This window comes from Lampetra planeri, chromosome 25 (assembly GCF_965212315.1).
Source record: "Lampetra planeri chromosome 25, kcLamPlan1.2.h2, whole genome shotgun sequence".
Taxonomy (NCBI): domain Eukaryota; kingdom Metazoa; phylum Chordata; class Hyperoartia; order Petromyzontiformes; family Petromyzontidae; genus Lampetra; species Lampetra planeri.
Genome location: NC_136131.1, coordinates 5359401 through 5431489, shown reverse-complemented (window position 1 = coordinate 5431489; position 72089 = coordinate 5359401). Strand labels below are relative to the sequence as shown.

Below are 72089 nucleotides of genomic sequence, written 5' to 3'. Positions count from 1 at the left end.
GTATTGATTACTCATTTCTTTCGAATTCATGTTCGTGTTTAGTGTGTTGTCCTTCACCTCCACGCACCAATCCTTTAACCGTAATACAATTGTGGTTAAAGGATTGGAAAGTGCCAAAAGTCTATTTGCTGACCAACAGGAAGGGCGTCATTAGTCTTTGAAGGATGATGAAAGCCGCGTCGGCAATAATGGAAGCAAACAATACGACTTGAAATTCGAAAATAAAGACCGCAGCGCTGGCGGGGGTAGGGGGTGTTAATTCTAGACTTGAAGCTTTCGTGACTGCAAGGATTCATATTCTTAGGTTTTTTCGGTAAAGTCACGTAGGTAAAAAATTAAACCTGAAGACGGAAGCTTGTGTTGCCTCCGAAACGTCGTGATTTTTATTTAAATTTTTTTATTTAACTTTGATTAATTTTATTTTTTTACCTACCTGGTGACTTTACCGAAAAAAACCTAAGAATAAGGGGGAGGGTGGTTGCGAATCCAGACGTCGCCGACCCACTGACGTTTAGCCGTGGTCGGGAATCGAACTGGCCGGCTGGAAGTACAACAGTGCGCTAACCACTGCCCCACCGCCACCCCCGCGTAATTTGTAAAAAACAAAAAAGTTCCACAAGACAACGAGCGGCTTGCACAGCACACAGCCCATTGAGTCCCATTGCCTCATTAGATTGTATCGAGTTACCGTCGCCTAACGAGAGGCGCTCATTCGGTGATGCAACTCGCCACGAGCTCGCGCCCGCTGTGAGCTCACGCGGCTGGGACGCCGCCGACGCAGGCGAGGCGATGTGCGGCTCAAACGAGCATCGCTCCACGCGGTGTCCAAATCGCCACCGTGCCACAAACAGCCCCCCCCCCCCTCCCGAGAGCCATTGGTGGAAATTTCGCATCGGGGTGTCCGATTCGCTCGGACCGGTGCATCGCACGAAATCATTGACGGAAGCCTTGTTGACGACGCGTGGCGTGGGGAGGGGGGGGGGTGATCATTTGACCATACTTCACCACTCTCGTGAAGGTGGGGAGCGCAGACAGACATGGGGAGCATTGTGTATTACAAGATTCGATGAGACTCCAATGCTCGCTGCTCATCCACAACGTAACCCTCGCAGTTACCTGTACGGCACTACATCACCTGGGCTGTTTGTATTGTATCTGTTCAAGGTAGAACTACATCACCTGGGCTGTTTGTATTGTATCTGTTCAAGGTAGAACTACAACACCTGGGCTGTTTGTATTGTATCTGTTCAAGGTAGAACTACATCACCTGGGCTGTTTGTATTGTATCTGTTCAAGGTAGAACTACAACACCTGGGCTGTTTGTATTGTATCTGTACAGGTAGAACTACATCACCTGGGCTGTTTGTATTGTATCTGTTCAAGGTAGAACTACATCACCTGGGCTGTTTGTATTGTATCTGTTCAAGGTAGAACTACATCACCTGGGCTGTTTGTATTGTATCTGTTCAAGGTAGAACTACAACACCTGGGCTGTTTGTATTGTATCTGTACAGGTAGAACTACATCACCTGGGCTGTTTGTATTGTATCTGTTCAAGGTAGAACTACATCACCTGGGCTGTTTGTATTGTATCTGTTCAAGGTAGAACTACATCACCTGGGCTGTTTGTATTGTATCTGTTCAAGGTAGAACTACATCACCTGGGCTGTTTGTATTGTATCTGTACATGGTAGAACTACAGCACCTGGGCTGTTTGTATTGTATCTGTTCAAGGTAGAACTACATCACCTGGGCTGTTTGTATTGTATCTGTTCAAGGTAGAACTACAACACCTGGGCTGTTTGTATTGTATCTGTTCAAGGTAGAACTACATCACCTGGGCTGTTTGTATTGTATCTGTTCAAGGTAGAACTACAACACCTGGGCTGTTTGTATTGTATCTGTACAGGTAGAACTACATCACCTGGGCTGTTTGTATTGTATCTGTTCAAGGTAGAACTACATCACCTGGGCTGTTTGTATTGTATCTGTTCAAGGTAGAACTACATCACCTGGGCTGTTTGTATTGTATCTGTTCAAGGTAGAACTACAACACCTGGGCTGTTTGTATTGTATCTGTACAGGTAGAACTACATCACCTGGGCTGTTTGTATTGTATCTGTTCAAGGTAGAACTACATCACCTGGGCTGTTTGTATTGTATTTGTTCAAGGTAGAACTACATCACCTGGGCTGTTTGTATTGTATCTGTTCAAGGTAGAACTACATCACCTGGGCTGTTTGTATTGTATCTGTACATGGTAGAACTACAGCACCTGGGCTGTTTGTATTGTATCTGTTCAAGGTAGAACTACATCACCTGGGCTGTTTGTATTGTATCTGTTCAAGGTAGAACTACATCACCTGGGCTGTTTGTATTGTATCTGTTCAAGGTGGAACTACAACACCTGGGCTGTTTGTATTGTATCTGTTCAAGGTGGAACTACATCACCTGGGCTGTTTGTATTGTATCTGTTCAAGGTATAACTACATCACCTGGGCTGTTTGTATTGTATCTGTTCAAGGTATAACTACATCACCTGGGCTGTTTGTATTGTATCTGTACAGGTAGAACTACAGCACCTGGGCTGTTTGTATTGTATCTGTACAGGTAGAACTACAACACCTGGGCTGTTTGTATTGTATCTGTACAGGTAGAACTACAGCACCTGGGCTGTTTGTATTGTATCTGTACAGGTAGAACTACAACACCTGGGCTGTTTGTATTGTATCTGTACAGGTAGAACTACAACACCTGGGCTGTTTGTATTGTATCTGTACAGGTAGAACTACATCACCTGGGCTGTGTGTATTGTATTTGTTCAAGGTAGAGCTACAACACCTGGGCTGTTTGTATTGTATCTGTACAGGTAGAACTACATCACCTGGGCTGTTTGTATTGTATATGTACAGGTAGAACTACATCACCTGGGCTGTTTGTATTGTATCTGTACAGGTAGAACTACATCACCTGGGCTGTGTGTATTGTATCTGTACAGGTAGAACTACATCACCTGGGCTGTTTGTATTGTATCTGTACAGGTAGAACTACATCACCTGGGCTGTTTGTATTGTATCTGTTCAAGGAAGAGCTACAACACCTGGGCTGTTTGTATTGTATCTGTACAGGTAGAACTACATCACCTGGGCTGTTTGTATTGTATCTGTACAGGTAGAACTACATCACCTGGGCTGTTTGTATTGTATCTGTACAAGGTGGAACTACATCACCTGGGCTGTTTGTATTGTATCTGTACAGGTAGAACTACATCACCTGGGCTGTGTGTATTGTATCTGTACAGGTAGAACTACATCACCTGGGCTGTTTGTATTGTATCTGTACAGGTAGAACTACATCACCTGGGCTGTTTGTATTGTATCTGTACAGGTAGAACTACATCACCTGGGCTGTGTGTATTGTATCTGTACAGGTAGAACTACATCACCTGGGCTGTTTGTATTGTATCTGTTCAAGGTGGAACTACAACACCTGGGCTGTGTGTATTGTATCTGTACAGGTAGAACTACATCACCTGGGCTGTTTGTATTGTATCTGTTCAAGGTATAACTACATCACCTGGGCTGTTTGTATTGTATCTGTTCAAGGTAGAACTACATCACCTGGGCTGTTTGTATTGTATCTGTTCAAGGTAGAACTACATCACCTGGGCTGTTTGTATTGTATCTGTTCAAGGTGGAACTACAACACCTGGGCTGTTTGTATTGTATCTGTTCAAGGTGGAACTACATCACCTGGGCTGTTTGTATTGTATCTGTTCAAGGTATAACTACATCACCTGGGCTGTTTGTATTGTATCTGTTCAAGGTATAACTACATCACCTGGGCTGTTTGTATTGTATCTGTACAGGTAGAACTACAGCACCTGGGCTGTTTGTATTGTATCTGTACAGGTAGAACTACAACACCTGGGCTGTTTGTATTGTATCTGTACAGGTAGAACTACAGCACCTGGGCTGTTTGTATTGTATCTGTACAGGTAGAACTACAACACCTGGGCTGTTTGTATTGTATCTGTACAGGTAGAACTACAACACCTGGGCTGTTTGTATTGTATCTGTACAGGTAGAACTACATCACCTGGGCTGTGTGTATTGTATCTGTTCAAGGTAGAGCTACAACACCTGGGCTGTTTGTATTGTATCTGTACAGGTAGAACTACATCACCTGGGCTGTTTGTATTGTATCTGTACAGGTAGAACTACATCACCTGGGCTGTTTGTATTGTATCTGTACAAGGTGGAACTACATCACCTGGGCTGTTTGTATTGTATCTGTACAGGTAGAACTACATCACCTGGGCTGTTTGTATTGTATCTGTACAGGTAGAACTACATCACCTGGGCTGTGTGTATTGTATTTGTTCAAGGTAGAGCTACAACACCTGGGCTGTTTGTATTGTATCTGTACAGGTAGAACTACATCACCTGGGCTGTTTGTATTGTATATGTACAGGTAGAACTACATCACCTGGGCTGTTTGTATTGTATCTGTACAAGGTGGAACTACATCACCTGGGCTGTTTGTATTGTATCTGTACAGGTAGAACTACATCACCTGGGCTGTGTGTATTGTATCTGTACAGGTAGAACTACATCACCTGGGCTGTTTGTATTGTATCTGTACAGGTAGAACTACATCACCTGGGCTGTTTGTATTGTATCTGTACAGGTAGAACTACATCACCTGGGCTGTGTGTATTGTATCTGTACAGGTAGAACTACATCACCTGGGCTGTTTGTATTGTATCTGTTCAAGGTGGAACTACAACACCTGGGCTGTGTGTATTGTATCTGTACAGGTAGAACTACATCACCTGGGCTGTTTGTATTGTATCTGTTCAAGGTATAACTACATCACCTGGGCTGTTTGTATTGTATCTGTTCAAGGTAGAACTACATCACCTGGGCTGTTTGTATTGTATCTGTTCAAGGTAGAACTACATCACCTGGGCTGTTTGTATTGTATCTGTTCAAGGTGGAACTACAACACCTGGGCTGTTTGTATTGTATCTGTTCAAGGTGGAACTACATCACCTGGGCTGTTTGTATTGTATCTGTTCAAGGTATAACTACATCACCTGGGCTGTTTGTATTGTATCTGTTCAAGGTATAACTACATCACCTGGGCTGTTTGTATTGTATCTGTACAGGTAGAACTACAGCACCTGGGCTGTTTGTATTGTATCTGTACAGGTAGAACTACAACACCTGGGCTGTTTGTATTGTATCTGTACAGGTAGAACTACAGCACCTGGGCTGTTTGTATTGTATCTGTACAGGTAGAACTACAACACCTGGGCTGTTTGTATTGTATCTGTACAGGTAGAACTACAACACCTGGGCTGTTTGTATTGTATCTGTACAGGTAGAACTACATCACCTGGGCTGTGTGTATTGTATCTGTTCAAGGTAGAGCTACAACACCTGGGCTGTTTGTATTGTATCTGTACAGGTAGAACTACATCACCTGGGCTGTTTGTATTGTATCTGTACAGGTAGAACTACATCACCTGGGCTGTTTGTATTGTATCTGTACAAGGTGGAACTACATCACCTGGGCTGTTTGTATTGTATCTGTACAGGTAGAACTACATCACCTGGGCTGTTTGTATTGTATCTGTACAAGGTGGAACTACATCACCTGGGCTGTTTGTATTGTATCTGTACAGGTAGAACTACATCACCTGGGCTGTGTGTATTGTATCTGTACAGGTAGAACTACATCACCTGGGCTGTTTGTATTGTATCTGTACAGGTAGAACTACATCACCTGGGCTGTTTGTATTGTATCTGTACAGGTAGAACTACATCACCTGGGCTGTGTGTATTGTATCTGTACAGGTAGAACTACATCACCTGGGCTGTTTGTATTGTATCTGTTCAAGGTGGAACTACAACACCTGGGCTGTGTGTATTGTATCTGTACAGGTAGAACTACATCACCTGGGCTGTTTGTATTGTATCTGTTCAAGGTGGAACTACAACACCTGGGCTGTTTGTATTGTATCTGTTCAAGGTATAACTACATCACCTGGGCTGTTTGTATTGTATCTGTTCAAGGTAGAACTACATCACCTGGGCTGTTTGTATTGTATCTGTTCAAGGTAGAACTACATCACCTGGGCTGTTTGTATTGTATCTGTTCAAGGTGGAACTACAACACCTGGGCTGTTTGTATTGTATCTGTTCAAGGTGGAACTACATCACCTGGGCTGTTTGTATTGTATCTGTTCAAGGTATAACTACATCACCTGGGCTGTTTGTATTGTATCTGTTCAAGGTATAACTACATCACCTGGGCTGTTTGTATTGTATCTGTACAGGTAGAACTACAGCACCTGGGCTGTTTGTATTGTATCTGTAAAGGTAGAACTACAACACCTGGGCTGTTTGTATTGTATCTGTACAGGTAGAACTACAGCACCTGGGCTGTTTGTATTGTATCTGTACAGGTAGAACTACAACACCTGGGCTGTTTGTATTGTATCTGTACAGGTAGAACTACAACACCTGGGCTGTTTGTATTGTATCTGTACAGGTAGAACTACATCACCTGGGCTGTGTGTATTGTATCTGTACATTGTAGAACTACAGCACCTGGGCTGTTTGTATTGTATCTGTACATTGTAGAACTACAGCACCTGTGCTGTTTGTATTGTATCTGTTCAAGGTAGAACTACAACACCTGGGCTGTTTGTATTGTATCTGTACAGGTAGAACTACATCACCTGGGCTGTTTGTATTGTATCTGTACATGGTGGTCGCCCAACCCAAACACCATCCAGGCCCAAGCCTGCTTTGCTTTCGGGATGCGGCGGGTGACTTGCGATTGGGATACGTTGTCATGTACTCCTTACTGCCCGGCAGTTAGAGCTTCCTTCTATGACGCGATTAGCATAGTTGGCTACGTACGGTGCGAAAGAAGTCCAACATATACGTGATACACATAACGCAAATACAAATACAATGATCCCCCGCGTAGCCTTAACAGACTGTGGAGGCAAGTGCTGTGAACGAGTAGCTCCTATGAAGGCCGGGAAGAGGGTGGGTGGCCAGCCCCACGCCCGGCCGCCTTTGTCTCCCTCGTGGCGATGATTTAAACCACCGCACCAGGAACTCATTCGAGGCTGAGTCGACCTAAAACAACCGCTCACGCACCTGGGACAAATACTAGAGCCTCACGTGGCGCGCTGCAGCCCTCTTCAGGTGCAAGCAAGGGTGGCACAGTCGGGGTTTTTACAATCGGGTTTAATTGTCTTTTTTATATTAAACTCGATCATTTGAGATTGGGAAAAATCCGGTTTAATTGGTTCTAATTGCAGAACCGCACTTCGCCAACTTCTCAACGATGGGCTTCATCCATTGCAAGCCAGGGAACTCACTGGCGCCCACGATTGTGGAGGAGAAGCTCCTTGTGTTCATCAAGACCAACCTGCCCGCCGCATTCTACGACTACCCCGTGCCCGACGGTGCCCCGAGTACGATAGCAGCACCGACGAGGAAGCAGCCTAAGCCTTGGATCAGAGTTTCGTATTCATGAAACCAGGTTTTAATTCCCCGAAATCGGGTTTACTTGTATTAAAGTAAAAACCCGATGCCTGCCGCTGGAAAAATCGGGTTTTTTTCCGCCCATGGGTGCAAGTCGCGTGTTGAACTCCTGACCCTGGTGCCACGGCCAGGGGCGGGAATGGCATCGCAAAGCGCGCCGTCCGGCAGCGTCACGAGCGTTGGGCAGGCAGGGGGAGCGGCCGCGTAGTGGTTAGCGCTACGCTGCGCTATGAACCCGGCGACCCTGGTTCGATTCCCACTCACGGCCAACACCAGCGACGATGATCGGAACCGGTCCTGGGCCTCCCCTAGGTCGACTCAGCCTCAACATGAGTACCTGGTCGCCACGAGAAAGACAAAGGCGGGCGGGCGTGGTGCTGGCAACCCACCCCCTCGTGTGCCGTGCCGGCCTTCATAGGTGTTCGCTAACAGCACTTGCCCCTACAGTCTGTTACATGCTATACGGGGGATCTTTGTCTTTGCCTTGCCCCCCCCCACCCCTCTCTCTAGCGGCCCAAGCTACGAGTTGGGCCCCCTTGACAACCACGAATCGAATATTGGGGCCCCCACGTGACCGATTGCCGCACCCCATGAGCTGATAATGTAGTCAACTAGGCCACTGCGAAGCAATGGACTTCAGAATAACGCCACCGCGATCATTCGCCCGGCAGCAGCGTGTCGGGCATTCAGCACGGGGCCACTACTCACGCTGTTCGCAGGCTCACTCGCCAGCCTCGGCATGAAGCGTGTCTACAGCCCCCACGCGTGACTGGTCATCTCCGCCACCGCTTGGGACAAAAAGGAGGAGGCGTTACACGTTCAATGTGAGAGCCAGAGATTACGTGCGAAAGAGTTGTATGGCTCATGGGATTCCTCCACTATAAATAAAGATTCTGATTCTGTTGTGGCGGTACATACAAGCCAACACGTGGCTATAAATAAGAGTGTTTAATGTACATCTTGATTTGAAGCTTTCGTGACTGCAGGAATCCATACTCTTTGGTTCTTTCGGTAAAGTCACGTAGGTAGAAAAATAAAATAAAATAAATCACGACGTTTCGGGCGCAACACAAGCGTCCGTCATCAGGTGGGAAAGCATGGCCTGCTGCTGATGCTTGTGTTGCGCCCGAAACGTTGTGATTTATTTTATTTTTCTACCTACGTGACTTTACCGAAAGAACCAAAGAGTATGTTATATATAAAGTAAATAAATAAACACACTCTCCATCGTCTGATGGACTCAACAAATGATTCACCACTCGATGCAGGAGTTCCGGGAAGCGGAGTGTCAACAAACCCCTGCGACCTGAGTTCGATTCGCGGTCACGGGTAACATCAGTGGCGAGCGATGCCTGAACCAGTACTGCCACCCCTCCCCGCCCCCCCCCCCCCCAGTCCACTTCACTAAGCGGCGCTGACCATCGTGGTGAAGTATGGCCAAACATGCCCCACTTGACCGACGCCTTAATGCTGTAGTGGGTTTACAAAGGGTTGCGCGTTGTTTTCGTGAAACTTGTTACGATCTTTTTCTTGGTTCTTGCGGTAAAGTCACGTAGAAGGGAAATAATAAAATAATAAAAATAAAACATAATATTTTCTTATTTCCCTTCTACGTGACTGTACCGAAAGAACCAAGAAGATTAATCCCTGCAGTCACGAAAGATTTAAATCGAAACTTGTTACGATCTGTTAAAAGGACCTTCAGAATAGGTCGAATGAAACTAATAATAATATACATGCTATGTTCGTGTCTCGCTTTTAATAATTTCCGACCAATTCACAAGCCGTACACGAGACATCCAGATACGTATGCAATGCTGAATAATTAAAAACAAAAAATAACACAGAGACAACAAAAGACTGTATAAAATTCATAAACAATCAGTTTTTTTTTTTAAATACGCATGCTTCGATGTCCTCCGTCTATGCATTGTTGTAAATGCACTGTAATGCTCTCGTGCCTATGCAGGGCCTGCATCGACCAGCATGGTGAAGTATGGCCTCGTAAGCCCCCCAACCCCCGCCACGACTTGCACGGCACAAAGGAGGTGCTCGTGTGGCAGTGGCTTGGTCAACGAGCTGTCAACTAGCCTCGGCAGGCTGCTCCACATGTCTTGTGACGCCCCCCCCCACGTTTAATTGTTTACAACGTAATATATTTAATTAAATAAATTAATACGCAATTAAGGGAAAATGGGAGGGGTCAATTAATTAGTGGGGGGGGGGGGGTCACAAGACATCTGAACCACCCTGTGTCCAGGTCGCTTCTGAAAAAGAAGTTAATTACTTAGAAAGATAAAAAATACATCGTTTAGTTTTATTTATATAATTTTTAATGATCTGTTTATCTTTCCGATACCTTGCACCCCTTTCGTATTTTTGCATTGTTTGTTGCTATGACGTTCTGCTCCGTCATTCCTGAAAATCTTTTGAAAAAGAGCTTCATAGCTCATCGGATTTCTCCGGTGTAAATCAATGATCCGAATCTGATTCTGAAGTGGGCAGGTGAAGTGTTTCTTCAGCGAGAGAGAAAGACAACAATGGTGTTCACGTGGGACGGAGAGTCACCCCCCCCCCCCCCGGTCATTGTCCGGACGTCTGCATTTCACTCCCTCCACTCCCCCCTTCTAAATTGGAATCTCGCACCCAGACCTTCACCCGACCCACCCCTGGCTTCGATCAGCCGCGAAGTTTCTGGGCCACAGTCCCGACGTACGTACGTACGTATGTGGAACTTCTTTCGCACCGTACGTAGGCAAACCGTGCTAATCGGAGCTGCTTGGGGGGGAAGGACAACAAACTAAACCACACGCAGAAAAAAAACGCATCCACAGCACAAACCGTGGCAGCAGCAGCAGCAGATGAGAATTGTACTTCACGACGATGATGATGATGTACAAACGGAATATTAAAAACTCTCCGATCAGTGTGCGGAGACTACGGTCGCCATCCAGAACAGAACCACGTGACACGTTTGACTTAGACTCAATGTCCGATTCACAAATACGAAGGAGGGAGGGAGGGGGGGGGGCATTATAATAATGTGGTCGCCACGGTGGCGAGATGTTAACTACCTCGCCTGGTATGCAGGAGGTCGTGGGTTCGATACCGACCCTGACGCCTGCTGCTGTTTATTTGGAGTTTGCGTGTTCTCCCTCCCCGTGGTTGCGTGGATTTTTCTCCAGGTCCTCCGGATTTCCCCTCCACATTTAGAACGAACACACGTCTCGAGTATTTGACTGCTGCGATACATTTACACGTGATGATGATGAGCCACTTCGTTGAGCGATCATTTGTGGCCAGGTCACTTTTGAAAAAGAGCGATATGGCTCAGTGGGCCTTACTTGGTAAAAAAAAAAAAACTGTTTCGTAGTTTTAATCCTTGACGCACTTATCGAGCTCAACAAACCTGAAAGTAAAAAAAAATCACAGCTGTTGCTCTACATAAACATCAGCCACAGGAATCCGAAGAAGATGGCCTACAATCTACAGGTGCAATGCAACGACGTTTAATGAAGGTTACCATTCAAAGTGTCAGCATGCAAATTAATCGAACCGGGGTTGTGATCGACTATCCCGTTCATGAACACAAATCGCCAAACCGTTTCGAACTTACAGCTCCCTTCACACGCGGTCTCACGCGTATGCCAACTCCGCCGTCCATAGTTCGGTAATCTCACACCAGAGTTGAACATGGGCCATCGTCACTTGTATGTGCTGCGTGCGCGAAACACGACGTGCACGACAGAATACATGGCTCTGTATCTGTATCACCTGCTTTAGTTGCAGCATTTCCGCTTTTGAATTGTAGTATTAAACAGTGTGATGCAGATGTCATATGGCAAGCAGGTACTGTATATATATAATTGCATACATATCCGTTATGTGTTTGTAAGTTACGTGCATTATACACTGGTACGGAAGATAGTTTATTAACTGGCACACGTACTTATGTCGAACTTTTTTTTGCACCGTACGTAGCCAACCTCGCTAATCGTAAGTGCGGGGGAAGGACAACGAACTAAACACAAAAAGTAGTTGTAAAGAAATGAGTTTTCAATCTAGAATTAAAAGTGCATAGCTTCAGTGGCTTCCGAATATCGGGAGGAGCGTTCCAGACGGCCGCAGAAGCGCATCTATATGCGTGTTTATATATATATATACGTACATAACATACACAGTGTTTAGGATAAACGCGTGTGTAATATTTTTTTGTATCAGTTTCTGAGCACAGGCACCAAAGCCCACAAGGGCAACACCAACGGAACTAGCAACAAACAGCACAAAGTTGTAATGTATTAACGAGTTAATACGTTTCTTGTATTGAGCACTTGCAACGTTATATGTATACACGTCCGTGTATATATATATGTGTGTGTGCGTAGTGGTGGTAGAGAGTGGGTGAAACGCGTACGCCGCGTGCGAAATACGACACTCCGTAGCCGTGCTATTGCAGATGTATGTTCATCATCACGATTCACCACGGGCGTGATGGTGACCAGGCACGCAGCTTTGGACTATATATACACACACACATAGTCATATATACACACACACATATATATAGTCCGCGCTAAGTGCCACTCGGGGAGCAATCCATTTAACACAACACAGGAGCCGATACAATTGCTTAAAGTGTCGCTTGATCATAATATACAAACTCGGCGGTTGTCAAATACGCAATGTTTTCGTTTGGTGTAATTAATGTAGGCACTCAGTTCAACGTGTAGCCTTATATATATACAGTACACGCTATAAAGCAACAGCATTATCATTTATTTAACGTTAAACAGCAACTGCATAGCGTAGAACTCAAAATAAGAAAGACGCGATTAGTGTTTTAGTATGCATGGGTTATTGGTTACACGTAACTTGCAGTTTGAGAGATATATTGCTGTTCTATGTAATAATTGTAACAACGAGTGCCCATATGAAATAATACCGTTAAAACAAGAATTGGCCAATGCTAAATTTGAAGCTTTCGTGACTGCAAGGATTCATATTCTTAGGTTAGACTTTACCGAAAAAAACCTAAGAACTAGAATTCGTCAACCTTCTGCTGGATGAAGGCCACAACTCCCTCGCGCCTCTGAGTCGTTCTCTCTCTGTCTCTCTCTCGTCCAGAACGCGTGAGCGTCCTCCCCGTGCGACTCGTTGCAAGTCGATATCGTCACTATGACTTGCGCCACGTGCTCATCGGAGGCGCGTGGGGAAGGGCAAACACACTAAACTAAAAGAAAAGGAGTTCTCAAAAAATGAGTTTACAATCTAGATGATTCAAACGTGAATGGCTCCGGTGACTTACTAATATCGGGAGGAAGAGCGTTCCAGACGGCCGCAAAAAAGTGCATCTGAAAGCGCTGGTGTTGGGGGTCAAGAGCCAGGACAGACTGGTTCAGACATATCTGGCCACTCGGTGTTAGCCGTGGTCTGGAATGGAACTCAGCGGGTGGCTGGATTCACGGCGCAGTGCTCCGTAAACAGTCATTTAGAATTATCGACGGTGCACCGTATAGTACACACACACACGCAGGTAGCAATTCAAACGTAACCCACACCTTGTGCGATCGAGGGAACGTCTTGTTTGACTTTACACGGGCTATTGGGAACGGACAGCATTGAGGATGCGGTGGTGCATCGGACTCTACACCGTCCCTTACCGCACATGGATCTTCGTGTGTACGTGCGCGTGCACGTGCGCGCGTGTACGTGCGCGTGCCTTCCGGGTAGCGCCAGTGGTCGGCGCGCCGCGCTACGAACCCGGCCACCTGAGTTCGATGCCCGCTCACGGTCATCACGAGTGACGAATCGGTCCTTGGACTTCTCGCAGGGCACCACCCGAGTGCCAGGTAAACATCGCCACTGCGAGACAAAGGCGGTCGGGCGTGGTGCTGGTCACCTACCTCCTGGCGTGCCGTTCCACCCTTCACAGGCGCTCGTTAACAGCACTTTCCCCAACAGTCAGTTAAGGCTATACGGGGGATATTTGACCTATACTTGTGCATATATATTCTAAGGAGGTTATACCATCGCCGTGCTGTTAACCCATTTTGCCGAGTAAAATTAAACGCCACTGCACTTGCCCCAAAAGTCTGTTCAGGCTGCACGGGGGACATTTGTCTCTCTTTGTTTTTTCTTCAGCAAACGAGACCAGTTAGTTGTTCTGCTGCCGATATCGTCATCCACCCGTGATTCATCCACTGATGGATGGAGGGTCCACCCCACCAATTCGCCGCCATCTCTCACGGCGATGCGATGAACACGCGGAGCAGGCTCGCGCCCGTCGCACACGGGAGCCGAGTTTTGTTTTTTGTTTCATCGCTCCATCTCCTGCGTGGGACGTCCTCTAGGGGACACTGTAAACCCTCCGACCGCGGCTGCCACTCGGTGGCTGTGTCCGCACGCCCGCCCGCCATCCCACCTCGCGACGCGTCCTGCACAAGCCCCGCCACCCTGGCTTTTCTCAACAAGTCGCACATAAGACGAATGGATCATTGATCGTGGTCGTTGCGCACAAGACAACGATCTCCCATAACGGCCTTTGGCAGACTGTTAGGGCGAGTGCTGTTAGCGAGCACCTATGAAGGAGGCCGACAGGGCCCACGAGTGCGGTGGGGGTGGCAATCTTCACGTCCGGCCGCCTTTGTCTCCCCAATGCTAATGTGCTTTTTTTCTGGAATTTATTCCTGGATTTTAAGTTTGCACATAGTCACATAGTCACTTTAAGAGGTTTTCTTGTTCATGTTTTTGTTTGTTGCGGTTGCACCCGATTCAAGAGCCGAATGGCTCACAGGGCTATACCTAATAAATTAACTTGAAATGTGAAAACTTGTGTATTTCGCACCGCACCAGGTACTCATTGAATGAGTACCTGGTGCCCAGCGCAGGACAGGTTCAGAAATCTGACCGTGAGCGGAGATCAAACTCTGCCAACGGGTTCGTAGCTCCGTGCGCTAACCTCTGCGCCACCACTTCCATACGTGCATACTCACATGATACACATGCTTACATACACACACACACACGTAGGCATGTGGGTTCGTACGCGTGTACGTTTGTATAGAAAAACATTGCAAGCCTATGGAACTCATGAAAATCATGTCTAATTTACACCCCTTTTGGGCAATAAAATGTTAAACGAAGCCGCCCCCCCCTCCCTCCCCCATGCCTCCTCTGTCGTGGGGTCGTTTCACCATACTTCACCACCCTGTTTCGCGAGAGTTTGTTGAAGAGGAGCGGCTGGCCGGGGGAGGGGAAGAGTCGTGGTGGGGTGTGGTGGGTTGGGGGGGCATGAGCGGTCTGGATGTCACTCGCCATTGACGTTACCCGTGGCCGGGAATCGAACTCAGGCGTAGCCGAGCTGCGTGTAGCAGAGCGCAGTTGCGCTCGCTAAGCACCGCACCACCGCTCCCCACCCCCCCCAACCCCGGCTCAGCCAATTAAGAGCGACACGGACCCGGAGGTTGAACCTCCCTCGCCAGGAGCTCGGAGATCACGAGCCAAGCGGAGGCGGCGACTCGTGGGGCAGAACCACGAGCGATGGAGACTCGTTCACTCCCACTGGCCACCTTGGCCATACAAAAGACAAAAGACACCCCACCCCGTATAGCCTGTTTAGTCTGTTGGGGCAAGTGCTGCTGGCGAGAAGCTACCTAGCAAGGCCTGCATGGCGCACTTGCAGCTCAGCACACGGCAGATGCCTGCGCAGCGCGACTCACGACCTCCTCTTGATACCAAGATCCAGGATGATCATCGTGTCTATGCGCCGCTTCTCGGTGGCAGCCCCAACAGTTTGGAACGATATCCCTCTGCATATTCGCAGCATCACCTCAATCGCCTCCTTCAAGAGAGACTTCAAAACTCACCTCTACAACCACGTGCTTTCGAGCGACTCTGAGCTTGGCTCCGCGCCTCTGAGTTGCGGCCACTACGTCTGCAAATTTGCGCGCGTTATAAATTGAACTATTATTATTATTATTACAAGCGGGTGGGTGGTCAGCACCAGGTCCCGGCCGCCTTTGTCTCTCGTGTAGCCATGTTCATACGTGGCACCAGGGTATCCGTTTGAGGCCAAGTCGAGCTCTAGGTTTTGGGTCCCGGGGACTGGTTCAGGTTCTTCGCCACTGTTACTGGCCGTGAGCGAGACGTGAACTCGGGTCGTCGGGTTCGTAGCGCACCATCTACGCGACCACTCCCCACTCTGTCAGCCCGTGTACAATTGTACACACATGTTATTTAAATTCAAATGTCATCAGTAATTTGTCCATAGTTTGCGCGCACAAGAGTAATAGGAGAATCAAACGAAGCATTTTCTCTGGAATGATATCTGACTCGCAAATCTCACGTATTAAGTGTGTGTTTACGTACACTCTATTACACACAAATTAAGGAAGATATTCTGGACCACTCTTCTCTTTTTTTTACATCAAATGCACAAAATCACAGATGTGTATCTTAAAGGACAGCGTGGATGTAAGTTTAGTTTAAGTTTGCAGCTGCAAAGTGCACGAGTCGCAGATAAAAATGCAAAAGAAACTCTCAATGTTTCTAAACATTAATTATCGTGGGGTAGTATAGATCCTCCCCAAGATACTTTCATAGAATGATGACTATGCACGTTTTTTTCTTTCACATATCTTCAATTAACGAATGCGCATGCGATCTAACATCGGCCCTGACGAACAACACACACAGAGTGCAGAATTTAATTTGTGACCATTGCACAGTGGTTGCGCTGAACAGCAAAGACGACGATGTCCCCGGACAGACTTAGCAAGTTGTTGGGGCGGGCAAGTGCTGTTAGCGAGCACCTATTAACGCGCCTGGACCGACACACGTGAAGAGAGAAGGTGGCCATCACCACGCCCCGCCGTCTTTGTCTCCCCAGCGCTCATGTTTACACAAACTGATGTTCAATCTTGATTTGAAGCTCTCGTGACTGCAGGAATCCATGCTCTTTGGTTCTTTCGGTGAAGTCACGTAGGTAGAAAGAATAATAGATCACGACGTTTCGATCGCAACACAAGCAACCGTCATCGGGTGGGACAACCACAGCAAGAACAAACTGCTGAAGTAGGCTCAGCAGTTGTTTCTTGATGTGGTTGTCCCAAACTGATGTTCGTTGTGCATATATTAAGCAAATACAAATATCCCCCCGTGTAGCCTTAACAGACTGTTGGGGCAAGTGCTGTTAGCGAGCACCTATGAAGGCCGGCACGGCACACGAGGGGGTGGGTGGCCATCACCAAGCCCAACCGCCTTTGTCTCCCCAGTGCTGATGTTCACACAAACTGATGTTTGTTGTATATATATACACACACACACACGCGTACACACGGCGCGTATACGTCAGCCACCGAGGAGATGGAGCGATGAAATCGGCTCGTGTCGTGCAGCAAGCGGAGTATCCCATCGTGGGATTGTGAGAGGCATTGCGATGACTTGGGGCGCGGGAGGGACGTGGGGCGGTGAGGAGAGATTCATCCAGCAGTAGATCGAGCATGGATGACAATGACACACACACACACGTTCACACACACACGTTAATAATTTAATGAAACGAGTGCATTTCTAAGTGCGAAATTGCGTAACCCTTCCCCCCTCCCCTAACCCCCCAAAAAAAAAATTCCGCTGTCAATCAAATCCCACGTCCGCCAACCGCGAAGGTTGGGCGTTGTGACTACAGCGGCGGCCGCACATGAATATTGAATGAATGGGGGGAGCGCGGTCTGTGGTGGTGGGCCAGGGAGGGTATGGGAGGAGGGAGAAGGAGGAGGGTCCGGGGTGGGGGTGTAGGGGGGAGTAAGGGGGAAGTGGGGGAGTAGGCGGCGGGGTAGGGGTGGGTGAGCTAACGACATTCTCTCAAGCGCTATATCAGGTACCCCCGGCAGCCAGGCTTATAGGATATCGTATTAGGGGTTCCTGCACGGCTTGGGAGCGCGCTGCTTAGTGCCGTGAGGAGCCCAGTTTGTCAAACTGACAGCGCGCGCCGACGCACACCGATTCATCAAGTTAGCATTCGCGGGCCACTCTGGGATCAGTTTTACCTCCCATCCATGTAGAATTCTCTCACGCAGCGTCAACAAGCAGCAGCAGCAGCAGCGATAGTAGCAGCAGCAGCAGGCGAACATATATCTGCACACGTGTCCATGAGTACAAGACTGGGGGAGAGACAAGCGCAGAGGAGGCCACGCCAAGTCCCTGTGTTGCGCGGAGTGAACCGACAGGAGAGTTGAAGACGCGTGACTTCGGAGGATTAACGCCGCACCACGCGCAACGACGGAGCTGTCAATGGGTAAGGCTGCTGCTTCGCTCGCTGTCCGTCGGCTCGTGTAACCCACGCACGCACCCATCCGCGAGCGAGAGAGAACTACGTACAAACTCGCAACAATCCACACGCGCCGCGAAATACGCGCGCGTAATCGCTCAGCCTCGTGCCGCACGGATCGATGTCTCGCCACTCGAGATTTTTTTTTTCCGGCGCTCCGCTGATAGGCTTGCTTGTGCAGGGAATTATCGGCGTGAGGCACCACCACCAGAGTACAAGGAGCGCCTGTACGGCCCCCCTCCCAGATCTCAAATTTTCATCACTAGATTTCGGTTTTTTCTCTCTCCGTAACGCTGTTTTGGCTGGCTTGGTTGTACTGTAATAGGGATTTCTCGAAGCACGGCACTAACACGAGAGTACACGCTTACGCCTCTACGTCCTGGTTTCAATTTCTAATCATCTGACAATTGTCAGAACTCTGCTGGTAGGCTGGCTTGGTTGCGCGGGGCATTATCGTTGAAAGGCAATGCCACTGTAATTCACAATAATAATACAAATAATACAAATTATTTTGTCAAGGCGCCCTTCCCCCCTCCATCCCAGCTTAAATAGTCGCTCCAAGCCTGGAGTGTGTCATTCAGACTCTGTCTACTCTACAAACCTGCTCTCCACCTGAGGACGGCTGCTTGCGTTGTGGCCGAAACGTCGTGAGAATTATTTAATGTTTTATTTTTATAATTGTATTATTTCCCTTCTACGTGACTTTACCGAAAGAACCAAGAAGAATAATACTACTATTTATATATTTGATTGCTACGACGTTTGTGATGAATAATACATTTAGATGAGCGAGATGGATGTGAGAAGGCCCAAAATAATAATAATAATCATAACGACAACAACACGCGTTCCGAACTCTTCTGTCTGAAAGTATCGCGTGCTGTGCGCGCACTGCTGATTAAAGGTGGTAGGGTCCTAAGCATTGGACGGAAACGGCCCGCGTGTCCACCACACATTGTTATTCAATACCAGAACTTATTCTCTCGGTGTATTAAACCAATTTGTTGGCAAGTGGGCCACCAGCGCAAATAATTGAACACACATTCGGAAACAATAATTTGCCATAGATTGGAAATAATAATGTATAATAGGCGAAAATACTCTGCTATGAAATTAGAGTAATATTCGAACACGTCGCCTTTTATATATATATACACACGCACGTGTCAGTTTTTTCTTAATTCATGGCAGTGTTATCTATATATTTTCTGGGAAAGCCAAAATCCGGCAGTGGATTTGACATCGAGTATTGCGTTGTAGGCTACTAATACACGGATTTCTGATATGTAACTATATAAAACGCTATGATTAATTAATAAACACAGAAAACAGTCGAATAATTTTCTGGTATTCAACGTCCCCCTGCAGTAATTCCTAATATAGGCTGCGCGTGCTTTGAGCAGTTATTTATTTAGTAATAACTCACATTATTTATAGGAGAGCATCGAACAGTAGTGCATGTCTAGGAGTTATTTAACCCCTTTCCTTTTAAGAGATGGTTTAGATCTTCAGATCGCCCGAGGTTTGTTTATTCTGACCGGATTTATTTGAAGTGAGTGGCGTTTATTTTACTCGGCAAAATGGGTTAACAGCACGCCAGGGTGTGTACAATTGTTTAACCTCCTTATTATATATATATAAGATCCCCCGTATAGCCTTAACAGACTGTAGTGGCAAGTGCTATTAGCGAGCACCTATGAATGCCGGAACGGTACACGAGGGGGTGGGTGGGCCAGCACCACGCCCGACCGCCTTTGTCTCCCCAGTGGCGATGTTTACACACCGCACCAGGTACTCATTAAGGCAGAGTCGACCTAGGGGAGGGCCCAAGACCGGTTCAAATAATCGTCACTGGTGTTAGCCGTGAGCGGGAATCGAACCCGGGTCGCCAGGTTCATAGCGCAGCGCGTTAACCGCTACGCCACCACTCCCCACTGTATATATACACACACACACAAGGACAAAGACCACACATAGCCCTAACTGACTGTTGGGGAAAGCACTGTTTGTTAGCACGCCGGCAACGCACACGTGCGTATTTGGTAGCCCGCGATCCCGCTCGGTCGCCTTTTGTCTCCCAAGTGGTCATGTTTACACGTCGCACCAAGAACTCATATGAGGCTGAGTCGAGTTAGGGGAGGATCAGGACCAGGTTCGGATAATTAATCGTCCCTGGTGTTGATCGAACTTGGGAAGCCGGGTTTGTAGCGCAGGGCACTAACCACTGCACTACGGCTCCCCACTACACACACATATATATACATACACTCCACGGTGTGTGATTTAAATGCGAACGATCTTAATACAAGAGTCTGCAACAGTATTTTCAAAGAATTGTATCAAATATATAATTTGGTAGAAATCCCTACAATATTGCTTGGGTGGTCAAGTGCCTTAGCGTGGGATTACAATTTTTTTTGTAATAATAACACTTAATTTCTTTAAACGTTTTAACAAGTGTGGATTTTACTTACCTAATGGATGTGAATAAAACGGAGACTATATCAATCTTAAACTCCTACGCGTATACGTTAACCAATCTGCATTAGTGCGAATACGCATGATAGCAGAATGTACGTTAATTTCAAATGTCGGGTTGTCTGTTGACCGATAATGAGAACGTTGCTTAAGATTTAGAGTTAGACTATCACAGTCGTCGATAACACAGCCTTAAATAGAATGTACGATAGGCGACGATTCGAGCAATGGGCCTTCTTCATATGGAGAGTTTGTATTTAGTTCATATATAGGGGCTTCTCATGACAAAAATTGTGATCGCGCAAAATGTACCCAGTAATTTTCAAGAAAATAAAACCAATGCATTTGATCTTGCTGTACCGTGAAGTTAATCTCTCTGCCATGAACAAGGGCCATTGACTGAAACGTCACTTGTTATAATGCAATGTTATTGACGAATCTGTTGAGATTTGTTAAAAATGCGATTCTTGACATTATTCAGAAGTTATCTTAGAATAAAAACATGCGATTCTTATTCCGGGCACCGCTAATAAAAATCATTAAATGCTTATAAATAGTATACAACAAATCAAGGTCCTCCATAATATGTTTATTTCGTAATTCATACCGGAAAATGTACTATTAAAAGACAAATACCCCCCATAGAGCGTTTAACAGACTATCGGGGAAAGTGCTATTCGTGAGCAACTGTGAAGGCTGAAACGGCACACGAGGAGGTGGGTAGCCACCACCACGCCCGGCCACCTTTGTCTCCCCAGTAGCGATGCTTTAATATCGCACCAGGTATTTATTTGAGGATGCATAGACCGAGCGCACTGCCCTACGAACCCAGCGCCCCGAGTTTGATTCCCGCTCACGACCAATAACAACAAGTGGTGAATATTTGAACCGGTCTAGGGCCGCCCCTAGGTCGATTCGGCCTCAAATGAATACCTGGTGCTGTGTGTAAACATCGCCACTAAGTGAGACAAAGGCGGCCGGGCGTGGTGCTGCTGGCCACCCACCCCCCCCCCCCCGTGTTCCGTTCCGGCCTTCATCGGGTGCTCGCTAACAGCACTTGCCCCAACAGTCTGCGAGGGCTATACGGGTGATCTTTGCCTTCGTCCTTGTTTAATGTTATGGTGTGGTGTAAATATATAGCCTACCGTCGAATGTGCGCCCGCATTAGCATCGAGGCACGCGAGCAGGCCAGCGAGTGGTGTTGTCGTTCACGATCAGATATTTCGCGTGAACACCCCAACACCCAACACCTTCAACAGCGGTCGGCGGTGATGGCAGCAGCAGCGTGGACCTGGAGAGGTCCGGAGTGAACCTGATGGATGATTGCTAATGATGATGATGATTTCATTCTTTGTGTTATTTTAATACTTTCATTTTTGCGATGGCGATCGATGATGATTATTTAATTTTCACGATGGTTATATTTTATTGTGCTCATATTTTAATGGGATAGGTTTAACGTCGCGATAAATGGAGACTTTTCTTTTGAAGATTTATTTTGTTCGATACAAATATTTTAACGTTGGTAAATTTGTTAAATTTTTTGTCATAGTAAATATTATTATTGGTTATTATAATAATGATGATATAATTTTCGAGTACGTATTTTACTGACAATTTTAATGTTCGATTATGATTATTATTTTTTTACTAATTATCATGACAATTTTATTTTTGACGAACGCACTAATTGTTATTTATGAATATGTATTATTGAACAATTCAACAATTTTGCTAAAAACAAATTACAGTTTTTTTTAAATACCATAAACCAACCCAATAACTCTCGCCGCGCATCACCATTATCACCACCATCATCATCACCACCATCGTCACCATCCTCTCCATCATAACCATCATCATCAACATCATCATCACCATCGTCACCATCACCCTCCTCTCCATCATCACCATCACCACTACCGTCATCATCATCACCACTATCACCATCGTCACCATCATCATCAACGTTACCACCGTCACCATCATCACCACCGTCACCACCACCATCACCACCCACGCACGCACACGCACACAGACCAGTCGTTCGGCGAGGTGAACCAGCTGGGCGGCGTCTTCGTGAACGGGCGACCGCTGCCTAACGCCATCCGCCTGCGCATCGTCGAGATGGCGCAGCTGGGCATCAGGCCGTGCGACATCTCGCGCCAGCTGCGCGTGTCCCACGGCTGCGTCTCCAAGATCCTCGCTCGCTACAACGAGACGGGCTCCATCCTGCCCGGAGCCATCGGCGGCAGCAAGCCGCGCGTCACCACCCCCAACGTGGTCAACCACATCCGCACGTACAAGCAGCGAGACCCGGGCATCTTCGCGTGGGAGATCCGCGACAAGCTGCTCGCCGACGGCGTCTGCGACAAGTACAACGTGCCCTCCGTGAGCTCCATCAGCCGCATCCTGCGCAACAAGATCGGCAACCTGTCGCAGCCGCCCAACGCGGGCAGCTCCTCGCACTACGACGGCTCCAAGCAGCAGCAGGGGCAGTCGACCCCGTCGGGCGCCCTTCCGTACAATCACATTTACGCGTATCCGAGCGCCATGGCTCCCAAGGTGCCCAGCCCCGCCGCGATGCCCGGGGTAGGAGTCGGGGTCGGGATGGGCATGGGCTCCATGTGCATGCCCAGGGCATGGCCCTCGTCGCACTCCGTGAGCGACATCCTGGGATACCGGGCCGCCCTGCAAGGTGAGTCGCGCCGCGCGCCTGTTGCACGCTGGGTAGCGTGGGTCACGTTCTCACTTCGTGGGATGCACGTGGCTGGTAGCCATGCAGCGGTGGTTATAGCTTATTAGGGGGTGGCGGTGGGGGGGCTAAGCAGAAATATTGTTTTGCAGACAAGATAGACAAAAGAGAGGAATTGCATTGTTTAATGAAAAATTGCTTGTTATATTTATGAGGATTTTAATTTCAGCTGATATTTCATGCGCTGGCATTTCCCCCCCCCCCTCACAAATGAATGGCGGGGCACTTTGAACTGCTTGGGCCCCAAAGTGTTTTGCTTCTTTTGCTCATCGCCCCCACTGGTGGGCAATTCCCCGCTATTTATCGACGTTCGCGTCACACTCTACGGCGTGCGAATTCTGTGCTTGATTCACTGACAAGTGGGAGGGTGGGGGGTGTATTTGTAAGCGATTATCGCGAAGTTTGGAACGATGCGGAACTCTAGGTTGGCTCTGCGCTATGAGTGAAACCGATTAAATCCTCCGCGCCGCGAGTTTGATCTGGTCCAAACTCAAAACACGTATTATTGTTCTGCTTAGAAAAGCGTAGACGCGACTATATTTGTGCCACATTTAAGCTTCCTAGAACCTTCTGGAAGATGATTAGAGTGTCTGTCAGTGGCCATCGTCTTTGTCTTCATTGCTCGCGATCGGTCCCAATCAATCTGAGTTATCACCACATGGGCCCCCCTATCAAATAGTAAAGCCGTCATCTAGCAGTGGAGTCACACCCGGGCTGGAATGTCAATGCGTCCCTTCCTCTCTCAGACGAGCGCAGAACCGCGAACAACGATGTCGTGTTCTGAACACGGAGGTGCAGTCCCCTTCCTACCCAACACGTCCACTGTTAACTTCCCACCAAAGTGGTAGTAGGCCTGCTCATTTAGCGACCTTGAACGAGTGATGGTGATGATGATCATCATCATCACGAACATCATGGGCTTGAGTGTACTTATGACCGGAGGAATTCGTAAAGCGACGGCTGTGAATCGAGCGCTTTGACAACGTAGGCGGCCATTTATTAACGAAAGCACGTGTTGGTTCAATCACACGCGAGCCCCCTTGAGATGAACTCGAGCTCGCAAGCCACAATTGAATTAATACTCATCATACACACGAAGTTCGTTAGATAATACAGCACATAGTGTATCACGCATAGCAGGCACAAACAGGAACATTACGACGAGGAATTAGTGAAAGGCAAGTTCTATTTGTTGGACGCGTAATGAGAAAACGCGAGACTGAACATCGATGTGGATTTGGCTGATACAACGATGGGCACAACAAGGGAATCCGTGGCGACGGCGAATTCAGTTCCGCGAGCGATCTGAATAGTTTGACGAAACTGTGCGTCAGTATCTCACGCAAAGTTATTTGAGTGAATACCACGGACAAGAGCGAGGTGGACGGAATGCCGTGGGTCGCAGGCGTTTTAGAAAGAACGCGTCTCACACGTACATGAGAGATGATGTATTCTTGCAATGCACACGGTAACTTAACTGAAGCGTGAAAACATATATATATATATTTTTTAAAAATCTACACCTCCAATATAATCCCTATTTCCCAAACATTTTTTTCGTGTGCAAATATTGTGGCCGCAACAATGTTGTTGTGTTGCTTTGGAAGAGCGGCGGGTTGGCTTACACCCCAACCCCCCAGTCACTGGGTATTTTACAAGTCTTTAACGTTGACCGTACACTCGCTGGAAAACGTTGGTTAATGCTTTTATGCACAGCGATTAAGGCGCGATTATAAAACAAAAACTGGAATTAATAAACAAACGACCACTGGCTTCGTCTGTCCACTTAATACAAAGTTCTGCACTTTTTATGTTTTGCTCATAGTCTAGGATCCTTCCAGACCAATGTTATTTTCCAGGAGCATTTGTTAAGTATAATAAAACACATATTTACATATATCCTACAACGCCTTTTACTTTTCTTGATCTCATCGGCCGGGGACTTTGAAACCCCCCCCACCCCCCACAAATTTGTACCGCTGCTAAGCCGAACACGTCTCTCACATATATATATGTGTGTATGTATGTATGTCTAAAGAATATATACAACGCAAAACAACATTTTGGTTTACGTAGCGGCTTAACTTGCGACGGGCATCTGACGCAAGCCGCTGCACGACGGGAAACAAGCGGGCCGCAGGTATTTATTGACTTTAACGAGGGAACGAGAGGCAGAGGGTGCGAAGTCAGTGGAGAATAATGATCTTGACACGCATGTGGTTATTCAGTACGGACTACTTGTGTGTGTGGAACAATATGTACGTCGACTCAGTCTCCAATGTGTACCTGGTGCGGTGTGTAAACATCGCCACTAGGGAGACAAAGGCGGCCGGGCGTGGTGCTGGTCACCCCCACCCCTACTTGTGTGCCGTGCCGGCCTTCATAGGTGCTACTACTCGATAACAGCGCTTGCCCTCAACAGTCTGTTGAGGTTATACGGGGGGAGGGGATCTTTGTCTTTGTGTATATATGAACTCGTTCAGTGTTACTTAGAAGTGGAACTTTAATAACGATAACAACAACAATGTTAATATTAGCGATGTTGTTTTTTGTAAATATCTATCCCAGGGTTTTCCAAACGCCGGTCCGCGTGGCTCACCACCACCACGCGACGTTGACCATTGTACTCCTCCACGTTACTATTAGCTCGGCCCACGCTGCACGCGCCTGATGATTGTTAAACCCGGCCCACGTGACGCGCTAAGCCTTTAGCGCTATCCGCGTGCACGTGGAACGCGTGTGCACAGATTTTGATCTTATTTTGAATCGGCTCTATTAACGCAGACAGCGTTAATTGCGTAGCGAACTGCGTGTAAGCGTGTCTAACAATCGGGCGCGTGCTTCGTTGGACCGAGTTAACTTGTATTTGAATAGGGATTCAATTGGTGAACGCGGAATTACGTAACGTGGTGGTGAGCCGCAAAGGACTGGAGTTTGGGAAACCCTGGCTTGCCCCATAGGTGTAATTTCTGTACACAATTGTTATATAAAGGTGCCGAATGTTAGCAGTGCATCTTTGAAAGGGAGGGGGTCTCTAAAAGCCGGCATATTAAGCAATTTTACCATCAGTTCAAGCCCCTCTGCGTCATCTCGTTGTGATAATGCATGACCCATGCAGTCGGCTGAATTCCAGCAGCAACATTTGAAACAACTTTCTTTAACTGGCCAAATTATAGTAAAAAAAAGGCTATGTGCGTGCGTTACCTGTGCGTAGGAATAATTATTACGATGTGCGAATTTTGAGAGGGTATGTTTGGTAAATAGTATAGTGAGTGTAATCATTGTAAAACATGCTAAATGAGTTTAGGGACAATCCTTGTTTTTAACAATAGCAATACTATAGTCCGCGAAGTACACATTTAGGTAATGCATATATTGTAAACCGCTTATATTATTAGGATCAGTGATCTATTTACGTCTTAATAAGTGATCGCCTAAGTACCCAATTATTAAATGTTGCGTGGATCGCTCTCCAAAAGTAACCGGCGGTGCGCTGAGAGCAGAAATAAAACGGCACATTTGTTCAACGCGTGACAACTTTATTTAATTGGCTGTGTCGGGTGGAGGAGGAGTGTACGACACACACACACACACATTTGTACTCGTACGATTCGACATCCGTAATATTTTCGTCGCGAAAACCTTGGCGTGTTAAATAGTGTAGTACAATATACTCACGAATACTCACCGCGCCTTGTAACGACACACTTTAGTTTCGTTCTAGCGTACGCCTATTGTTCAAATATATAAATGAAGCGTGGGTTAGTTTACTGTGGTGGCCCAAGTCGTAAAGCAATGATCCATCGGCGGCAATGAAAATATATCACGCTTATAAATTACAGTTTTATTGCTGTTAACATTAAGTAAAATTATAAAACTCTTACAATCAAAGATAATATATTTTTTACGAGGTTAGAAAATGTGACGGTGGTGATACGGCGTTTTTTAGGGGGTCGTCCGTATCATTAAAACATCTAATTGCCTCTTTATACGGGTATAATTGTGGACTCGTTAAACATGATTTTATATGAACGGTAAATATACCAAGTACATACGTAGATAAAAATTGTATAATTTACGTGGATCGTTTTGCATGGCCACTATATATTGGTATGTATATATGTATATCCGAGCTTTTCTGGTTGGTAGATTTAAAAAACACACACACATGTGAATCGGCCTAATCCAAACCACCAACCAAAAATAACTACAAGTGTGACCATGTTTGTCCATTTAGAACCACCGACTGAATGGTTTGAGAAAATGGGGCCAACCCAACAGCAGTGAAAGAAAAGACTCAACTATGGACCAGCTTCATCGTAACTAGAAATCATCAGTACAGAGCACCATCCCGACAAGAAACAGGCAGCGGTAAAAACAAAGACACAACTGTCGACCAGTTTTTTTCCCCCGCATTACAACTCAGACGCGCAGTGCAGTCATCGTTTACATATTTGAATGATTGACCTCTTCCCTTGCGGGAGTATGCTTGGGGAATTACCAAAGCTCAAATTCTAGATATACAGTCCACGTATATCAATAAATAAAACATAATAAAATTTCGATTTCAAGCTTTCGTGACTGCATGGATTCATCTTCTTGGTTCTTTCGGTAAAGTCACGTAGAAGGGAAATAATAAAATAATAAAAATAAAACATAATAAAATTTCGATTTCAAGCTTTCGTGACTGCAGGGATTCATCTTCTTGGTTCTTTCGGTAAAGTCACGTAGAATGGAAATAAAAAAATAATAAAAATAAAACATAATAAAATTTCGATTTCAAGATTTCGTGACTGCAGGGATTCATCTTCTTGGTTCTTTCGGTAAAAGTCACGTAGAAGGGAAATAATAAAATAATAAAAATAAAACATAATACAATTTCGATTTCAAGCTTTCGTGACTGCAGGGATTCATCTTCTTGGTTCTTTCGGTAAAGTCACGTAGAAGGGAAATAATAAAATAATAGCATGGTTGATTTTATTATTTTATTATTTCCCTTCTACGTGACTTTAGCGAAAGAACCAAGAAGAGAGCAGCTTAGTTTGTGCCGGTTTCGTGAATATACCAACAATTAGAACGTCACAGACAGTGTCCATGGAGAAGACATAACGAGACGTGAGTTGAAGCGAGGGTGATGAAGCTTCAAAGACAAATATGCCCCTTGTACATAAATTACAGACTGCTGGGACACGTGTTGTAGCGAGCCGACACGGCACACGAGGAGGTGGGTGGCCAGCAACCACGCTCGGCCGCCTTTGTCTCCCCAGTGCTGACGTTTTACACATCTGAGTCGACCTCAGGGATGCCGGGCCAGGGTCGGTACAAATATTCGCCTCTTTTTTTGTTTTGTCCGTGAGCAGCAAACGAACCCGGGTCGCCGGTTCCGTAGCGCAGTATGTACGTGGGTACATTGAACCTCGTTCGCACCACCGTACGTTGCCAAACGTGCTAATCGAAGGTGCGGGGGAAGGAAAACGAACGTCTCCTTTCGTACGGCTGCCGATGTAGTCACGTGGTGAAGCCCAGATGACAGGCGGCAGTGGTAGCAGAGCATCGTTGCTGTGATGTCTCCGTCGGATCTGTGGATCGGGGCATTGCGTCGTTGTACGTTGCATGCAACCAAACTGAAGACGGCCAGCAAACTAAGCACGGCTTCCCACAAGCAAAACACACACCCTCCCCATAGCCGCGGGAGTACGAAGTTTGTATCGTTGGAGAGTGATCCCTCGAAGCCTGTACACGAGCCGACATGGCGGGCACAAGTTGACAGCGAACTTTTACAGGCGTGTCGAACTCTACCTATTCCTAACGACGGTTATCCTTTTGCCAAAATAGGATAAAAAAAAGTTGTTGACTTAAAGCTTTCGTGACTGCAGGGATTCATATTCGTGGTTCTTTCGGTAAAGTCACGTAGAAGGGAAATCCACCTGATGACGATTGCTTGTGTTGCAGTCGAAACGTCGTGAGAATTTTTATTGTTTTATATGTATATTATTTTATTATTTCCCTTCTATGTGACTTTACCAAAAGAACCAAGAATATGAGTCTGACTTTGTGGGACCGTACGAGGAATGAACGCCACACGCACAAGGTGATTGCTAGGAGGCGACAAGTGCGAAGTGCTTAACACCTGTGATAAAGAGCTTCATAGCTCATCGGATTCTTCCAGTATTAATACACGTTCTGATTCCCATTACGCCTTGCCCGTCACAGCACATTTGTCCATACTGCATGTGTAAGGTGCTAAATCACCTCTGCGGGGACCGATTAATAATAATATTATCAATAATAATATCAATTAATAACGATATTATTATTATCATTGGGCTACTCTTTTTTTATTTCCAGCCTGCACGCACATTTTCAGTGTGGGCAGTTACTGATCTTTTGTCAATTTCTGATTATCATGTCCTATGAAGAAGGAGCCATTGTCCAAAACGTCAGCTGTTTTATATATATATGTTTTACTTTTAAGAGGTCACGGTGTTGTTTGGCGAATATGTTGAGTTGTTGTTTGTGCACAACTGGAAATCCAGGGGCAGCGCCGAATAACTTGTAAAGTTTTGAAGACGGCGTAGGAGTTCATCTTCTTGGTTCTTTCGGTAAAGTCACGTAGAATGGAAATAATAAAATAATAAAAATAAAACATAATAAAATAATTCTCACGACTTTTCGGCCACAACGCAAGTAGCCGTCCTCAGGTGGAGAACAGGTCTGTCGAGGAGACAGAGTCTGTCTCCTCTACGTGACTTTACCGAAAAAACCAAGAAGATGAATCCCTGCAGTCACGAAAGCTTTAAATCGAAAGGCGTAGGAGTTGTTTAAGCCTCAGGAGTTCCGAATGATCATCGCTTCTGACATTCTAACCACCATATGGGGTTAAATAGGCATGGAAACCAATCGTTGTCCATTACTTCCACAAGCTAATATTTATTTCACTGTCGTTGTGTCTCGTTAAATGTGTGAAATATAACTTTTGCTCATTTATATATTCTTTTCTAATATATACATATCTCTATATTAATTACGAATCCATATATATACACACACACACTTAATAGACGATGTTCGTTTCAGAACAGTAAAGTCGCGCATACTACGCACCACATTTAAAGCGATGTGCATCTGTGCACTACCAGCACTGTGGACCCCGGCCGTAAAAGTTCGATCCCCTGCTCCGGCTAACATCAGTAGCGAGGAGTGATATATGAACGTATGACTGGACGTCCCTCCACTGACAAAGCGTGGTTCACTGTGATAGGGCGCGGACAACAACAAGGCCTTATCGCCCAGCAGTGGATTTGACATCGCGACTTGCATCGTGTGCCCCGCGTTGTGCGTGCGCCTGTGCACACAGAGTCGCGACAATTCGCCGACTTTCACGAGACACCCCCTCCACCTTTGTTTGTGACGAGCGCATCGGACGCCAACACGCGCACGTGCGCGCGCGTTACCTTCTACCGCACGCTCCGTTGTGCAAATACAGCGCCCCAACAAGTCAACATGATAGCGCACGGCTACAATTCACGTTGTGCGCTGTCGCCGCTTCGCTTCGCTACAATGGACTACGAAGTTTGTTTTTAAGGCTCGGCCCTTTGTCGCGATCTCCTCGCTGCTCGACGGAGTTCCACGCGCGGTTGTCGGTCCGCTCTGGGTGTTGTTTGAGCGCCTCTCCACGTGGAGCGGTGGCGCAAGTGGTTAGCGCGGCGACCCGAGGTCGATTCCATCCCACGAACAACAGCAGTCGCGAATATCTGCGACGGTGCTGGGCCTCCCCCTAGGTCGACTCGGCCTCAAACGAGTACCCGATGCGGTGTGAAAACATCAGTATTGGGGGAAAGTCGGCCGGGTGTGGCGTTAGCCACCAAAGCCCCTCGTGTGCCGTGCCGGCCTTCATAGGCGCTGTTTGCGAATACATCACTTGCCCCAACAGTCTGTTAAGGCGATACGGGGGGTCATTGTCGTTGTTCTTTGACCATACTTCACCATGCTGGTCAGTGCTGGTTTGGGGGAAACGCAACGCAGATACGACTCGCCACTGACGCCAGGAATCGAGCTCGGATTGCCGGCTTCACCGAACTCGGACTGCGCTCTAAAATAACTCCGCGGTCAACCGAGTCAATCGTGCGACACTCACCTCCATCAGCAGCATCCTGCACGAGTGGTGGGAAATTCCACATTCGCGTGTAGGGCGGGAGGGACGGTCAGTCAACAGGACAAAGACTCAACCGTGGCTTTTCAATCGTATTATCGGCACCCCGTGGGGAAATGAAGGAATGAGCCCGAGTCCCTGACCGGGAATTGAACCCGAAATCTCATGCCGAGTTGCGAGTCAAGAGCGCTGACCACAGCGCCACACGGCCAGGGTCACTCTGGAGCGGTGATGCAGTGGTTAGCGCACTCCGCCAGGAAGCTAGCGACCTAAATCCGCTTCTCGGCCATGGATAGCAATCGGCGATATCTGAACCGGTTGTGGGATCATGCCCCTGCCGCCCCCCGCCCTCTCACCCCGTCTCCCTCCTTCGCCAATCCTCACTGACCACCGTGGTGAAGTATGGTCAAACAATCCCCATGGCCGACGCAGCATGGGAATGCCTTAATTAATCGGCGCATTGTGACATAAGCCAGCACGCTTCTGCAACGTCTCAATTGTGAGCAACTTTGCACCGCTGTTGCCTCATTAAGCATCACTGCGAAGGCCTTCATCCAGCAGCGGAGTGGCAGAGAGGGCGTTGAGACACGCTGCGGCTCCGGTCGCCTCCATCGCGATGCATTGACAGCCACGTGCTCCAGCGGGCACGTGCATCACCCAGCGCAATCTTCTGCAGTCCGTTGAGTAAACGTGATTCATCAAACGCTTGCGCCTTTCCCTTCAAGTCCGCTCGAGTTGGATCTACCGCATTGTGTACAGACGCGCCTTGCGTATGGACACGGGGCTGTGTGGACGGAGAGATTCAACGCACTGAGCGCTGGACGCGAACAAGTAACCAGAAAGCAGAGAGCGCGACACGCACACGCAACAACAAAAAACCGAGCGCAACGCATCCATAGCGTGCCTTGTGGGGAGCACAAAGCCAGCTACAAAAGAAAACCGAGGTCGGTAATTGGCATTTCATAAACATCTTAAAAGTAGTGGGGGGGGGGGGATTTCATGCAGATCTCTGTCGGGGGGAAAAAAAACCAGAATAAAATTGCGCACAGCTTTGGATTCATCAGTCCGATTCTGGAGCAGAGGAAAGAGCAGACGTTCCACTTTGAGACGTCAAACTCTGCCCTACCCCCCAGCGTGCAGTGGGGAGAGAAAGATCCCGCACCAGGGCTGTAAATAAATTTCATGAATAATAATGAATAATTGTTATTATATCTGTTATATATTAATATGATTGATGCGGTGTGTGTTCTATGTTGCTGCTAAGCCCTGCGTCTTTGCCGTTGACAGTGATTGTTTAATTGCAATGGCAAATGTTAGAAGAGAGGGGAAACGTACAGGGGCATGTGGTGTGTAAACATTTCTTATGGTTAAACATAGAATAACACACACACACACACACGGGTCTGTCCAAGAGAAACATAGTTCAGTGATTTAATCTGAAACATTCTAATTTATTAAAACTACCGCTCTTCCGTTCTCAGTAACTTATATGCGCGTGAACCACAGACCCATTGCTTATCCGTCTGTGAATAACCTAATACTGCAACTACCATAGTCACACCGTGGATTAATAGGATTAACCCTATTAATTTACAACCATTTTCCATTGCGTTGCTGTGAACACCCCCTCGCCGCGTCTTCGGAATTCGGTTCGACCATACTTCCCCACGCTGGTTCAATGCGTTCTAGTGAAGGTGGGTGTGTGTGTGTGGGGGGGGGGGGATAGGACAGAATGGGATATAACTCATTCCCGACTGGTGTTAGCCGTGGATATGAATCTAAAACGTCGAGGCAAGCGAGTTCATAGCGCAGTGCGCTAACTGCTGCGCCACCGCTCCACTGATCCGCCCCCCCCCCCAGATTGCTCTCCTCGGCTGCCGTGTGTGCTTTGGAGGAAACGTTTATTTTCATTGAGAGCTTCTGCATTGACAACATTGCCAATGGCTGTCAAAGCACGCACTTATAGTCGGTTATCACAAGCCTCGTATTTTACCTGCGCTAAGATAATGAACTGGCTAGCCTATGTGTTTTTTTTAAAAGATATATTAATTATGCACGGCAAATTTTAGGAATTGCTCAAATCAATTGTAATCATAGGTACAAGAAGCCGGGGAAACACGGCTCATCGGTTTAGGCGAGTCATTTGAACAATAGCATGACGACTCGGAGTCGGTATGTTAAGCAAGGTAAATCTCACGGTGGGAGAGAGAGAAAGATAAGTGGGAAGGCAGGCCATGCTCAGCGAGATCGTGCGAAAGAGGACCGCGGCTCACAGAGAGAATGCGCCCCGAGTGAAAAATTAACACAATTGCCGGCGCATGCCAACTGCTCATACACGCACTCTTACAGCGCAGCGCATGCACGTGCCATTCGTAATTTGGCAAATACGTAGGACGCAATCGCACATGCTGTGTAGGCTTTACTGGACAAAGGAAAGTAACACAAAACATATTGAATTCCTTATTTCCGTGGCTGCTTTGGCCGAGGGTTTGAGATTAAACGACCGACATTGTGCATTTGCCAATTTCAAATTAAAGACGCCGCGCTTGCCAAACTCTCCTGCAGAATTTTACTCTCCGCGTTATTTAAGAAAAAACCAGCTCGCCTCCCTCCCCCCACCACCTCTCATCTAGTCTCGCCCTCGTGAGCGTCACAGAGACGTGGCGCCTCTCGCAACTCTACCCATAGCGCCACAGACAACCAGCCACGGCGTAGGATGCAGATATGGGCCCATGGGATTTTGTTGTTTGTTTGAGTTCTGAAGCAACTACGACTTAATTCGTTTCGGGTATATCATCATGTACCTTCGTTGCTGACCCCCTTGGCGTTTTTTGGCCTCGGTGCATGTTGGTTAATAAACACGAGTTCTAAACATACCCAGCGTCGACTAAATTGGCGCAGTCCAACTCATCAATTATCCCACATGTGGTTAATCTTCTTCCGATGTGGGTCGTTCCATTTGGCTCGTAGGGGTGCTGTCCCTGACTCTGATAGACGGCACGAGGGGGCAGGAGGAGGTGGGGGGGGTGAGATTTCCCGTGTACTGGTGGCGGTCGTATTAGTAAATCTTTCGTTTTACACCAAGACGAGTATGTTCTCGCAGCGAAATATCTGTTGTGTATAAATAGAAGCCGACAGAACACGACTGCGTATATATATCAACGACTGTGCAGCTTTGGTTAAAACAACGCGTGGTTGTTTGGAGGTGGAACAGCTGATTAAAATCGATTAGCAATGTGAGCTATATTGAGTATTACTGAATGAAAATACGAACAAAAACTACGTTTTAGGAAATGCGCATCACCACCATCATCATAATCAACTGGACCAGTGGTTCTTTCTAGATTTGAAGCTTTCGTGACTGCAAGGATTCATACTCTTAGTTTTTTCGGTAAAGTCACGTAGGTAAAATTTTTTATTAAAATTAATAAAAAATAAAATAATAATAAATCACGACCTGGTTCTTTACTGCAGCACTGCACCCCTTTGGTTCTCAGTCTTAATTTTTTTTTATCATGATAATAAATACATCCATGGGTTTGAAACAAACTATCTGTACTCACGTGGCCGTGCTGAATTTGTGTTTCGATGATTTACCTTCTAAACAAAAATCTGATCACGCCTCGCACCGCCAGAACGAGCGTCTCGCACCCCCCGGGGGGGGGGGGGGCGGGGGGGGGTGAATGTACCCCAGGTTAAAATCCGCCGAACTCGGGTCGAATCACTGCAGGATGAACGCCTCGCCACGCCGTCCATATCCCTCGAGGTCCTTGCGATGACCGTGTCATCTCCGTCTCACTCCACTGCGGTGGCGCTGGTCGGGTTCTCAGACTCGCCGTCTCATTTTTGTTGTTGCTGCTCCATCCACCCACCAGCCCCTCTCGTCCGTGGGGCCGTCGCCGTCTTCCAGCGATGCGCTCTTACAAAAAGAAGCCCACTTGCTTTTCCCGAGACAACGCTACGAAATTTGATTTACGTTTGTTCCATGATCCACGCGTTCCTTTATTCCGTGTCTCGGCATAGTCCCAAGCGTGTACCCTTATTCTGGCATGCCCTTCAACGTTCATTTCGTTTTCTTGCACGGTGTTCCGTGTTTGGCATCCACGTGTTAGAGCTGGTAAACGCGCACTCGTTGGACACTTTCCTCTTCAGGCCGTACTAGTGTGCTGATTGTAATGGTCACGTTTCGATTTGCAAAAGCGTTGCAAATCGAAATGCGACTTTTGTTTTCGTCTCTTTTTTATATTCAACAATTTCGATTGAGATTCAATCTTCAATTCGTTTTTTTTTATCAACATACACATTGTTGTGTTGTGTCCCCATCCCCTCCAATTGGGTCTCTCCAAATACGAGTTTACAACAATTCAGGCATCGTGTAGATACATAGTTACAAATGGAATTATGAAACAATGAAACACGACGGGAGGCTTTCAAACCCATGTTGCTTCGCTCCGAAAAAAAGCGGCATTACATTAAATACATATTTTTAAACCCATAAGCGCCCTAAGAACGATTGTTAAAGAGCACTTCATAAATGTAAATAACTATTATTATATATTAACTGCTTATGGCCCCCCTCAGTCAATTTCATAAAGTGTGCTGCGTGTGCACAGTCGATGTGAGTTGAATTTAGCCTAAGCGGATTCGTCATGCAATATTATAGCCCCATTTCCTCCAAAGTTTCTACCTTTGTTCAATTCTCTCAATCAATGTTATTAATTCCACCAACATAACAGCACACGTTGCATGTTCAGATTCACGGAATGGAGTTCCAGACTGAATCTCGCCGAGTGTTAAGAGTCACGCTCCACGTCAAGCACGCAAACAAAAACCACGACCCCAACCGTGCATCGATTTCAATGCGCGCACAGTCCTGTTTATTGCCAATCGACTTGCTCGATATAACCAGCGTCTCCACCCCACACACATCGTGCGCGGCGTCGTAAGGGAGTCATTGAACGATGCACTTCACCGCGCCGGTGAGCGAAAGCGGAGGGGGTGGGAGCTTAGACGTTCGTGCATAGTACAGAGCAACATTGCACGTTGCTGTACTGCCGCCTGGATCGCGGAGCACCTCTTTGAAGCACTATCCAGGCACACACCCGCTTAGCTTTCGAGATCGGACGAGATCCGATGCATTGATTTTACCATAGGCAAGTGTAAATTAACACTTTCTCGTTATATTGTTATATACAACACGTTCTCTTGTTATATATTGTAATGTGTTTATAAGGATAATATATTCAGACACCGACTCACCCGGTGACTCAGTTGACACATATACAGGTGTTTTGCAATATTGCAAGGTTGACGTCTTATCCATTTACAGACACACCCTTTTGAATGTCACTGACATCCACATCAGTGCGTGGCGGTGTGTGTAGTCTGTGTACGTGAAAGAGAAAAAAAAACTGAAACAAAGCAATGGAAAGACAAAGGCGGTCGGGCACAGTGCTGCCCCTCCCCCCCCCACCTTGCCCCGCTTCCGCGCCGCACCTCCGATTAGCACGGTTGGCTACGTACGGCGCGAAAGAAGTTCCACATACGTGCCGGCCCATAGCAGGTGGTCGCGAGGAACACGTGCCCCCACGATCAGCAAGGTCCACACGGCGACTCGTGGTGTGGGAGAGAGAGAGAGAGACGGAGCGGTGGAGAGACAATGGCGCGTTGGCTAAGGTGTTGGCTAAGGTGTTGGCTAAGGTGTTGGCTAAGGTGTTGGCTAAGGTGTTGGCTAAGGTATTGGCTAAGGTGTTGGCTAAGGCATTGGCTAAGGGGGTGGCTAAGGCGTTGGCTAAGGCGTTGGCTAAGGCGTTGGCTAAGGTGTTGGCTAAGGGGGTGGCTAAGGCGTTGGCTAAGGTGTTGGCTAAGGTGTTGGCTAAGGTGTTGGCTAAGGTGTTGGCTAAGGCATTGTCTAAGGCATTGGCTAAGGCGTTGGCTAAGGCATTGGCTAAGACGTTGGCTAAGGTGTTGGCTAAGGCGTTGGCTAAGGTGTTGGCTAAGGCGTTGGCTAAGGTGTTGGCTAAGGCGTTGGCTAAGGCATTGGCTAAGGCGTTGGCTAAGGCATTGGCTAAGACGTTGGCTAAGGTGTTAGCTAAGGTGTTGGCTAAGGCGTTGGCTAAGACGTTGGCTAAGGTGTTGGCTAAGGTGTTGGCTAAGGCGTTGGCTAAGGCATTGGCTAAGGGGGTGGCTAAGGCGTTGGCTAAGGTGTTGGCTAAGGTGTTGGCTAAGGCATTGTCTAAGGCATTGGCTAAGGCGTTGGCTAAGGCATTGGCTAAGACGTTGGCTAAGGTGTTGGCTAAGGCGTTGGCTAAGGTGTTGGCTAAGGCGTTGGCTAAGGTGTTGGCTAAGGCATTGGCTAAGGCGTTGGCTAAGGCATTGGCTAAGACGTTGGCTAAGGTGTTGGTTAAGGCGTTGGCTAAGGCATTGTCTAAGGAATTGGCTAAGGCGTTGGCTAAGGCGTTGGCTAAGGCATTGGCTAAGACGTTGGCTAAGGTGTTGGCTAAGGCATTGGCTAAGGCATTGTCTAAGGAATTGGCTAAGGCGTTGGCTAAGGTGTTGGCTAAGGCTTACTAAGGCTTACTTAGCCGCACAGCCACGCGAGAACACCGCTCGACATCGTAGTCGTCCTAGTAGAATGCGTCACGCAAGGCTGCGGGCCATTACTGGCAAGTTCGTGTCCCTGGTACCGTAGGGGCCACAGCTACAAGCTGCATATTGTCCAAGATTAATGATCAATTTTGGCATACATGGTCTATCCATTGCTCGATGAAGGCTTAACTTCCTTCCCCCCCCCAAAAAAAAATATAAAACCGTCGCAATATCTCACGGTATAGCGATGGATCGATTCATTCACTTCGGGTTATTGTGGCTTAAAGTAAAAACCCAATCGGCTACAGATGCTCATTTTTCGATGGGGACCCGGTTACAGAAACCTTGATTAAAGCAGCAGCAGCAGCAACAATAACATTAAAACCACCACGAACAAAACACTGCAACAACCAACTGGACATGGTGCAAGCACCGATTTGCAAGATCGTGCGTCATCAGCAGGACACACACAACTCACACGACCACGGATCTGACAGGAGGCACCGCTGATACAATGTACAGCTGTGTACAGCGATGAATGAACGAACGCGTAAACTCGCGCAGGTGGCGGTGTGTACACATCTCCACTGGTGGGAAGACAAAGGCGGCCGGGCGCGGTTGCTGAGCACGCCGCCACCCCTCGTGTGTTGCGTTGCGGCTTTAATAGGTGCTCGCAAACAGATTGACCTGCACCTGGATGATTCGTTTCATACTAAATAGGGGATGTGTGTATGTGTGCTGCGCTATGAACCCGACGACCCGGTTTCGATTCACGCTCACGGCCAACACCCACTGACGATTATCTGAACCGGTCCTGGGCCTCCCCTAGGTCGACTCAGCCTCAAATGAGTATCTGGTGCAATGTGTAAACATCGCCACTGGGGAGACAAAGGCGGCCGGGCGTGGTGCTGACCACCCACCCCCTCGTGTGCCGTGCCGGCCTTTATAGGTGCTCGCTAACAGCACTTGCCCCGACAGTCTGTTAAGGCTATACGGGGTTGGGGGATCTTTGTCTTTGTTTTGTGTAAAGCAATCTTTAACGACAGTGTTTGCATGCTTGTTAAGTATGCTGAACTTCTTTCGCACCGTACGTATCCAACCGTGCCTGTCGGAGGTGTGGCTTGGGTCTCTCCGACGTCCACTCAGCTTGAAAACAAAACACACTGCTTTACCTTCGGCGTGTCAAAAATGTACTTGAATCGCCCAGCCTCACATGCCCAGTCTTCTGTATAACACTTGCACGTACAGCGCCCTCCCACGTCTATCCACTGCTGGATGAGGTGGGAGGGGGCTCCTAGCGCCGTGTCGTTCGTGGGGGGTTGTTTCACCATACTTCACCACGCTGGCCAGTGCGGGCCGCGAAAGGGGACGGAACCAATATCCAATATCACTCGCCAGCTGACGTTAGCCGGGAATCAAAACTCGGTCGGGTATAAGGTTCATAGCGGAGTGTGCTAACCACATGCGCCATCACTCAACTGCAATCTTTGTACATACATCGCATCAATACGTCAAAGTGTCCCCACGCTCAAACGAGCAGGAGACGATGCTCATTTCCGTTTTTGGAGCCGTGAGCTATTGGTGGAAATTCGACTTTTCTGTGACGGGAGACGGTCCATCCATAAGGCGGCCGCTGTTGATTTACCCACAGATTGGTATCCCCAACGGGGATGCGAACTGGTCCCACCTCCCGACCAAATTAGTCGAGCGCTCTCAACGGTAGCGGCACCCCAGTCCGCGGGCACGTGACACTTGTAGGATGGCAGCTCCCTGCTGCTGTGGCCGACGATGCACGGATGGAAGATGGTTGGCAGCGCTGCGTAGGGCGGTCAAGTCACGGTCGGAATGTCGCGAATTCTCAAGTTCCAGCCGAGCTTCAACTCGTTGTTCTCTATGCACCCCAATAGCCCGTGATTGTCGCTCTTTTATTCTCATTTCTCTTCCCTTCCCAGCCGGTCCGTGCTGTCCGCTCCCCTTGCCCCTGCACAAGTCCACGTCTGGACACCTTCACCATCGTCTTCCCGGCCTCTGACTGACCAAATGTCCGCCCTCTGATAGAATTAATGTATTTCTCTACGGCGTTTAGAGATGCGGATACATCCGCAATGTTGTGCTCTGTTGTCAACCAAGCCTTCCTTCCCTCTGGAGTTGATAAAATGAGTTTACTACTGTTGGAAGATTGGCAGCGGTTGCCCTATGGCCTTACTTGTCCCCCACCATAGGAACGTGGAATTTCCACATACTGTTGGCGAGTGCCTTTTTTCGTTCGATTTCTTTGCAGAATACACAGCAGTGCCTCGTCGCCAACAATTGCGCCCACCATTACCATCATCAATTGAGTGCTTGATGTAAATATCAGAGGTGGGACAAAGTCATTGTTATGCAAGTCCAAGTCGAGTCGCAAGTCATCAAATTCATGACTCGAGTCTGACTCGAGTCCAAGTCACATGACTCGAGTCCACATCTCATAGGTGGGACAAAGTCATTGTTATGCAAGTCCAAGTCGAGTCGCAAGTCATCAAATTCATGACTCGAGTCTGACTCGAGTCCAAGTCACATGACTCGAGTCCACACCTCTGGTAAATATTCCACCTGCACGCGAGCCTATTGCATCGCTCTATGGGCTCGGTAAGGCGTCTTCTCTGGCGCACAACAACAATACTAATCTTCTTGGTTCTTGATATCGCTGGATATCACTGTGAGCTGCAGTGTTGTTGCCTTGCAGCGTTTCAAACCAAACCAAACGACCTTCCGCTTCTTCTTCTTCTTGGTTCTTTCGGTAAAGTCACGTAGAATGAAAATAATAAAATAATTCTCACGACGTTTCGGCCACAACGCAAGACCTGTTCTTCACCTGAGAACGGCTGCTTGCATTGTGGCCGAAACGTCGTGATAATTATTTTATTATGTTTTATTTTTATTATTTTATTATTTCCATTCTACGTGACTTTACCGAAAGAGCCAAGAAGATGAATCCCTGCAGTCACGAAAGCTTTAAATCGAAACAATACTAATAGTACACGGCCTTCATTTACCCCGGAGAGCATCGCTGAGTCTCAGGACTCTTTAGTCAAAAGGGTCCTGGCAATGGGATATGTTGATATTCTTGGTTATTTCAGTAAAGTGACGGAGATAGAAGACACAAATCTAAATTATAAGCAAAAAAGCCGCAACGTTTCGATCGCAACACAAGCGGTCTTCTTCTTGTGTTGCGATCGAAACGTCGTGGCTTTTTTGCTTTCAATTTAAATTTTAGTTTTCTATCTCCGTGACTTTTTCCGAAAGAACCAAGAATATTAATTCCTGCGGTCACGAAAGTTTTAAGTCGGGATTTGTTGAGTCTGCTCCACGTGAATTCGCGACGAGTGCTTGGCCGTGTGTGGGGCGAACGGGAGAACACGTGACGACGGTCACGTGTTCTCAAAGACTCGACACAGATTGACTTAAGGATCTGCTTTTATCCCAGCCTATGCTCTACTGCCATCAATGCATCGCTGTGCGACCGTTCCGCATACACGTATGCACGCTTTCCTCTTGTGTTTGCCAGTTAATGCAATTATATTCAGGGCCTGACCTCAGGACAAAATAAACTAAACGTACGATTTACATTGTCAATAGACTAGCAGGGCGAAGGCCTCCCCCACGCCGTGTCGATTATGGGGGGGGTGGGGGGTCATTTGACCATACTTCACCACGATGGTCAGTGGGGATCGGTGAAGCGGAGGGAGCAAGGGGGTGGAGGAGGGAGATACATTACCGGTTCAGATACCGCGAGCCACCGATGTTAGTCGTGGCGCATGGAATCGGAAGACGCAGCAGACTGGGTGCAAGGCGCGGCGCGCACGTGTCCAGCCAGGCCTTTGTATCAAGTCGTGTGCGACTTTCCTATTCCGATTTGAAAAAAACAAAACATAAATTTATTGAATTTAGAATGTTTCACGTCGGAATGTGTTTTTTGTTGCGTGTGGTTAAGGGGGAGAGTATACATTACACAATCATTTTGTATCAATCTTAGTTTTTGGAGCTTTCGTGACTGCAGGAATTAAAGAACCAAAGAATAATTCCTGCAGTCACGAAAGCTCCAAAAATTAAGATTGAACCACTTCTACGGGGAAGTTTTAAGCTTATCTTTTTTCTCTCTCTGGCTATTTGTTCTCTCTGCCTGTGTCCTCTCTTTGGAATGTTCACACTTAAATTCTAACTTAGCAATCTTTGAAATACGTAATCAACCAGGCTATGCGTTAATTGTGTGTTGACCGACTCTCTGTGTTGCATTACATCACATTTCGATATTTTGCGAGGTTATTTAATTTTAGTGTGTCTTTCTCATTTTGTATCACCAAATGATGTCGGTTTGACCATACTTCACCACTCTGGTGGTCAGTGCGAGTCGTTGAAGGCGGGGGGGGGGGGGTAAGACCCCCAGAACCGGGTCACAGAGATCACTCGGCACCGACACTGCACCTTTGAAGGCAAAGGTGCAGCCCTGCAATGTCTTGCTCACGCCACTGTTGGGAGGAAGGGACGCTCCTAGAGGAAGCTCTTGAAACCCCTTCCAACGATGGCATTTTGGCCTACTCTTCCATGTTGACCTGACAAAACGTTTGGAAGAATCAACATCTGAATACGTATTCATACTGGAGGAATCCGATGAGCCATGAAGCTCTTTTGCACGCGTGTCCAGTAGAGAGTGAGAATACTCACACTCGCGACTTGCCCAATCGACTGACCGTGGTGTAGGTACACGCCGCTGTTATAATGCTGCGTAGGCAGAGGTTGGGGGTGAATCAGGGGTGTGTTAACGATTCAATAAACGACCTAATTGTTTCAACTGCCGCCGCCGCGAGAGCTAACAGTTCAGATCAGTTTATTTGGAAACACCCTGTGAGCTAATAGGCTCTTAAGTCAATAAATGGGTGACCCTCTTGATTTGCAAGTCCATCATCGTGCTATCCATCAAGCATCGCACCACGACGTCACCCCCTAACCGTTGCCCTTGTGTCTCGTGGCCCAACAGCGCACGCACTCGCGATGGGAGACAGCTGCGCCTACCCAAGTAAGTTGACCGCGACAGCCTCTCGGGGGGGGGCGACCTTCATCCAGCAGTGGATTGATCACGGCTGCCGATGACGCCGCGGTGGCGAGATGCTAACCGCTTCGCCTCGTACGCACGAGGTCGTGGGTTCGATCCCGACCCTGACGCCTGCCGCTGTATATTTGGAGTTTGCGGTGTCTCTCTCTCTCCCCGTGTTCGCGTGGATTTTTCTCCGGGTCCACCGGGTTTTTCCCCTCCACGTTTAGAAGCAACGTGCGTGTAAATGTCCACTTCGTTGAGCTATCATTTGTGATCGCCAGGTTGCTTCTGAAACAAAGAGCCACATCGCTCAGTCAGTGGGCCCTACCTGGTAAAACCACAAACAAAATTGGTTCATAGTTGTCATAGTTTAGTTTGCTGATGGCCGATCGTTGTCTCCCGGTGACCGATACCTCCCCCCCACAGCGCACGGGCTCGCGATGGGGGACGGCGGCGCCTACTCGGGCAAGGTGCACGAGGAGTGGGGCTCGGCCATGAGCAGGGCGAGTTTCCAGGCGGCCACGCAAGGAGTCAACGGCATGGAGAAGCAGCAGAGTCCCGGGGAGCCCGAGCACAAGTACTCGCAGGTACGCGGCCACGCACGAGCAGAGCGCGCGTGCGGTACCTGCGCGAACCCTCCTCCATCGTGTACTCCACAGACACCTCGACACTGCACGGCCTCCCGACATTGCATTGCCTCCTCCTCCTCTACCGTTCACAGTTCGACTCGAGGGCTCTTTTTCCAGTATCGAAAAGTTAAATTATAAAAAAAAATGCTTCTTGCGTAAGTACAGGTGCTATTTTTTTCACCACGAGTCTGTGAGGTTCATGCAGGCTTCGATTATCACGGTTGGCTACACGGACAGTGCGAACGAAGTTCAATATATTTGATGGCTTGTAATTGGTGTCTATTTGGTGCCTGAACATCGATCCACACAGTACACTCCGCATTCTCCTCCTCTGCACACAGAAGCAACCTCCTCTATAAAGACACAGACACCCCTATGGCCTTTAACAGACTGTTGGGGAAAGTGCTGTTAGCGATCGCCGAATGAAGGCAATTGGAGGTGGCCAACAACACTCCAGGCCGCCTTTGTCTGCCCAGTGCTGATTTTTACGCACCACACCAGCAAGTGACTTAAGGCTGAGTCGACCTACGGGAGGCCCCGGGACCGGGTTCAGATGTATTCGTTACCGATGTTGACTGTGGTGAGCGGGAAATCATTTCAGTTTTCAGTTTTATTTATTAGGTATAGTCCTGTGAGCCATTCGGCTCTTGAATCGGGTGCAACCGCAACAAACAAAAAACTAAAACATGAACAAGAAAACATCTTAAAGTGACTATGCGCAAACAGAAAAATCCAGGAAAAAACTGCAAAGTCTTCCAGAAAATAAGCACCGTAAACTAACGCTGTGCAAAAATCCCAGTGGGATGCAAGTCGTCAAACAACAACCACAAGACAACTTTAAAACTCGGGTTCGCCGGGTTCGTAGCGCGGTGCCACCAGCTCCCCCACACACGCACGCACACAGAACCAACAAGGGGCATTAGCGAGACACTCGCAATGTTGACCGACGCGTGCACAGCGCGTTGGTGAAGTTGTTGACAGACACTGGAAGGCGGTGATTGATTGGTAGGTGGTTGTGAGTGGTGTGCCTATGCACTTGCCGCTACAGTATGTTAAGGCTATATGGGGGAACTTTGCCTTTCCTTTGTTGTGCCGATGCATTCTGGTGCCCACTCTAAGTAGCAGCGCGTCAATCAATCGATTACTGTTATATCGATTATGATCGCGATAGGATTACAATGGTCTTCTCGTAGTGATGTGTTGTGCTGCATGTGGTGGTGAGATGTTCACTGCCTCGCCTGGTATATAGGAGAGCGTGGGTTTGATCGACCCTGACGCCTGCTGTATATTTGGAGTTTGCGTGTTTCTCTCCCCGTGGTCGCGTGGAATTTTCTCCGGGTCCTCCGAATTGTTCCCTCCACATTTCGAGAGCCACTTTGTTGAGCCGTCAATTGAGGTCAGGTCGCTTCCGAAAAAAATATCTATACAGCTCAGTGGGCCTCACCTGGTAAAATAAAACGTTAAGATAGTTTAGAGTGGGGGATTGTGCATTTGTTTGCACCTTCAATGGAAAAAAAAGAATCGGTGGCATAAGTTAAATACATTTATATTGTCCGCACTTGCCTCTCTAGGTTTATTGAACACAGTCGTTTTGCTGGTGTGAAACTCCCGAAGTGTGTTGCTGAAACCGCGGCTGTAATTTCATCAACGGGTTATCAACATTGCCATAGACATCTCCGCCTACATATTGAACAAAACGAAGAGCTGAATTTAATGGTATATACAACAACAACTGCCATTCGCCACTAAGTGGCGGTGACGTCACCACGACGCTTGTGCCAGGCCATGTGCACCTTGAGGCCACGTGAAGTGTCGAACGCCCGCTGGCAGGTCACGGGGCAGACCCAGGTGCCACGGGTCGACTGACTGAGATGACTGAGATGACTGGCTGATGCACCACCTGTGCCCCCTACTGTACCAACTTGCTGTGCTTTAGCCACCTGGCGCTCCGCTCGTTGTTGTGAGCGTCGCTCCTCCGCCCTCCGTTGTTGCTGGAGGGCGACTGCCTCCAACTGCCCAGTAGCGTCCTTCACGAGCCTCCTCCACTCAGCTCCAACGTCCTCCTGTACCACATCACTCCATCTCCTCTCTAGCCCGTGCCGCGCCCATTTAGCCCCCTCGATCCGGCCGAACAAAAGCTGTTTAGGCATGCGGTGGCTGGGCATGCGGGCTACATGACCCAGCCAATGCAGCCTTGCCTGCCGGAGGAGCTCACCGATGGGACCTTGCACGCACAAAGATAAAGATCCCCCGTATAGCCTTAACAGACTGTAGGGGCAAGTGCTGTTAGCGAGCACCTATGAAGGCCGGAACGGTACACGAACGAGGGGGTGGGTGGCCAGCACCACGCCCGACCGCCTTTGTCTCCCCAGTGGCGATGTTTACACACCGCACCAGGTACGCACACCAGGTACGCACACACACACACGTGTAATCTCTACAAGCGAAGAAACTCCGCGTCGTCGGAGTTCCGCGTTGCGTGCCGACCGATGCCCCCCTACAGCTGCACCCCTCGATGGGGGCTGCGTCTGTGCGGTGGGGATGCATCCCGTGTCTGTCGACTTGCTGCCTGCCTGCTGTTGAACGCACATTGTCAACAGTCTGTGCGCAGCAGAGTGCAGCGGTCCGCTACGAACCCTGGCGACCCGGGTTCGATTCCCGCTCACGGGTCAACACCAGTGACGATTCTCTGGTCCTAGGCCTTCCCTAGGTCGACTCATCCTCAAATGAGGACCTCGTGTGGTGTGTTAAAATTGACACTTGGGTGCTGGCCATCCACCCCCTCGTGTGCCGCACCGGCCTTCATAGGTGCTCGACACCAGCACTTGCTCCTACAGCTGTTGAGGCTATGCAGATGAGCTTTGTCTTTGTTACATACCCTTATCAATCGACCGCTGGATGAAGGCAACCCCCCGATTCTTTTGGGAGAGATATTGGACAAGTTCACGATGGTGGTCAGTGTGTGTGTGTGCGTTGGAGGAGCGACGCTCACAACAACGAGCGAAGCGCCGGGTGGCTAAGGCACAGCACGTTGGTACAGTAGGGGGCACAGGTGGCGCATCAGCTAGTCATCTCGGTCATCTCAGTCAGTCGACCCGTGGCACCTGGGTCTGTCCCGTGACCTACTGCCAGCGGGCTTTCGACAATTTACCTGGTCTCAAGGTGCACATGGCCTGGCACAAGCGTCGTGGTGACCTCACCGCCACATAGTGGCGAATGGCGGTTGTTGTTGTTGGTGTAAACGGGGGGGGCTCTGTTGGGGTAGTGGGCGGGTGAAGAATCTCAGGCAGGAAGCCAGCGGGCAGGTCCCGATGCCGCTCGCCACCGGTGTTAACCGTGTGCCGTGCAGATCGATGGGCTCATCGCTCGGTGGGTGACGTGTGGGGGGGGGGGGGGGGGTGGTACAGGGCCAGGTGGCGATGTTGCCCAAGGTGGGGAATGGAACTCGGATGGAGCTGGGTTTGTCAGCCCAGCGCGTGCATCGCATGCAAGCGCGCGATGCTCTGACGTCACATTTCGTCGAATAATTAACGAACGAACGAGAGATACAGAAACATAGAGGGTTATTGTCATAATTGTCAAATTGTGGATCAGAACGAGCGACAATTCATCGATTACACTTTGCGGGGAGCGGGCGAGGAGGAGGAGGGTTGCATGACGAAAATGTAACAATTGCTTCTCTATGACGACATGTGCTATGACGACATGTCCTATGACGACATAATCCCGCGTGCTCCTGAGCGATGGTCCCGGAGCCAGTGTGATACATTCCACATTCCTATGCCGTGGAGCTGTCGCGAGACACGCAGCACGCTTACTCGTCACCTCCCGCAAAGCGATGCGTGTCGATATTCATGACTTAACAGCCGAGCACCACACCAGGCACTAAACGAACAGATGCAACGATTGTGTAAGCCAGGGGTCCCCAACCCCCGGGCCGCGGACCGGTGCGTGGCCTGTTAGGAACCGTGCCGCACAGCAGCAGGAGGTGAGAGCGGTGAGTCCGCGCGTGTCCCGTCAATTATTTTATCATTCACCACTTTCGTCCGCGCCTCTTTCCCGCACTGCGCACTCGTCTCAGTCACAGTGTTGGTCAGCCCAACAAGCTGCTAACCCCTAGTAGCCAACATGAGTACAAAAACAAACGTCGCTGGAGAGCTTCTTTGAAAAGGGGGAAAGACCCAATGATGAACCACCCCACCCCCCGGTCCGTGAAAACAATTGTCTTCCACGTAACCGGTCCCTGGTGCCAAAATGGTTGGGGACCGCTGGTTTCAGCTACAGTGCTCGACGAGGCTACGCGGAGAGAGATGTCTTCATCACTATCCAAATACAACATGTCCTTTATACTGCCTCGCCTTCACAGACAGTTGGGGCAAGTGCTGTTGGCGAGCACTTTTGAAGGCTGGCACGGGACAGGAGAGGGTGGTTGGTCAACACCGCGCCCGGCCGCCTTTGTCTCCCCAGTGTTGATGTTCACACACCGCCAAGGCTGAGTCGACCCAACGGGAGGCACGGGACCGGTTCAAATTGTCGCCACTGTTATTGGTCGTGAGCGGGAATCGGAACTGTGGGGGGGGGGGGAGGGGTCGCCGCTGCGCTATCGTAGACACAGAGAGAGAGAGCGAGCCATGCTGCATCGCACACTTCTTAACGCCCAATTTAACGCGGACAAAAACACACGTTTGGCAATTTCCTACGCAGCACTCACCGCGTGATAAACATGAGGTTGACCTTTCACCACCATCACCACCCACCCACAGCATGATAACCACGAGGTAAACCATTAAACACGACCCCCACAGCATGATAACCACGTGGTTAACCATTCACCACCACCATCCACAGCATGATAACCACGTGGTTAATCACTTACCACAACCACCCACGGCATGATAACCACGTGGTTAACCACTTACCACCACCCACCGCATGATAACCACGTGGTTAACCATTCACCACCACCCACCGCTTGATAACCACGTGGTTAACCACTTACCACCACCACCCACCGCATGATAACCACGTGGTTAATCATTCACCAGCACCACCCACAGCATGATAACCACGTGGTTAACCATTCACCACCACCCACCGATACGTATAATTCTGGGCTCACCACCAACTCGTGGGACTTCGACCACCGCCATCCTGAGAAATAACTCATCCTCGCCGGAGGGAGTGAAATTCCCACCACTGGTTATCCATCTCAGGACCCCCTTAACAAAGATGTGGGTCTCTCCATCGCTCTTCGAGAGGACACACACACGTATAGATATTTTAATTCGGACTTACTTTACATCTACTACACGCACTTACATCCCAGAATGCAAGTGTACGTTGCAGGCGCGCGGCTATTGTTCCAGCCGTTATCCAAGCGTCTTCCCATTGTTCTCCAGTATTCCCATTGTTCTACAGTATGTCCATTGTTCTCCAGTATTCCCATTGTTCTACAGTATATCCATTGTTCTCCTCCAGTATTCCCATTGTGCTACAGCATGTCCATTGTTCTAAAGTATGTCCATTGTTCTCCAGTATTCCCTTCGTTCTCCAGTACCCCGTTGTTCTACAGTATTCTCATTGTTCCAACTGCAGTTCAATACAAAACACGTGCATGCATTTGGGGGGTGGGGGGGGGGTCATACAGACAGTGCCGGATTAACCTAGTAGCAAAAGTAGCTAATATGCTACGGGCCCCGCACTTTCCAAGGCCCCGCGCTAAATGCTTTCAAGCTATCAATTCCCGTTCAGTGACTTTGCACTTGCTCTATTACGATAGTACTATACCGCCTTCCACTTTTATGAACGACTGGGTGTTTAAGGTTAGCGATTCGTCGTATTATCTGGCTGCATATAAAATGGCAAAATCCAATTACTTTACTATGCAAGTAAATAAATCTGTGTTTTAATATTTACGTGTTAAAAAAAAACGTAGGGCCCCTTTAGAACATATGCTACAGGCCCCCGCACTCGCTTAATCCGGCACTGCATACAGAGCGTTGCCACGTCCACTGTCGGCACTCCGCGCCTCCTCCTCCCGCCTCGCAGCTTCTGGCGCTCAGTTGCCGTGCCCGGCAGGGAGCCCGCGCAGGACGACGAGACCCGCAGGCTGCCCTGGTCTGGCCTGGCTCCCTGTAAACATTGACGAGCGCGACGCGAGCCCGCGGAGTTTATTGAGATATGGAGAGAGACGTTTAACTCGCAAATAAGTGGGGGTTGGGGGGGCGAAAGTGAGTTACAAAGTGCATCCCTTACGTGCACAGTGCGCTGTCTCTGTGTGTGTGTGTGGGGGGGGGGGGGGTGTTTGCTCCTTCCATACAAAGCATTCGCAAAAATCCACGCTGCACCACGATCGGTGGTGTACTTACGACTCCTGCCGCAGGTCGCGTGAGTGAGGCTTGCCGACTCTTAATGTGAACACAAAAATGCGCCCTCGTGGTTGTCACCAGGGAGGCCGTTCGGCTTGCAACGTGTCCCCTGATGGATGGGCCGCGTTGCCCCGCTGTACGTGGAGCGATCACCCCACACACACCACCACCCCCTTCCCCTCCCACGCGGTGTCCGCCACCCGTGACCAAGTGTGGGAGATGGGTTGGCCACCCACTTTCTCCCTCTGCGGAGAAATCTCGGAGCCAGCAGACGCAGTCGGTCCATCTCCACCTCTCTCTCCTCCTTTCACGTCAGCCGCGACAAAAAGCGTCGCCCGCCCGCTATTGTCCACCCCACGGCACATCTCTGCACGCGAGTATTGATGAGCGCGAACCTACGACTGAGCACGCACGAAAAATGCTGCTATGCAGAAGGGGCATTTCCCGAAACGTCGCCTATCATGTATATTTCGTTTTACGTTCCCCCCCTTCCAACCCAGCTTAAATATACGCTCCAAGCGTGGTGGTGTTTCATTCAGACGCTGTCTCCGCGACAGACCTGTTCTTCACCTGAGGACGGCTGCTTGCGTTGTGGCCGAAACGTCGTGAGAAATATTTTATGTTTTATTTTTATTATTTTATTACTTCCCTTCTACGTGACTTTACCGAAATAACCAAGAAGATGAATCCCTGCAGTCACGAAAGCTTTAAATCGAAATTTAGGGCAGTGTTGTTGACGAATATCACATTTTTTTTATTTTTTATTTGTTAAGCAACTCAACGTGTTTAACAACCGTGCCGTCGAGATGGCTTCAAGTGGAACGTGGCGGCGGGGGGAGGGGGTGAGAGACGCAATCCCCCCCCATTCCCCCCTCCCCCCACCCCCTCCTTTGTTCCTTGGCACCTCGTAATCAACGCTTGCCTCTAGAACGGACGCGAACACGTGCTTGCGATTAGCTGCGCGCGATGCAAGCCCGGCGTTGTGGAGGGGGAGTGGGCCGCGGTGTTTGCGGGGGTATTGTTGAGAGCAGCACCCCCCCCCCTGTCCACTCGGCACGTTCATGATCCGATGGATTGTCACGACACCACGGGGGCGGAGAAACCGACGCGACATCCATTTCACAGAGAGCCCGCGGCTGAACGATATCTCTGAACAAATGCCACGGGGTTAGCATGCTCCAAACTTTATTAATTTTAATTTCATTTTTTACCTACGTGACTTTACCGAAAGAACTAAGAGTATGCTCCAAACTCGCGTTTTTTTTGTTGCGGTGGTCATCGCCAGCAGTGGTCTTGAGCTCGTTGCGGAAATTCAACGTTACGATGGCAAGAACCGTGTAACCCATTAAACGGTCACTGCCCACCAAGCCTTGTAGTGCAGTCGGTACAATTCGGTGCGCATAAATTAAGTTTTCTGGAAGAAAGATCAACCTCGGAGAGAATTTTCATTCACAAACTAACAATTAATCGCCATATTTTTTAAACAACCATGGTATTGTATATCTCGTATTTAATGTATTAGCGTGTGGCCATGTATATCTACGTTTGTATAGTACACGAAATAATTGCTTTGGTAAAAACCTAACCTCAATAAAAATGCCAGAAAGGGGGAATGGATAAATATAGTAAGCTGCCTTTCCTAAAACGTCTCCTTCTCTCGATATCAATTCGGTAAATCTTCTATTTCGGACCGAAATCGTACAATAGGGCCGCACCTCTGGGCCACGTGCAATGCTTGAGGCACTCACCATGACGTCGTCGCTACACGATCACAATACACGTGCCCAAAATGCGATTAGAGCGAGAGCCACTGCGAACTCTACAGGGAACAAATTAACAGGGCACGGCGCGTCATGCAGCGTGAACAGGAGGCGTTAGCCACGCGTGGAAGGAGGATTGTAAACCCACGGGGTGTCACGGTGGCTTGGAGATGTTAGCTACCTCGCATCGTATACAGGAGGTAGTGGGTTCGATCCCGACCCTGGCGCCTGCTGCTGTTTATTTGGAGTTTGCGTGTCTCTCTCTCATCATCACGGTGGCTAGGAGATGTTAGCTACCTCGCCTCGTATACAGCAGGTCGTGGGTTCGATCCCGACCCTGGTGCCTGCTGCTGTATATTTGGAGTTTGCGTGTCTCTCTCTCTCATCATCACGGTGGCTAGGAGATGTTAGCTACCTCGCCTGGTATACAGGCTGTCGTGGGTTCGATCCCGACCCTGGCGCCTGCTGCTGTATATTTGGAGTTTGTGTGTCTCTATCATCATCACGTTGGCTAGAAGATGTTAGCTACCTCGCCTCGTATACAGGAGGGCGTGGGTTTGATCCCGACCCTGGCGCCTGCTGCTGTATACTTTGAGTCTGCGTGTGTATCTCTCTCTCATCATCATCACGGTGGCTAGGATATGTTAGCTACCTCGCCTCGTATACAGCAGGTCGTGGGTTCGATCCCGACCCTGGCGCCTGCTGCTGTATATTTGGAGTTTGCGTGTGTATCTCATCATCATCACGGTGGCTAGGAGATGTGAGCTACCTCGCCTCGTATACAGGAGGTCGTGGGTTCGATCCCGACCCTGGCGCCTGCTGCTGTATATTTGGAGTTTGCGTGTGTTTCTCTCTCCCTGCGATCGCGTGTTTATTTCCTTCCGCCCCTTCGGGGTTTCCCTCCACATTTAGTATCAACGTGCGTTTAGAGTATTTAGCTGCTTTAAAGTTCCACATGAGCCACTTCGTTGAGGTATCGTTTTTGAAAAAGAGCTATATAGGTCAGTGAGCCTTACCTGGTAAGATAACAATATATAGTTTAGTTTAGTGTGCCACGTGCACTCGATTAGTCCAACATGGTGAGGATAATACAAGGACAAGGAGCAGACAAAGCTAACCTTTGTTATTCTTACCACATTCAGGATTTGTTTAAAGTCCACGTGGCGTCTTGTTCGAATGAGCAATTCATGTGGCGCTCACCTCGTGTTTACATCCCTGAGTCGGGAGTGGTGGAAATTCCTTTGGTGGGGGATGAGCTTTTCCATAAAGACAATCAATGCTTAAATATCCCACAAAGCGGTACTATACATTGCAGTGCTGGTGATAATTACATTGAAGTTAGGTATATATCGTTGCACACGTATGGCCATGCACTTTACACGAGGGTGACTATTGTAGAGGTCTTCACAGGATTGGGAATTTCGACGCCTTACACTTATAAACGCAGCCATTGTAATGCGTGATTCTAGATTTGAAGTTTTCATGACTGCAAGGATCCATACTTTTTGGGTTTTTTCGGTGAAGTCACGTAGGTGAGTGGTGCACGAAGGGCGCACACCGCACGGGGTGGAGATGGAACATTGGACGCGGGGTGGACTGCAGAAGTACAGAACCCTCGTGGGACAGACGTCAGCATCCACGATGCCCTCACTCCAGTATCCCCCGCCGACAGGCCCAAGTACCGACTCATCAGCCACTGCTGGATGAATGCCCCCCCCACCCCCCACCAAGCTGTCGACATTTCTCACGAACGAGCCTTCACGATCTATGATTAATCATCCATCTAGCGCCTTGCACACCAGCTGATTCCGTCGCTCCATCTCAGCGACTGAACGTGACCAGCCGGACGAAATCTATCGCGCGTTGGTCGCGCTCCCTCTCTCGTTGGACATCTGCGCAGGGAAGAGCTTCATAGCTCATCGGATTCACTCATGGTCTAAATAAAGATTCCGATTCCGATCATTCACAGTCGGGGCTTTGTTGGGGGCGCTTGCGGTCGCGCGCGCGCGGGGCTTTGTTCCGTGTATTAGGGAGGCCCCGGCGAGTCAACGGAGTGACGCAATGGCTTAATGAGATCCAGAGCGCGCACGCACGCGCACGCACGCGCTTTCGCTCTGGCCGTTAACAAGCGCGCGCGCGTTCTTCTCTCTCCTCTGCTGCGTTACGGCACCACGCCGTTTGGGCGGCTGGAGCGAAGGCTTTGAATTAGGGTCCCTCTCTCGCTCCCTCCCTCCCTCTCTCCCTCGCTCCCTGCCGCTGTAATTTCCAATGGGAGATGACGCTCAAGCCCCGGTTCCCTTTAGCGCACTTAGCCTCCACGTGTGACCGCAGCGTTACGCGTAGGGGGACAAACGGGGGGGGGGGGGGGTCCACTTTTACGCAAATCGAGTTTCGTGGGCTCACGTCATCACGCGCGGTTGTCGCTGTGTCCATGTCCACCGCCGACACGCACCGGGCAGCGAAGCGCGGCGCGCAGGAAGCACAGAGGGAGGGCGGCACGCGAGCCTGGGAGCTCCAGCGAGCGGCCAGAGAGACACAAACACGTGGGCCGCTTGGTCGGTACGGGGCGATGAAGACGGGGGGAGGGGCTGGGGGGGGGTTGATGAAGATGGGGGGAGGGGCGGGGGGGGTTGATGAAGATGGGGGGAGGGGCTGGGGGGTTGATGAAGACAGGGGAAGGGGCTGGGGGGGTTGATGGAGACGGGGGGAGGGGCTGGGGGGGGGAGTGATGAAGACGGGGGGAGGGGCTGGGGGGGTTGATGAAGACGGGGGAGGGGAGGGGTGGGGGGGGTTGATGAAGACGGGGAGGGGCTGGGGGGGTTGATGAAGACGGGGGGAGGGGCTGGGGGGGTATATCCGCGGGATCATAGAAGTACAGTACAAACATTGGTTGTACTGCACTGCAGTCTTTTGCCCACGCTGTAGCCGGTGCAGTCGCCGATGCACTGCGGCCCTGCGTACAATCACTACCCAGGCTTTAACGGAGCTCTCCTCGCAAGTTGATCCTCTGAAAAGGCGATACAGCGCGTCCATCACGAGTGGGCTTTTGGCAGGACGCGTCGCCTCGATGATCGTAGCGGAAGTGTCAGCCAATGAGTGACGTGGCGTCCGAGGGGACCCTGGTACTGTGAAGGTGGTGGTGGTGGCGGTTTGGGGAGGCCGTCATCCAGCAGTGGATCGAACATGCCCTGCTGGTGACGAGTGCGGTAGCAATAGAAAAACATTTTTTTTCGATTTTAAAGCTTTCGTGAATGCAGGGATTCATATTATTGGTTCTTTCGGTAAAGTCACGTAGAAGGGAAATAATAAAATAATAACAATAAAACATTATTATGTATTATTATTTCCCTCCTACGTGACTTTACCGAAAGAACAAAGCATAAGTACTTCGCATGTTTGTCTGTAGGAGTTGCGCGCGGGGCGATTGTGAGTTTCGGTTAGAAGGGGGTGTGGGGGGGGGGGTTGTTTCTGGACCTCGTTAAATCGAGGCCCTATGCTGTCCTTGTTCTCGTAAAGTTCACGGAGTCCCGAACGCGGCGCTTGCAAAAAGAACGGCGGGGCTTCTTTTTTATCGCGTGTTTTTGTGTCTTGTACACGACTGAAGATTCTCGCATCAATCAACAACGGCGATGCGTGGCACGCGGCAGGAGATGTAAACACGTGAATCTGTACACACACTGCATGGGAGCTTTTAGGTGACGACGCACTGACCGTCTTGTCAAGTTTTCAAGTTGCATTTATTCGGTATAGCCCTGTGAGTCATGCGGCTCTTGAGTCGGGTGCAACCGCAACAAACAGAATATGAACAGAGAACATCTTAAAGCGACGACGCGCAACAGAAACATCCTGGATAAACCAGCAAATCTTCCAGGAAAAAAACATCGTATTACAACGCTGTGTGCAAAAATCCCAGCGTGATGCAAATCAAACAACAACAACAACAACCATAAGACAACTTCGATTCAAGCTATCAGGCCAACTCGCACTTCCGCAAGAAACATGGCTTAACCATCTTCTTGGTTCTTTCGGTAAAGTCACGTAGAAGGGAAATAATAAAATAATAAAAATAAAACATAATAAAATAATTCTCACGACGTTTCGGCCACCACGCAAGCAGCCGTCCTCAGGTGAAGAACAGGCGTCAGACTCTGTCTTCCCGACAGACCTGTTCTTCACTTGAGGACGGCTGCTTGCGTTGTGGCCGAAACGTCGTGAGAATTATTTAATTGTTTTATTTGTATTATTGTATTATTTCCCTTCTACGTGACCTTACCGAAAGAACCAAGAAGATGAATCCCTGCAGTCACGAAAGCTTTAAATCGAAATGGCTTAACCATATTCTTAGGTTTTTTCGGTAAAGTCACGTAGGTAAAACATCAAAATTAATGAAAATAAAATAAAATAAAAACAAAAATCACGACGTTTCGGAGGCAACACAAGTCTCCGTCATCACGTGGGACCGTCACAGCTAATTCGGCTGTGACGGTCCCACCTGATGACGGAGACTTGTGTTGCCTCCGAAACGTCGTGATTTTTGTTTTTATTTTATTTTATTTTCATTAATTTTGATGTTTTACCTACGTGACTTTACCGAAAAAAACCTAAGAATATGATTCCTTGCAGTCACGAAAGCTTCAAATCTGGCTTAACCATGTTTTCGAAATCACCAAAATAAAGCTATCAAATACAATGTAACAACAGTAATCATAGGAACTTTGATTCACATTTAACAATAAACGATACACACAACATGTACGACCAAACCTGCAGTCATATCCGGCAATCACTGGATGACGATGACTCAGCGTTTGGTGGCTGATTCATTGGGTCACCATGCTGGCAGATTAATCACATGTCCGTGACCTATCATCGTTCCATGATGATGGTGATGACGCAATCGAACGACGTTATATTCGCCAATGAAAAGATGTTGTCCGATTTGCTAAACGGATGATGATGCTCAAGTGAAATCTTCATGACTTTTTTCTAATTACAATATTGTGACAATGGATTAAACCTTGGATCACCTGCTATTCAAAAAGACGATGACATGGCTCAATGGAGACTGATAATGACCACTCCGCCTGAGACCCTCTCCACAACAAAGACAAAAGGGCCCACGTGTAGCAGACACATGCCGTTGTTGGGACAAGTGCTGCTAGCGAGCACCAATGAAAATAAAAAAAATCTTTTAAAAAAAACACGCTTTAATGAAATGTACCGTACGAGTAATGGCAGAACTCCACGACTCCATGAAGTGGCCCCGGGGCTTGCCACAACGTAAGGGGCCGTAGTGATTTACAGGCAACGTCAGTTGAGCGTGGACAATTAGACCCAAGGCGAAACATAACATATAAAAAAGATGGTTTAAACATTTATTTAAAATTTGTAATGATAGAATATAGTATTGTCATCAGTATGACATAAGTATACCAAGTTTGCAGTCGATACCACATTGGGAAATGGGTTAAAATTGAGCTACAAGATTTGAGGATACGACAACAACAACAGACAGTGAGTTAAATATAAGTGTGTAAACAATTAACCCGTAAAAACAAAGTTTTTCACTATAAATCCTTTATATGCGTGGCGGCTAGAGTCCTCTCGTCCTCTGGCTTGAGATGGCTGCCACCTATGAGTCAGATGATTGCCTGCCACCATTAAGCAATTGGTAATTACATATAAAAAAAAATCCTAAAAGTGTAAAATTTTTGAAAAAAATTTCACGAAAATTAATTGTCACGCACAACGAGTCTGTGTGCAAAATGTCAGCTCGATTGGATCACGGGAAGTGGGTAAAAAAACGACCGAAAGATTTGCACGGTCGTAAGCGCGCAAGCAAGCAAGCAAGTGAACTTAATATAAAGGATTTAAAAAGAAAATCCGGCACGACGGCGTGGTTTGGAGAGCAGACACACCCGCGCGCCTAATGTTGACGTTTCAATGCCGAGCATACCTAGGGGAGGACCAAGACAGGTTCAGTTATCACCATCGCTGATGTTTCCAAATGGCCGTTAACCGAAGCCTGGTCTCGCCAGGTTCGTAGCGTGGTACGCGAGGTGCTTCGCTCCCGGATGATCCCCGCAGCTTTCGCCTGTACGCCCAAAAGTTTCTTATCTGTCAACTCCCTCCCAAAGACAGATTCCCCTGGTCGGTGCAGCCTTCAAGAGACTGGTGGGGCAAGTGCTGTTTGCCAGAACCTAGGAAGGCCGGCACGGCACCACGAGGCGGTGGGTGGCCAGCATCACGCCCGGTGCTGATGTTTTCACACCGTGCCAAGTACTTCATTTGACGCCGAGTCAACCTAGTAGAGCCCCAGGACCGGTTCAAATATCCGCCACATTGTCTCGTGGGCAGGTTTCGAACTTCTGTTCGCCCGGTGCGTAGCGCAGTTTGGCTAACCACTGCGCCACCGCTCCCCACACACAGAGACGCGTGCCTAAATCTCAATCTCGTCCGTGTTCTCTGTCGCCCATTCTGCCTCCCTCCCTTACCCCCCCTCCTCTCTCTCTCGTTAAACAACCCCAGGCACACGCGTCCCTGCCGGCCGTGAGCAGCTTCGTGTCTGCGGCTCAGGGTGTCCGCGCCTACGGGAACCCGCAGACTCAGGTGCCCGCGGGCGCCTACGTGCAGTACGCGGGCCACCCTGGCGCCGGCTTCTTGCCCGAGGCCGCGGCGGGCTGGCAGGCTGCCCAGGGCAGCGGTGGGGCAGCGGCGGCAGGAGTAGCCGGTGGGCCTGCCCTGTCTGCTCTTCATCACGTGGCCGCCGAGCTGCCATCTCCTGCACGCTACAAGACCGCGCCGGCCCGTGACGGTAGGCAGCTGTTGAAATACGCCAGGGTTAGCGTATAATAATAATCATCATAATAATAGAGAGAGAGACACACACACATGGTATAGGGTAGATAGACATCGTAAAGAGACGGATAGACACCGGTGCCACGCGAGCGAGTGAGTGAGGGAGCGAGCCATGGCCATCCCCACGTGTATCATAGCAATTGTGTAATGATGATGATGGTGGTAATGATATTGTTAATAACGTCAATTTTAGTAAAAAAAAAGAAAGTGCGCTTATGTAAAAAAAAATGTGTTAGAAATATATATGTACGCTGTATCACTGATGTATATCTATATATACAATACAGTGTACATATATAGTGGCGTGTATGTGTCAACATATGTACTCTGTAATTGAGATATATGTAAAAACATACAGTAGTGTGGTGTTTTTTAAAAAACTTTATACATATTTTTTTGTTGGTGTAAAAAAAGAAAAATTGCCCAAATGTTGTACGTGTTGTTCACTTTATAAGGGCTAAGCATTAGCCGCAGTTGTGTTGTTGTGGGGTTTTTTGTTGTTGTCTTAAAGAGTGAATGGACGGAAGTTTTAGACATTTTAATCATGGAATGAAACAAAAAAATCATTGTGCTGTTTTGACATTTCCCTGTCCTTGAGCAAATCTGCCCACCTTGACTACCTACCCATATACCCACTTACTCCCCAACCACCTACCATACGTACCCACCTACCCACCAAAGTCCCTATTAACTCACCCACCCACCCACCTACTAACTCACCATGCCTACAGTCACCTACCCACCAAACTACCCACCCACCCACTTACCCACTCACTTACTCACCCACCTTGCCTAGTCACCAACCCACCAAACTACCCACCCACTTACCCACCTACCTACCAACTCACCGTGCCTAGTCACCTACCCATCTAACTACCCACCCACTTACCCACCCACCTACCTACCAACTCATCTTGCCTACACAGTCACCTACCCACCAAACTATCCACCCACCCACCCACTTACCCACCCACCTACCAACTCACCGTGCCTAGTCACCTACCCATCTAACTACCCACCCACCCACTTACCCACCCACCTACCTACCAACTCATCTTGCCTACACAGTCACCTACCCACCAAACTATCCACCCACCCACTTACCCACCCACCTACCAACTCACCGTGCCTAGTCACCTACCCATCTAACTACCCACCCACCCACTTACCCACCCACCTACCTACCAACTCATCTTGCCTACACAGTCACCTACCCACCAAACTATCCACCCACTTACCCACCCACTTACTCACCCACCTTGCCTAGTCACCTACCCACCAAACTATCCACCCACCCACTTACCCACCCACCCACCTACCAACTCACCTCGCATACACAGTCAGCTACCCACCTAACTACCCACCCACCCACTTACCCACCCAGCCACCCACTTACCCACCCAGCCACCCACTTACCCACCCACCTACCTAACAACTCACCGTGCCTCGTCACCTATTCACCAAACTACCCACCCACTTACCCACCCACCTACCCAACGAAGTCCCTATTCACTGACCCATCTACTTATTTACTTACCCACCTACATAATCACTTTGCCCTAGCCTCCTACCCACCTACCCACCCAGCTTCTTGGTATGCAAACTCGTGTGCATTTGGGACTGGAAACTTAGGCTACCGTAAATAATGGAGGAGCAATGCCCGTACCATATTGGTTCAGGTTATTTATACCGCAGATGATGATGATGATGACCTGGCGTTAAATAGAGCATCGTTTATTGAAATTGCATTTGTGACGTTTTGCTTTCGTTTGTACAAAAGTAAAAAAAAAACCCTCCGTATTTGAGTTGATTAAATATGTTGACTTCAACTCGCACTGACAGCGTGAATTATTGCTTGGTTTGCATCTGAAACTCGTTCTTAATTGCTCCACGTAATTAATCACGGTGGACATTAACTGCCCGTAACAACGCATGCGATATTGATACGCACACGATGTCGTTTTCTCCGGATGTTTAAGACGCTCCGGGAAGTAAGACGGTCCACCACAACTAAATGCGTGACCAGATCTGGTCTCGCACGCACAGCGCTTACCGGAATTATATGTAAAAGACGCAACACACACACACCCTCCGCTCCACCTCAACTTTTAGCTATGACATAGAGGACATGGAAAACAAGTGCATCTTAAATCCAGAGAATACGGTATACACACACAATACACAGTACAGTACAATTTTAGCCGGCTACATGACACACAGCATCAGAAATCAGAAATGCACATGCACGTTTCAGCATCAACAATCGTTGAATTCCCATTGAAACCCCCGATGAAAAATAGCATCCATCCATTCATTCCGAACAATTTAATTGCGCGCAATGAAAAAGGCCACGTTCAACGAAACATTTGCGTAGACGGCATTGCACGAGGACATTGGGGGAACGCGCTGCCCGACCCGTCGCGTTCGTAAGAGGCGGGGACTGGCACATAGACTCCGCCACCTACCCATGGACACCCCCAGTATAGGGTGATCCGTGTATAGATACCCCACTACGTTTTTTTTCTTCTTGGTTCTTTCCGTAAAGTCACGTAGAAGGGAAATAATAAAATAATAAAAATAAAACATAACAAAATAATTCTCACGACGTTTCGGCTACAACGCAAGCAGCCGTCATTCTTCACCTGAGGACGGCTGCTTGCGTTGTAGCCGAAACGTCGTGAGAATTATTTTATTATGTTTTATTTTTATTATTTTATTATGTTTTATTTTTATTATTTTATTATTTCCCTTCTACGTGACTTTACCGAAAGAACCAAGAAGATGAATCCCTGCAGTCACGAAAGCTTTAAATCGAAACCCCACTACGTTGTTCAGCACCCTCCCCCCCCAGCCCCACCCACACTGCCGCCTCATTCTCCACTCAGCAGCTGATCGAACGTTTGTGAGCGCGATTGGCCCCGCATCGTTACAGAGTTGCATTGCGAATGGCGAGGAGGCCGAACGAGCCATTGACATGAAACCGTTGCCTTTTTTTCTCTTATTATTGTAAATGGGGTATCTGTAAATGGATCTCACTTTTACGCGACTGTATTTTGGTCGGATTAAACCATGATTGGTACACAAACGACGAAATTCACAATGAGGCTTTAATTAGTTTGGTTAAATGTACAAAAAAAATTCGGTTAAACCTATTTTGTCGATTGTTTTAAGTTGAGCAGAGTATTTGATGATGCTGTGAAATGCTGGGCATCTACGAAAAAGAGATTTATAGCTAATCGGATTCCTCCAGTCAAAATAAATATTACTCTTTGGTTCTTTCGGTAAAGTCACGTAGATGAAAATTTAAAATAATAACCTATTCACTACAGTGATGTTGCTGTGGCTGTTCCACCTGATGACAGAAGCTTGCGTTGCCTCCGAAACGTCGTGATTTAATAGAGTTATTTTCATTTTTTTTCACCTACGTGACTTTACCGAAAGAACCAAAGAGTATGGATCCTTGCAGTCACGAAACCTTCAAATCTAAAATAAATATTGTACCGATTCTGGTGCGTTGCCCGCCGTGCACACGCACAGTGAACAAACACATCTCGGCACACTCGGTCAACAAAAACAACAACAACGGGTGGCCTTTATAGTAAAACAAAAAATATATAATCGGTGACGTTTCGGGCAATGACCCCTTCATCACAGCACATGAACAGAGGAGAGATGGACTTGAATAATAACAGTTGAAGACCAGCATTTGTGAGCACTATGCCAATACAGAGACGTGTATGCTTAATACTGCATGCAAATACAAAGACTGTATCATCTTACAAATATACATTCTGAATGCATTTGACAGCAAACATCGGGTCCATAAAAGCAATGACATGCATACCACACATTAGCGTATACACACGCCATATAGATACAACGATACGTAACTGATAATTATTGATATTACAAGTCGCATATCCGCCCCGGACAAATTAACTTCTCCATGCCCAGTGTAGTCTCTGTGTGCATGTACGGTGTAAGTGTTATTTATATCGATGTTCACATATCCGACCATTTCATATATATGTAAAGCACAGCAAATCATTGTCTTAAGTTTAAAGCAGTTTGCGCTTCATGCTTGTCCAATCAGCTGTTTGTGTATTGTGCAACTGAAAGTGTCACATCTGCGCATTAAATCCCCCAGAGAGTCTGGGATAAGGGGCGTCCATAAATGACGTCACGCACCTAGGCGGGGGGGGGGGGGGGGGTCAGGTTTTTGTGACGATGTGTGACGAGGGTGGGGGGTGATAAATGTGACGTCACATCAAAATGCGCAACTTTAAATACGTAAAATTGTTATAACAACAGAAATTGTCATAACAACACTCCTACAACATCAAAGTGCAGCGCCACATTAAATACGCACTACAATGACAATAGTTTAAAGCGATTTGAAGCATGTTTTACTTTCAAAATGGAAATATGGTTTTGGGGGGGGGGGGCAGAGCTTTGTGACGTCATATTTGAGGGGGGGGGTCTGACTTTTTGTGACGCCGTGTGACGAGGAGGGGGGGGGGGTCAGAAATCGTCCAAAATCGCGTGACGTCATTTATGGACGGCCCCTAAGCGACGTCGTGATGCGATGTGCTTGCAATGCTCGATTGCGAACCATAATAATTGTCCATTTGAACGGAACAATTGAAGGGATGGAATCGAGGCATCGGGTTTGAGAGGCGTGGACTTTAGAGTGGTGAGGTTGGGAGGTGGGGGTAGTAGAGAGTTGGGGGGGGGAGAGTTTAATGAGCAATTAGTTTGCATGCAGCGCGAACGTCACGCCTTATATATTTATCCAATATTCTGTATTGCAGCGGAAGATCCGAGGGAAAGTAGTCCCGCGAGCAAATCGCCGCACAGCGTCCACAGCACGCAAGGCCTGGCCACTGCTTCGTCGTCGTGAAAACAAAATAGTGCGTGGATTGTTGCATGCGTCGAGCGAGAGAGGCTGCAAGGCGGATACTAATTTATACGGGACGGAATTGACTTTCGTGAAGATTAAAACAACCAAAAAAAATGTGACGACCAAACCTCGTCCAACAGTTCTAGATTTGAAGCTTTCGTGACTGCAAGGATTCATATTCTTAGGTTTTTTTCGGTAAAGTCACGTAGGTAAAAAATTAAAATTAATAAAAGTAAAATGAAAAAAATAAAAATAAAATCACAAGCTTCCGTCTTCAGGTGGAACCGTCACAGCACGATAGCTGTATCAAGTAAGAGAAATTCCAAGAACACAGCATTTGTATTCTAGATTTGAAGCTTTCGTGACTGCAAGGATTCATATGCTTAGTTTTTTTCGGTAAAGTCACGTAGGTAAAAAATTAAAATTAATAAAAGTAAAATAAAAAAAAATCACGACGTTTCGGAGGCAACACAAGCTTCCGTCTTCAGGTGGAACCGTCACAGCACGATAGCTGTATCAAGTGAGAGAAATTCCAAGAACACAGTATTTCTATATATACTGGTTGAGGGTGGGAGGAGCCAAGGTAGGCCCTGAATATTATTGTTGTGAGGTTCGGTGCGGCTGAAGCACGCTGTTAGGAATGGGCCTTTGTTGTGTAAACTAGGTGCGGATGATGTACTTTTATTAATTTAAATTTTTTACCTACGTGACTTTACCGAAAAAAACCTAAGAATATGAATCCTTGTAGTCACGAAAGCTTCAAATCTAGAATACAAATGCTGTGTTCTTGGAATTTCTCTTACTTGATACAGCTATCGTGCTGTGACGGTTCCACCTGAAGACGGAAGCTTGTGATTTTATTTTTATTTTTTTCATTTTACTTTTATTAATTTAAATTTTTTACCTACGTGACTTTACCGAAAAAAACCTAAGAAAATGAATCCTCGTCCGACAGCACCGCGTGTCATTGGCGATTGCCCCTTTGCTGTGGCTGTCCCAGGGTGTTGGGGAGGGCGACGAGCTAGAATCTATCATTGGGTTCTCGTGGATCACAAATCCTCTTCCGGCGTCGTGGTACACAACATTGCAGACGACAAGACAAATGACACGGACGTTATGCAACATTTTTTTTTATATTGTACATATCCTGAACCATATCTGGAAAGTGGAAAACAATGTGAAATTTGTTTTAAAGTTACCATTTACACGTGTACATTTTAAAGACACGTTCGGAGCACGAACATCGCGTGAAATGTTTCAATCGTTTTTAATTGTACATTTTGAGATACTCATGTTTTACCCACAGATATGCATTCATACGCGTGTGACGAGTAGGGGAATATATTTTTTTCTTTATGAATTGTTCCCGGTCACGCCTTTAGGTTCTGATGTAAACTCAAACTAATTGTAACATTTCATAAACATTTTACAGCCCTCTATAAATAACACGCCGACTAAATGCTGTGTGCTTGTATGTATGTATATATACGTGATGCCATGGTTGTAAAATGCTCTGATTTCCTGACATTTCGTGATCACGAGGACGACACACTGTCGCTATGATCGGGTTAAATATTGCAACAGCAAGCGTGGACATAAATACGTCAAATTACCAGGGTCCTGCAAGGTTAACCTGCGCTGTTTACTCATGAAAAAAAAGACATTCGAAAGTAAAAAAAGCAATGAATGAGACTCTCCTTACATGCCAGGTCTCACCTCTGACACACGCGCATGTATACACATCGTGCCAGAAAAACGAATTGCATTATTTCGAGCAGATAAGCTATACACAACAGTTTCAGGACAATCTGCATTCACATCCCGATCACTTTTTACGACGTCTTTCCACCTTAGGCATCTTTACACAACTGAAACACAGTTTGTTGTCCTTTTCCCCGCAACTCCGACGTGCACAGTTGGCTACGTACGGTGCAAAAGAAGTTCTACATACAATTGAATTTCACATCCTGAGCACTTTTTTTTTTCGGGACCTCTTCTACCTTCAAAATTTGACACGACTGAAACACACTGCTGCCTGAGAGACATCTGTCACCGAAGCGTGCAGGTAATCGACCCCTGTACATCTGCAGTCGGTTTAACATTTCCATTTCAGGGCAAAACTTCACTGGAAAACGCAGCACATAGCACGTACTACACTTGGCCATCATATTTATACAAAAAAAAACCCAGACTGCTTTGCGCAGCCGTGATGTGACGTCAAGGAAAGCACGTAGCAATAGTTGGCACGACGCACTCCTCAAACATTGAGCAGCCAGTTCTGTCATGATTATGTTTTAACACCGTACCATCGGGATTATCAATTTGAGCGATTGGATGCAGCTGGGGATATCTAAATGCAAAGTTCGTGGGTCAATATCATGGATAGAGCTGGGTAGAATGTCAATGATCGGCGATGTCTTTGAGAAAGGACGTTGCTTCCCACAGAAATTCTCGCGAGTCTACGAAGCTCCGGAAAGTAAGACGCACCAGAAACTTGTGCCCGATTGCCAATAAAGTGACGGCACATTCATATTTTGACGTACGCACGCATACACACCTACCGGATTATAAGGCGCATCCTTAACTTTTGCTGAAAATAAACAGAAATGGAAACAACAAGTGGGCAATAATCCAGAAACACATTCCTGCGGAGGGAGCTGGTAGGAACGTTGGGTTGCTCGGTCAATGGCCAGGGTCAACGGCTGCGTGGTGTATTCCGCAAATATGGCCGACTGTGAGGGCGGGCACAAGCCGGCGTGAGTAGGTTAAACGTTGAGTTTTATAAGGGCACCACGGGGTGACCAGCCCCTCCCCACCCAGTCCCACCCCTCCCACCCAGCCCCTCCCCACCCTCCCCTCCCCACCAAGCCCCTCCCCACCCAGCCCCTCCCCACCCAGCCCCTCCCCACCCTCCCCTCCTCACCCAACCCCTCCCCACCCAGCCCCCCCACCCTCCCCTCTCGACCCAGCCCCACCCTCCCATTTTTGGATTCACGACGGACGGACCAGGAGGTTCCTACCAGTAAAAAAATGGTCATTGTCTCTAAAGACAAATAAATAAAATGCAGGCTGACATGGAACCACCCTCGTATATTTTCGTACAAAAGACCGCGTATGACAACACAACCGACTTCATAACGATTGCATTGCCAACCAAAACTCCTTCCCCTGCATTCAATGAGACGTACAATGGCTTGTTTAATAAAGACCCGCTTCGCTACAGAGCTGAGTGCGTCCGTTGTACATATGATGTTCGTATGGTGGAATGTAAAGCTCTCCTTCGCTATATACAGGTACCTGTATTCTCAGTTGTTACACATTGCCCTTAGAATCTGAGTTTCACTTCTAAACCAAAAGCAAACTATTTGTTATTTTTTACCAGGTAAGGCTCCACTCAGCTGTATTGCTCTTCTTCAGAAGCGATGGCCTGGCCACAAATGATAGCTCAACGAAGTGGCTCGTCACGTGGAAATGCATCGCAGCCAAACACTCTAAACGCGTGATGTTGATTCTAAACGTGGAAGAAAAAACCGGCGGACCCGGAGAAAAATCCACGCGACCACGGGGAGACACAACACGAAAACTCCAAATATAAAGGCATCAGGGTCGGGATCGAACCCACGACATCCTGAATACCAGGCGAGGTAGTTAGCACCTTGATTTCAAGCAACTTGATTTACAACAATATACTTGGCTTAGACCACATCAAATGTACTGTTGCTTGTATTGCAGAACGTCAACGGTATTAACGCCCGAGGTCCTACGAACCACCCACGCGATGTAACTGTCATGGTTTAAAAAATAATATTCACAAATTTGACTTTTACATATATTTCAGTCCTCAACAAGTTGGATATGCGGCGTCGTACTGCGCTGCACGTGGCTGATGCAGTACAGCTAAGAGGTACTTGCTGAAAGAGCTGAGATTGACGTTCAAGTACTGTCAATGCATTCATCGGAGATATTCCAGTCTCTCTTTCGCACACACACAGACGCAATGCTTCTAAAGTGAACACGCGCGTCCGGTCGCATTTCTACACCAGGACGTTTATTGGCCGCGTCGCATCAGATGCTACGTTAAGGCTGAGTCGACCGAGTGGAGGGCCAGACTCGGGTGAGATACCAGTGTCCACGTGAGGTCATCTGCGCGTGCATCGTAAGCATCAAGCCACGGTGGCAAAAATCCTCCGTGCAGACGAACAGGTTGTTGGGGACAAGTGCTGTTCGCGAGCACCTATCATCAACAAAGACGCACTCATACACACAAAGACTCGCGCACAAAGCTCCTCTGTTAGCCCTTCAGACTATCTTGACTTGTGCTCGAAACGAGCACCTACTAAAGACATCTAATCTGTACTTGTGTGTTGCACACTCCCGCTGAAGAAAAAAAAGAAAAAAACTAAACACGTTTTTGTTGAAATACGTATTATTTACCATATTTAGTCAATTTTATTTAACATATCGAGCCGATATGTTGATTGACGTTATTTTATATTGAATTTGCATCTCACCATGCGGATAATTGCACCGTGTATGCCATAAGTTTGTTCAGAGCCCTGGTGAGATGAAATGCCAACGGAATAAAATGCTTTGAAAATACGAATATATGCAGCTGCGATTGTTGTTCGTGGAAAATTCGAGAGGAATAATGAGGCCACCTAACTGGAAACTAAATATTGCAATGTTATGAACTGGTGCTCTGCCCATTTCACTAAGGACTAATGTTGCATCGCAGCGTGCCAGACGTGCTCCATTAAATGTTTGTTGTATGAATATAATATGCATGTCTGTTTGATCATTTTTGCGTGCAGCAGCACTATTAAGTTATCTTCTTGGTTCTTTCGGTAAAGTCACGTAGAAGGGAAATAATAAAATTATAAAAATAAAACATAATAAAATAATTCTCACTACGTTTCGGCCACAACGCAAGCAGCCGTCCTCAGGTGAAGAACAGGTCGCTGTCTCCCCGACAGACCTGGTCTTCACACGAGGACGGCTGCTTGCGTTGTGGCCGAAACGTCGTGAGAATTGTATTTTATTATGTTTTATTTTTATTATTTTATTATTTCCCTTCTACGTGACTTTACCGAAAGAACCAAGAAGATGAATCCCTGCAGTCACGAAAGCTTGAAATCGACTATTAAGTTAATAAGAGCAAACCTTTAACTGTCCAATCTCTAGGTATTTCGATGAGCAGTATATTCAGGCATCCATATGCCTATCATTAATTAAAAACACATTTTTCCAGCCTCTCGCATGTACCGCATTATTAATGCATTTATTTTAAATATTCAAAGGAGGTGTAAAATGCAGAATAAAATAGATTCTAGCCATTCTCAATCCACCAATAAGATGAAGACTCCTTTCACACGACTTGTGCTGAGATTGTATTTAGCGGCATGACCCGTTAAAGCAATATACAGTCATTAATTAGAATCCATGCAGAATGATTCCATGTGGGGTAAGAGGCCTACGTGGGGTAAGAGGCCCTTTTGTATGTCCTGTTGCTGACAGAAGTGACGTCGTCGGCCATGCTTAGCTTCAGATACCCTCCTCTCGAGGCACGGGAGGGTGGTCCAGATATCTTGTGACCTGCCCCAATTAATTGACCCCTAACATGTTTCCCTCTCTGCATATTCATTTCTGTTCCGAATAAACCTGACTTAAAAAAAAATATATTACGCTTTGGAGAATTCAATGTGTGGTCACGAGACATCTGCACCACCCTGTACAACTCAGCAAACCACGTGTTGCGAGCAACAGGACATTAAAAGCCCTTTTACCCCATGTAGTAGACTTTCAACAGACATTTGTTTTTAACAAACGCTTGGTCCGTAAGACACACAGGGGTGATGGACCAATCGTGTACATTGTATTTGATTTGTTACATGGCATAGCACACACACACGTACGTATCGTTACCAACAGTGCACCGCGACATTGCATCATGATTTTTCGGTTGTTGCCGTGACATTTCCCGAAGACCGAGTTCCCTTTTACTCGACAGCAACAAACTCGCCTCCACTGAACGCCACTCCCGTGAATGGGCGGGGGGGGGGTCCATTACAATCGCGCCCTAGAACCCACGGGCAAATCGTGCGTGGTGAAGCATTATCAGCCAACCTTCATCCAGCAGCGGATGGACACAATCAAACAGGGCCCCCCAGAGGTCGCAAACGGATGTTGATTCCGTACCCGTACCCGGCCGCACCAGGGTCGCAAACGGCTACCCGTACCCGTACCCGGCCGGGTATCGGGTAGGGTACGGGTATCGGGTACCCGGTTGCGACCTCTGCCCCCCCCCTTGCAACGTGCACAAAGGCGGCCAGGCAATCGTCGCTCGCGTTCAGTGCTCGGCTCGCGCGCTTCGTCTGATTTGCAGCGCCCGATGCGTCGTTTAAAGGAATGCCGTTAAACATGTCGAGTGCAATTTGCCTGTCTCTCTCTCTCTCTCCGTGCGTGTGTGTGTGCGTGCAAGCGAAACAAAGCAACAATCGATGCCCTCTCTTCGCGTGAACACTGCTCACGCGTTGCTCATGCCCGCGCTGTGAAGCAAATATAAACGGCTTAATAAAGGACTCGGGAAATACGCGTTGTCTTCTTCAGTGTCCTCCGTATCGTATCCCCAACCCCTGCAAACTGCAGAGCAACCTTTTTTTTTATTATTACTGCACGCTTTTTATGAACTCAATCTGTCTGTTGTTGTTGTCGTTGTTGTCGTTGTTGTATACTCAAATCTTGTAACTCAATTTTAACCCACTTCCCAATGTGGTATCGACTGCAAACTTGGTATACTTATGTCATACTGATGACAATACTATATTCTATCATACAAAATTTAAAAAAATATATTTGTAAACCTTCTGTTTTATATGTTATGTTTCGGATTGGGTTTAATTGTCCACGCTCAACTGACGTTGGCTGTAAATCACCGCGGTTCCTTACGTTATGGCAAGCTTCGGGGACACTTCCTGGCGTCGTGGAGTTCTGCCATTACTAGTACATTTCATAAAAGCGTGTTCTTTAAACAGTTTTTAAAAATATGTTACTTCAATTGTCTCTCGCAGGTGCAACTTGCCGCGTGCTTTGTACGATGATGAAACACGTTGGACTTGAATTTCGATTTAAAGCTTTCGTGACTGCAGGGATTCATATTATTGGTTCTTTCGGTAAAGTCACGTAGAAGGGAAATAATAAAATAATAAAAATATAAAACAATAAAAGTATCACGACGTTTCGACTGCAACACAAACAATCATCATCAGGTGTGAAAACCACAGCAAGAAGATGTTTGAAAAAAGTTAAGAAAAACCGTCCACTTTTTTCTAATTCAGGTTGCCGACCCTTGCGTGCGAGTTTGTAGGTGCAGAGCCGTCCCTAGGGGTACGGCGAGTCGGGGCGACTGTCCCGGGCCCCGCGCTTTGGGGGGGGGGGTCGCTTCGACGTCACGATGTGTGATGTAATACTTTAGTTTGAAGGCGTCGGGGGCTCCCACACAGCATGGTTTGCCCCGGGCCCCGCAAACCCCCCCAACCCCCCCCACAATATGGACAACCCTCAGTCGATGGATTATTAATTACATCGCAGCCTCGTGAGATTTAGGGAAGCCTTCAATACAGTCGTTGTTCGGTAAAGGCTGCTACCGATTAGACACCGCTACCGTCTTTTGCGGAAATACATTTAAAGAGTGATTTCCAGACTCATGTAAAGCCATTTTGCAGAACATCCCCGATGAACACGGTTGGCTACATACGGTGCGAAAAAAGTTCAACATACGTAGGTCTTCCATAATATAGGGTTCTTTTGAGTTAGATTGTGTAAATATATAAATGTGTCGTTAAAACCCACCACCACCCGACACAGCCAACGAGTAAGGGTTGTCACGTAAACAGAACGTGGCCAATTCGTCACGAGTACAGCAACACCGGTGTGTTGGAGAGCCAAGCCATAACATTTGCAATCTGAGTACGACGTTTCGCCAATAATTACAACCAGCTTCATCAGGCGACAGCCAGATTTGTGGATACGTCCACCTGTGATTTAATGAGTGAATATCCGTGAACATGTTCTCGTGTTTGGCGAAAGAAAACACGAGAGCATGGGAAACAGCCCGAGTGCACGCACCTTTGTCTGACGTTTGAGCACGTGTTCTATGCCAGGGCGCTATGGTGGCAAGATGTTAACTACCTCGCCTATTATACAGGAAGTTGTGGGTTCCATCCCGACCCTGAATAATTGGAGTTTGCATGTCTCTCTCCCCGTGGTCGCGTGGATATTTCTTCTCCACGTGTATAAACATGCGTTTATAGTACGCCTTTCGGCGTCATCTGGTCCAACACCAATGGAGACTAGGCTCTAAGAAAAGCTGTCTCGGGTGTGGACCAATCAACTTCAAGGACAGTGCATATCATTATTATTATCAGAGTTGTTTATTTTTCTTTGCATTTTGACTGCTTGTGTTGTGGTTATTGCAAACATGATCCCTTGTATAAAGGTATCAGTTTTTGTACCAGTTGAAAGGGTAAAAACCTATTACTATGCGTTTAAAGTATTTGGCTGTGATACATTTCCACGTGATAAGCCACTTCGTTCAGCTATCATGTGTGGCCAGGTCTCTTCAGCGGGCCTTACC

The 72089-nt window shown here is 47.8% G+C and overlaps 1 protein-coding gene across 3 annotated transcripts; it reads left to right on the top strand.

Moving 5' to 3' along the window:
• The first annotated feature begins 17432 nt into the window (after positions 1-17432).
• LOC144727264 (paired box protein Pax-9-like) lies at positions 17433-68056 on the top strand. 3 transcript variants are annotated; one of them, XM_078605969.1, is made up of 6 exons: positions 17433-17862; positions 22412-23071; positions 42886-42924; positions 43369-43529; positions 58228-58513; positions 67296-68056. In XM_078605969.1, the coding sequence occupies exons 1-6, from the start codon at positions 17859-17861 to the stop codon at positions 67370-67372; spliced, it is 1227 nt and encodes a 408-aa protein (XP_078462095.1). In that variant the 5' UTR covers positions 17433-17858; the 3' UTR covers positions 67373-68056. The 3 variants fall into 3 exon arrangements, with proteins under 3 accessions (XP_078462095.1, XP_078462092.1, XP_078462093.1); XM_078605966.1 differs by lacking the exon at positions 17433-17862 and adding an exon at positions 21524-21672; XM_078605967.1 differs by lacking the exons at positions 17433-17862; positions 67296-68056 and adding an exon at positions 21525-21672 and having other exon boundaries at positions 58228-60386.
• The last annotated feature ends 4033 nt before the right edge of the window (positions 68057-72089 follow it).

Coding starts and splice junctions, on each gene's coding strand:
- LOC144727264 (XM_078605966.1), top strand. CDS start 21,525: ATGTGCGCCCGCATTAGCATCGAGGCACGCGAGCAGGCCAGCGAGTGG. Junction 43,530..58,227: donor CCGAGCACAAGTACTCGCAG/GTACGCGGCCAC, acceptor AAACAACCCCAG/GCACACGCGTCCCTGCCGGC. Junction 58,514..67,295: donor GACCGCGCCGGCCCGTGACG/GTAGGCAGCTGT, acceptor CATATATTTCAG/TCCTCAACAAGTTGGATATG.